This window comes from Barbatula barbatula (genome assembly GCF_947034865.1).
Source record: "Barbatula barbatula genome assembly, chromosome: 20".
NCBI classification, from domain to species: Eukaryota; Metazoa; Chordata; class Actinopteri; order Cypriniformes; family Nemacheilidae; genus Barbatula; species Barbatula barbatula.
The window spans coordinates 5,436,360-5,508,448 of NC_136783.1; positions in this window are offsets into that span (position 1 = coordinate 5,436,360).

Genomic DNA, 72,089 nt, shown 5'->3' on the forward strand with positions numbered 1-72,089 from the left:
ATGGCGGTAGTTTTCTTTACGAAGAACGATGCAAAATCATCAGCCGTTAACTCCGATGAAGGTGTGGGAGCAGGCGGACAGAGGAGAGCAGAGAAGGTTTTTAAGAGTGTGCGAGAGTCAGGAGAGTTGCTGATCTTCGAGTGGTTATAATCAGTTTTTGCAGAGGTGACGTCAACGGAGAAAGTAGAGAGAGAGAGGTCAGTATGGTCTTTTGACTTGTGCCATTTTCTCTCAGCTGACCGGAGGCTGGTGCGATGCTCACGTGGTACATCCAATAACCAGGGGGCAGACAGGGATGCACGGGCTGGTCCAGATGTAAGAGGGCATATGTTGTCCAAGCAGGATGTAAGCGTGGAACACAGAGTGTCTGTGGCACTGTTGGTATTCAAAAGAGAGAGCTCCTCAGAGGGGGGGAGTGCAGACAAGACAGCAGAGGAAAAGCAGGAGGGAGGGACCGTAGGTAGCGGCGGAAAGTGACCAGCGGTAAGACATCTGCGTTGTCTGGAGCGGTGAGGTCGGGGGTGACAAAGAAGTGATCAGACGTGTGCAGCGGAGTGACCTGAGAGTGATGAGTGGAGCATTTCTCGAATCATCATTGTCATTTGCAAAACAGTAAGTGCATTTCTGGTTTTGATTGTTTGATTGCAAGAGACGGCACATGAGTCACGTTAACGCTTTTACTGTTTTTACAATAATTTATTGACAGACAGTGCCATTGTGATGCAACATAAGACAATCTCCTTAGGGAAAACTGTACATGCAGTGCAGTGGAATTACAGTGCAGTCTTCCTACACCTCCTGACGTTCCTGTCTTTTGGGCAACGGATTCTCATCCACATCACAACAAATATCTTCTCTTGCGATACAGCGTGAAAATCATCTTTCAGAGTGTCTAATCCAGCCTCTGCAGGCATCAGCTGTGATGTCATCACACGTTACATCCATGGCAGCCAGAAGGGTCATCTGTGTATGCGGCTGGCGATCATATACTTTTAATCTTCATGCTGAGAAAAATTCCTCAACGTGGTTGATGATGATGTTGGAGCGATGGAAACTGACATTGTCCCAAACTAACACGTACTTTGGCAGGTCATCTCCAATCTGCCCCCTCTCTTGTTCAGGGATGAGATCCCTGTAGAGAGTGTCAAAAGACTGTTTAGGTGTGAAAAGGGGCCGTCTGCAACACATTGAAGTTGTCTTGCAGTCCGATGTTTTAAAGAATATAGCAATGCAAAACACTAAATTGAGTAAAATAAAATGCCACTGTTTACTTAAAGTATACTTACTGTATATTGTAAAACTAGTGCTTAAATGTCGTGGGGATTATACTATTCTACAGAGACCCATTATAATGCATTTTGATCAACATGACATAAGCAATTGATAATGTAGGAATCTGCACAGAATTTTGTCATAATCATTTGCATGGATGTACCAAAGCATTTGCAACTTGTTCAAAGAAATGAGAAAATCCTTGTTTGATGTGCACACGTGACACAAGGATGTAAGGATTGAACAAGAAGTTCTGAGAATTTCAAATCGGATCTGAGAAATGTACCAAATTGACTTAGAAAAAACTGTATTTAAAGTGGGGGGGGGGGGGTACTTTTGGGGCAGTTTTGTCTCACCCAAGTGTCCCATTTCCACCCCTCTCAAACTAATGCATGGATGCATATAGCCAGAAACAATTCATTTGATGCATGCAAAGAAGCAACACTGTGTGTCTCAAGAAGCATTTATTCATGATTACGTAGACATGCTAAAATTTCAAGGCCACACACTACACATTACACACGACATTACACATTTCATAAAATTTACATTTAGTCATTTAGCAGACGTTTTTATCCAAAGCGACTTACAGACGAGGAAACATTGGAATCAATTATAACAATATAGGCAACAAAATTTATAAGTTAATTAAATCCAGTCCATTAAAGCCTAGCACAGTATACAAAGCTAAGAATAGTGAGGTAAGTAAAAAAATATTTTTTTAAGAAGACAGAAAATAATAAGAGGTTAAAATTAGTCATCTACATTTTTACGGAAGATATGCATTTTCACACACTACACCGGCCTGTAGTGTTCTAGCAGTATAAGGTTGAGAGTGAGTTTCTTCAGTAGCGGTGTGATGCAGGCCTCTTTGAAAGCAGTGGGAAATGTCCCAGTGGTGAGCAAAGAGTTGATGATGCGGGTCAGACCAGGCACAACTGCTGGAGAGATGGCATGGAGGAGATGGGTGGGGATGGGATCCAGTGGGCAGGTGGTAGGGTGGTTGGAACCAATGACCTTGGAAACATCATCTTCAGACATAGGAGAAAAGGCGGGTGATGGTGGTGTAGAAAATTGGCTGTTGATGGCGGTAGTTTTCTTTACGAAGAACGATGCAAAATCATCAGCCGTTAACTCCGATGAAGGTGTGGGAGCAGGCGGACAGAGGAGAGCAGAGAAGGTTTTTAAGAGTGTGCGAGAGTCAGGAGAGTTGCTGATCTTCGAGTGGTTATAATCAGTTTTTGCAGAGGTGACGTCAACGGAGAAAGTAGAGAGAGAGAGGTCAGTATGGTCTTTTGACTTGTGCCATTTTCTCTCAGCTGACCGGAGGCTGGTGCGATGCTCACGTGGTACATCCGATAACCAGGGGGCAGACAGGGATGCACGGGCTGGTCCAGATGTAAGAGGGCATATGTTGTCCAAGCAGGATGTAAGCGTGGAACACAGAGTGTCTGTGGCACTGTTGGTATTCAAAAGAGAGAGCTCCTCAGATGGGGGGAGTGCAGACAAGACAGCAGAGGAAAAGCAGGAGGGAAGGGACCGTAGGTAGCGCCGGAAAGTGACCAGCGGTAAGACATCTGCGTTGTCTGGAGCGGTGAGGTCGGGGGTGACAAAGAAGTGATCAGACGTGTGCAGCGGAGTGACCTGAGAGTGATGAGTGGAGCATTTCTCGAATCATCATTGTCATTTGCAAAACAGTAAGTGCATTTCTGGTTTTGATTGTTTGATTGCAAGAGACGGCACATGAGTCACGTTAACGCTTTTACTGTTTGTACAATAATTTATTGACAGACAGTGCCATTGTGATGCAACATAAGACAATCTCCTTAGGGAAAACTGTACATGCAGTGCAGTGGAATTACAGTGCAGTCTTCCTACGCCTCCTGACGTTCCTGTCTTTTGGGCAACGGATTCTCATCCACATCACAACAAATATCTTCTCTTGCGATACAGCGTGAAAATCATCTTTCAGAGTGTCTAATCCAGCCTCTGCAGGCATCAGCTGTGATGTCATCACACGTTACATCCATGGCAGCCAGAAGGGTCATCTGTGTATGCGGCTGGCGATCATATACTTTTAATCTTCATGCTGAGAAAAATTCCTCAACGTGGTTGATGATGATGTTGGAGCGATGGAAACTGACATTGTCCCAAACTAACACGTACTTTGGCAGGTCATCTCCAATCTGCCCCCTCTCTTGTTCAGGGATGAGATCCCTGTAGAGAGTGTCAAAAGACTGTTTAGGTGTGAAAAGGGGCCGTCTGCAACACATTGAAGTTGTCTTGCAGTCCTATGTGGAAAGAATATAGCAATGCAAAACACTAAATTGAGTAAAATAAAATGCCACTGTTTACTTAAAGTATACTTACTGTATATTGTAAAACTAGTGCTTAAATGTCGTGGGGATTATACTATTCTACAGAGACCCATTATAATGCATTTTGATCAACATGACATAAGCAATTGATAATGTAGGAATCTGCACAGAATTTTGTCATAATCATTTGCATGGATGTACCAAAGCATTTGCAACTTGTTCAAAGAAATGAGAAAATGCTTGTTTGATGTGCACACGTGACACAAGGATGTAAGGATTGAACAAGAAGTTTTGAGAATTTCAAATCGGATCTGAGAAATGTACCAAATTGACTTAGAAAAAACTGTATTTAAAGTGGGGGGGGGGTACTTTTGGGGCAGTTTTGTTTCACCCAAGTGTCCCATTTCCACCCCTCTCAAACTAATGCATGGATGCATATAGCCAGAAACAATTCATTTGATGCATGCAAAGAAGCAACACTGTGTGTCTCAAGAAGCATTTATTCATGATTACGTAGACATGCTAAAATTTCAAGGCCACACACTACACATTACACACGACATTACACATTTCATAAAATTTACATTTAGTCATTTAGCAGACGTTTTTATCCAAAGCGACTTACAGACGAGGAAACATTGGAATCAATTATAACAATATAGGCAACAAAATGCATAAGTTAATTAAATCCAGTCCATTAAAGCCTAGCACAGTATACAAAGCTAAGAATAGTGAGGTAAGTAAAAAAATAATTTTTTAAGAAGACAGAAAATAATAAGAGGTTAAAATCAGTCATCTACATTTTTACAGAAGATATGCATTTTCACACACTACACCGGCCTGTAGTGTTCTAGCAGTATAAGGTTGAGAGTGAGTTTCTTCAGTAGCGGTGTGATGCAGGCCTCTTTGAAAGCAGTGGGAAATGTCCCAGTGGTGAGCAAAGAGTTGATGATGCGGGTCAGACCAGGCACAACTGCTGGAGAGATGGCATGGAGGAGATGGGTGGGGATGGGATCCAGTGGGCAGGTGGTAGGGTGGTTGGAACCAATGACCTTGGAAACATCATCTTCAGACATAGGAGAAAAGGCGGGTGATGGTGGCGTAGAAAATTGGCTGTTGATGGCGGTAGTTTTCTTTATGAAGAACGATGCAAAATCATCAGCCGTTAACTCCGATGAAGGTGTGGGAGCAGGCGGACAGAGGAGAGCAGAGAAGGTTTTTAAGAGTGTGCGAGAGTCAGGAGAGTTGCTGATCTTCGAGTGGTTATAATCAGTTTTTGCAGAGGTGACGTCAACGGAGAAAGTAGAGAGAAGAGACTGGTAGAGAGAGAGAGGTCAGTATGGTCTTTTGACTTGTGCCATTTTCTCTCAGCTGACCGGAGGCTGGTGCGATGCTCACGTGGTACATCCGATAACCAGGGGGCAGACAGGGATGCACGGGCTGGTCCAGATGTAAGAGGGCATATGTTGTCCAAGCAGGATGTAAGCGTGGAACACAGAGTGTCTGTGGCACTGTTGGTATTCAAAAGAGAGAGCTCCTCAGAGGGGGGGAGTGCAGACAAGACAGCAGAGGAAAAGCAGGAGGGAGGGACCGTAGGTAGCGCCGGAAAGTGACCAGCGGTAAGACATCTGCGTTGTCTGGAGCGGTGAGGTCGGGGGTGACAAAGAAGTGATCAGACGTGTGCAGCGGAGTGACCTGAGAGTGATGAGTGGAGCATTTCTCGAATCATCCTTGTAATTTGCAAAACAGTAAGTGCATTTCTGGTTTTGATTGCAAGAGACGGCACATGATTCACGTTAACGCTTTTACTGTTTGTAGAATAATTTATTGACAGAGAGTGTCATTGTGATGCAGACAGGAAAAGACAGCACTGCATAGCACAAACAAATGTAGAAATCTGAACATAAGACAATCTCCTTAGGGAAAACTGTACATGCAGTGCAGTGGAATTACAGTGCAGTCTTCCTACACCTCCTGACGTTCCTGTCTTTTGGGCAACGGATTCTCATCCACATCACAACAAATATCTTCTCTTGCGATACAGCGTGAAAATCATCTTTCAGAGTGTCTAATCCAGCCTCTGCAGGCATCAGCTGTGATGTCATCACACGTTACATCCATGGCAGCCAGAAGGGTCATCTGTGTATGCGGCTGGCGATCATATACTTTTAATCTTCATGCTGAGAAAAATTCCTCAACGTGGTTGATGATGATGTTGGAGCGATGGAAACTGACATTGTCCCAAACTAACACGTACTTTGGCAGGTCATCTCCAATCTGCCCCCTCTCTTGTTCAGGGATGAGATCCCTGTAGAGAGTGTCAAAAGACTGTTTAGGTGTGAAAAGGGGCCGTCTGCAACACATTGAAGTTGTCTTGCAGTCCTATGTGGAAAGAATATAGCAATGCAAAACACTAAATTGAGTAAAATAAAATGCCACTGTTTACTTAAAGTATACTTACTGTATATTGTAAAACTAGTGCTTAAATGTCGTGGGGATTATACTATTCTACAGAGACCCATTATAATGCATTTTGATCAACATGACATAAGCAATTGATAATGTAGGAATCTGCACAGAATTTTGTCATAATCATTTGCATGGATGTACCAAAGCATTTGCAACTTGTTCAAAGAAATGAGAAAATGCTTGTTTGATGTGCACACGTGACACAAGGATGTAAAGATTGAACAAGAAGTTTTGAGAATTTCAAATCGGATCTGAGAAATGTACCAAATTGACTTAGAAAAAACTGTATTTAAAGTGGGGGGGGGGTACTTTTGGGGCAGTTTTGTTTCACCCAAGTGTCCCATTTCCACCCCTCTCAAACTAATGCACGGATGCATATAGCCAGAAACAATTCATTTGATGCATGCAAAGAAGCAACACTGTGTGTCTCAAGAAGCATTTATTCATGATTACGTAGACATGCTAAAATTTCAAGGCCACACACTACACATTACACACGACATTACACATTTCATAAAATTTACATTTAGTCATTTAGCAGACGTTTTTATCCAAAGCGACTTACAGACGAGGTAACATTGGAAGCAATTATAACAATATAGGCAACAAAATGCATAAGTTAATTAAATCCAGTCCATTAAAGCCTAGCACAGTATACAAAGCTAAGAATAGTGAGGTAAGTAAAAAAATAATTTTTTAAGAAGACAGAAAATAATAAGAGGTTAAAATCAGTCATCTACATTTTTACGGAAGATATGCATTTTCACACACTACACCGGCCTGTAGTGTTCTAGCAGTATAAGGTTGAGAGTGAGTTTCTTCAGTAGCGGTGTGATGCAGGCCTCTTTGAAAGCAGTGGGAAATGTCCCAGTGGTGAGCAAAGAGTTGATGATGCGGGTCAGACCAGGCACAACTGCTGGAGAGATGGCATGGAGGAGATGGGTGGGGATGGGATCCAGTGGACAGGTGGTAGGGTGGTTGGAACCAATGACCTTGGAAACATCATCTTCAGACATAGGAGAAAAGGCGGGTGATGGTGGTGTAGAAAATTGGCTGTTGATGGCGGTAGTTTTCTTTACGAAGAACGATGCAAAATCATCAGCCGTTAACTCCGATGAAGGTGTGGGAGCAGGCGGACAGAGGAGAGCAGAGAAGGTTTTTAAGAGTGTGCGAGAGTCAGGAGAGTTGCTGATCTTCGAGTGGTTATAATCAGTTTTTGCAGAGGTGACGTCAACGGAGAAAGTAGAGAGAAGAGACTGGTAGAGAGAGAGAGGTCAGTATGGTCTTTTGACTTGTGCCATTTTCTCTCAGCTGACCGGAGGCTGGTGCCATGCTCACGTGGTACATCCGATAACCAGGGGGCAGACAGGGATGCACGGGCTGGTCCAGATGTAAGAGGGCATATGTTGTCCAAGCAGGATGTAAGCGTGGAACACAGAGTGTCTGTGGCACTGTTGGTATTCAAAAGAGAGAGCTCCTCAGAGGGGGGGAGTGCAGACAAGACAGCAGAGGAAAAGCAGGAGGGAGGGACCGTAGGTAGCGCCGGAAAGTGACCAGCGGTAAGACATCTGCGTTGTCTGGAGCGGTGAGGTCGGGGGTGACAAAGAAGTGATCAGACGTGTGCAGCGGAGTGACCTGAGAGTGATGAGTGGAGCATTTCTCGAATCATCCTTGTCATTTGCAAAACAGTAAGTGCATTTCTGGTTTTGATTGTTTGATTGCAAGAGACGGCACATGAGTCACGTTAATGCTTTTACTGTTTGTACAATAATTTATTGACAGACAGTGTCATTGTGATGCAGACAGGAAAAGACAGCACTGCATAGCACAAACAAATTTAGAAATCTGAACATAAGACAATCTCCTTAGGGAAAACTGTACATGCAGTGCAGTGGAATTACAGTGCAGTCTTCCTACACCTCCTGACGTTCCTGTCTTTTGGGCAACGGATTCTCATCCACATCACAACAAATATCTTCTCTTGCGATACAGCGTGAAAATCATCTTTCAGAGTGTCTAATCCAGCCTCTGCAGGCATCAGCTGTGATGTCATCACACGTTACATCCATGGCAGCCAGAAGGGTCATCTGTGTATGCGGCTGACGATCATATACTTTTAATCTTCATGCTGAGAAAAATTCCTCAACGTGGTTGAGTAGGGTGAGAGGAAATCCACCATTATCCTGTTGTGGGCCGCAAACCATTGCCTGATGATGTTGGAGCGATGGAAACTGACATTGTCCCAAACTAACACGTACTTTGGCAGGTCATCTCCAATCTGCCCCCTCTCTTGTTCAGGGATGAGATCCCTGTAGAGAGTGTCAAAAGACTGTTTAGGTGTGAAAAGGGGCCGTCTGCAACACAGTGAAGTTGTCTTGCAGTCCTATGTGGAAAGAATATAGCAATGCAAAACACTAAATTGAGTAAAATAAAATGCCACTGTTTACTTAAAGTATACTTACTGTATATTGTAAAACTAGTGCTTAAATGTCGTGGGGATTATACTATTCTACAGAGACCCATTATAATGCATTTTGATCAACATGACATAAGCAATTGATAATGTAGGAATCTGCACAGAATTTTGTCATAATCATTTGCATGGATGTACCAAAGCATTTGCAACTTGTTCAAAGAAATGAGAAAATGCTTGTTTGATGTGCACACGTGACACAAGGATGTAAGGGTTGAACAAGAAGTTTTGAGAATTTCAAATCGGATCAGAGAAATGTACCAAATTGACTTAGAAAAAACTGTATTTAAAGTGGGGGGGGGGGGTACTTTTGGGGCAGTTTTGTTTCACCCAAGTGTCCCATTTCCACCCCTCTCAAACTAATGCATGGATGCATATAGCCAGAAACAATTCATTTGATGCATGCAAAGAAGCAACACTGTGTGTCTCAAGAAGCATTTATTCATGATTACGTAGACATGCTAAAATTTCAAGGCCACACACTACACATTACACATGACATTACACATTTCATACAATTTACATTTACTCATTTAGCAGACGTTTTTATCCAAAGCGACTTACAGACGAGGAAACATTGGAAGCAATTATAACAATATAGGCAACAAAATGCATAAGTTAATTAAATCCAGTCCATTAAAGCCTAGCACAGTATACAAAGCTAAGAATAGTGAGGTAAGTAAAAAAATATTTTTTTAAGAAGACAGAAAATAATAAGAGGTTAAAATCAGTCATCTACATTTTGACGGAAGATATGCATTTTCACACACTACACCGGCCTGTAGTGTTCTAGCAGTGTAAGGTTGAGAGTGAGTTTCTTCAGTAGCGGTGTGATGCAGGCCTCTTTGAAAGCAGTGGGAAATGTCCCAGTGGTGAGCAAAGAGTTGATGATGCGGGTCAGACCAGGCACAACTGCTGGAGAGATGGCATGGAGGAGATGGGTGGGGATGGGATCCAGTGGGCAGGTGGTAGGGTGGTTGGAACCAATGACCTTGGAAACATCATCTTCAGACATAGGAGAAAAGGCGGGTGATGGTGGCGTAGAAAATTGGCTGTTGATGGCGGTAGTTTTCTTTACGAAGAACGATGCAAAATCATCAGCCGTTAACTCCGATGAAGGTGTGGGAGCAGGCGGACAGAGGAGAGCAGAGAAGGTTTTTAAGAGTGTGCGAGAGTCAGGAGAGTTGCTGATCTTCGAGTGGTTATAATCAGTTTTTGCAGAGGTGATGTCAACGGAGAAAGTAGAGAGAGAGAGGTCAGTATGGTCTTTTGACTTGTGCCATTTTCTCTCAGCTGACCGGAGGCTGGTGCGATGCTCACGTGGTACATCCGATAACCAGGGGGCAGACAGGGATGCACGGGCTGGTCCAGATGTAAGAGGGCATATGTTGTCCAAGCAGGATGTAAGCGTGGAACACAGAGTGTCTGTGGCACTGTTGGTATTCAAAAGAGAGAGCTCCTCAGAGGGGGGAGTGCAGACAAGACAGCAGAGGAAAAGCAGGAGGGAGGGACCGTAGGTAGCGCCGGAAAGTGACCAGCGGTAAGACATCTGCGTTGTCTGGAGCGGTGAGGTCGGGGGTGACAAAGAAGTGATCAGACGTGTGCAGCGGAGTGACCTGAGAGTGATGAGTGGAGCATTTCTCGAATCATCATTGTCATTTGCAAAACAGTAAGTGCATTTCTGGTTTTGATTGTTTGATTGCAAGAGACGGCACATGAGTCACGTTAACGCTTTTACTGTTTGTACAATAATTTATTGACAGACAGTGCCATTGTGATGCAACATAAGACAATCTCCTTAGGGAAAACTGTACATGCAGTGCAGTGGAATTACAGTGCAGTCTTCCTACACCTCCTGACGTTCCTGTCTTTTGGGCAACGGATTCTCATCCACATCACAACAAATATCTTCTCTTGCGATACAGCGTGAAAATCATCTTTCAGAGTGTCTAATCCAGCCTCTGCAGGCATCAGCTGTGATGTCATCACACGTTACATCCATGGCAGCCAGAAGGGTCATCTGTGTATGCGGCTGGCGATCATATACTTTTAATCTTCATGCTGAGAAAAATTCCTCAACGTGGTTGATGATGATGTTGGAGCGATGGAAACTGACATTGTCCCAAACTAACACGTACTTTGGCAGGTCATCTCCAATCTGCCCCCTCTCTTGTTCAGGGATGAGATCCCTGTAGAGAGTGTCAAAAGACTGTTTAGGTGTGAAAAGGGGCCGTCTGCAACACAGTGAAGTTGTCTTGCAGTCCTATGTGGAAAGAATATAGCAATGCAAAACACTAAATTGAGTAAAATAAAATGCCACTGTTTACTTAAAGTATACTTACTGTATATTGTAAAACTAGTGCTTAAATGTCGTGGGGATTATACTATTCTACAGAGACCCATTATAATGCATTTTGATCAACATGACATAAGCAATTGATAATGTAGGAATCTGCACAGAATTTTGTCATAATCATTTGCATGGATGTACCAAAGCATTTGCAACTTGTTCAAAGAAATGAGAAAATGCTTGTTTGATGTGCACACGTGACACAAGGATGTAAGGGTTGAACAAGAAGTTTTGAGAATTTCAAATCGGATCAGAGAAATGTACCAAATTGACTTAGAAAAAACTGTATTTAAAGTGGGGGGGGTACTTTTGGGGCAGTTTTGTTTCACCCAAGTGTCCCATTTCCACCCCTCTCAAACTAATGCATGGATGCATATAGCCAGAAACAATTCATTTGATGCATGCAAAGAAGCAACACTGTGTGTCTCAAGAAGCATTTATTCATGATTACGTAGACATGCTAAAATTTCAAGGCCACACACTACACATTACACACGACATTACACATTTCATAAAATTTACATTTAGTCATTTAGCAGACGTTTTTATCCAAAGCGACCTACAGACGAGGAAACATTGGAAGCAATTATAACAATATAGGCAACAAAATGCATAACTTAATTAAATCCAGTCCATTAAAGCCTAGCACAGTATACAAAGCTAAGAATAGTGAGGTAAGTAAAAAAATAATTTTTTAAGAAGACAGAAAATAATAAGAGGTTAAAATCAGTCATCTACATTTTGACGGAAGATATGCATTTTCACACACTACACCGGCCTGTAGTGTTCTAGCAGTATAAGGTTGAGAGTGAGTTTCTTCAGTAGCGGTGTGATGCAGGCCTCTTTGAAAGCAGTGGGAAATGTCCCAGTGGTGAGCAAAGAGTTGATGATGCGGGTCAGACCAGGCACAACTGCTGGAGAGATGGCATGGAGAAGATGGGTGGGGATGGGATCCAGTGGGCAGGTGGTAGGGTGGTTGGAACCAATGACCTTGGAAACATCATCTTCAGACATAGGAGAAAAGGCGGGTGATGGTGGTGTAGAAAATTGGCTGTTGATGGCGGTAGTTTTCTTTACGAAGAACGATGCAAAATCATCAGCCGTTAACTCCGATGAAGGTGTGGGAGCAGGCGGACAGAGGAGAGCAGAGAAGGTTTTTAAGAGTGTGCGAGAGTCAGGAGAGTTGCTGATCTTCGAGTGGTTATAATCAGTTTTTGCAGAGGTGACGTCAACGGAGAAAGTAGAGAGAAGAGACTGGTAGAGAGAGAGAGGTCAGTATGGTCTTTTGACTTGTGCCATTTTCTCTCAGCTGACCGGAGGCTGGTGCGATGCTCACGTGGTACATCCGATAACCAGGGGGCAGACAGGGATGCACGGGCTGGTCCAGATGTAGGAGGGCATATGTTGTCCAAGCAGGATGTAAGCGTGGAACACAGAGTGTCTGTGGCACTGTTGGTATTCAAAAGAGAGAGCTCCTCAGAGGGGGGGAGTGCAGACAAGACAGCAGAGGAAAAGCAGGAGGGAGGGACCGTAGGTAGCGCCGGAAAGTGACCAGCGGTAAGACATCTGCGTTGTCTGGAGCGGTGAGGTCGGGGGTGACAAAGAAGTGATCAGACGTGTGCAGCGGAGTGACCTGAGAGTGATGAGTGGAGCATTTCTCGAATCATCATTGTCATTTGCAAAACAGTAAGTGCATTTCTGGTTTTGATTGTTTGATTGCAAGAGACGGCACATGAGTCACGTTAACGCTTTTACTGTTTGTACAATAATTTATTGACAGACAGTGCCATTGTGATACAACATAAGACAATCTCCTTAGGGAAAACTGTACATGCAGTGCAGTGGAATTACAGTGCAGTCTTCCTACACCTCCTGACGTTCCTGTCTTTTGGGCAACGGATTCTCATCCACATCACAACAAATATCTTCTCTTGCGATACAGCGTGAAAATCATCTTTCAGAGTGTCTAATCCAGCCTCTGCAGGCATCAGCTGTGATGTCATCACACGTTACATCCATGGCAGCCAGAAGGGTCATCTGTGTATGCGGCTGGCGATCATATACTTTTAATCTTCATGCTGAGAAAAATTCCTCAACGTGGTTGATGATGATGTTGGAGCGATGGAAACTGACATTGTCCCAAACTAACACGTACTTTGGCAGGTCATCTCCAATCTGCCCCCTCTCTTGTTCAGGGATGAGATCCCTGTAGAGAGTGTCAAAAGACTGTTTAGGTGTGAAAAGGGGCCGTCTGCAACACAGTGAAGTTGTCTTGCAGTCCGATGTGGAAAGAATATAGCAATGCAAAACACTAAATTGAGTAAAATAAAATGCCACTGTTTACTTAAAGTATACTTACTGTATATTGTAAAACTAGTGCTTAAATGTCGTGGGGATTATACTATTCTACAGAGACCCATTATAATGCATTTTGATCAACATGACATAAGCAATTGATAATGTAGGAATCTGCACAGAATTTTGTCATAATCATTTGCATGGATGTACCAAAGCATTTGCAACTTGTTCAAAGAAATGAGAAAATGCTTGTTTGATGTGCACACGTGACACAAGGATGTAAGGGTTGAACAAGAAGTTTTGAGAATTTCAAATCGGATCAGAGAAATGTACCAAATTGACTTAGAAAAAACTGTATTTAAAGTGGGGGGGGGGTACTTTTGGGGCAGTTTTGTTTCACCCAAGTGTCCCATTTCCACCCCTCTCAAACTAATGCATGGATGCATATAGCCAGAAACAATTCATTTGATGCATGCAAAGAAGCAACACTGTGTGTCTCAAGAAGCATTTATTCATGATTACGTAGACATGCTAAAATTTCAAGGCCACACACTACACATTACACATGACATTACACATTTCATAAAATTTACATTTACTCATTTAGCAGACGTTTTTATCCAAAGCGACTTACAGACGAGGAAACATTGGAAGCAATTATAACAATATAGGCAACAAAATGCATAAGTTAATTAAATCCAGTCCATTAAAGCCTAGCACAGTATACAAAGCTAAGAATAGTGAGGTAAGTAAAAAAATAATTTTTTAAGAAGACAGAAAATAATAAGAGGTTAAAATCAGTCATCTACATTTTGACGGAAGATATGCATTTTCACACACTACACCGGCCTGTAGTGTTCTAGCAGTGTAAGGTTGAGAGTGAGTTTCTTCAGTAGCGGTGTGATGCAGGCCTCTTTGAAAGCAGTGGGAAATTTCCCAGTGGTGAGCAAAGAGTTGATGATGCGGGTCAGACCAGGCACAACTGCTGGAGAGATGGCATGGAGGAGATGGGTGGGGATGGGATCCAGTGGGCAGGTGGTAGGGTGGTTGGAACCAATGACCTTGGAAACATCATCTTCAGACATAGGAGAAAAGGCGGGTGATGGTGGCGTAGAAAATTGGCTGTTGATGGCGGTAGTTTTCTTTACGAAGAACGATGCAAAATCATCAGCCGTTAACTCCGATGAAGGTGTGGGAGCAGGCGGACAGAGGAGAGCAGAGAAGGTTTTTAAGAGTGTGCGAGAGTCAGGAGAGTTGCTGATCTTCGAGTGGTTATAATCAGTTTTTGCAGAGGTGACGTCAACGGAGAAAGTAGAGAGAGAGAGGTCAGTATGGTCTTTTGACTTGTGCCATTTTCTCTCAGCTGACCGGAGGCTGGTGCGATGCTCACGTGGTACATCCGATAACCAGGGGGCAGACAGGGATGCACGGGCTGGTCCAGATGTAAGAGGGCATATGTTGTCCAAGCAGGATGTAAGCGTGGAACACAGAGTGTCTGTGGCACTGTTGGAATTCAAAAGAGAGAGCTCCTCAGAGGGGGGGAGTGCAGACAAGACAGCAGAGGAAAAGCAGGAGGGAGGGACCGTAGGTAGCGCCGGAAAGTGACCAGCGGTAAGACATCTGCGTTGTCGGGAGCGGTGAGGTCGGGGGTGACAAAGAAGTGATCAGACGTGTGCAGCGGAGTGACCTGAGAGTGATGAGTGGAGCATTTCTCGAATCATCATTGTCATTTGCAAAACAGTAAGTGCATTTCTGGTTTTGATTGTTTGATTGCAAGAGACGGCACATGAGTCACGTTAACGCTTTTACTGTTTGTACAATAATTTATTGACAGACAGTGCCATTGTGATGCAACATAAGACAATCTCCTTAGGGAAAACTGTACATGCAGTGCAGTGGAATTACAGTGCAGTCTTCCTACACCTCCTGACGTTCCTGTCTTTTGGGCAACGGATTCTCATCCACATCACAACAAATATCTTCTCTTGTTATACAGCGTGAAAATCATCTTTCAGAGTGTCTAATCCAGCCTCTGCAGGCATCAGCTGTGATGTAATCACACGTTACATCCATGGCAGCCAGAAGGGTCATCTGTGTATGCGGCTGGCGATCATATACTTTTAATCTTCATGCTGAGAAAAATTCCTCAACGTGGTTGATGATGATGTTGGAGCGATGGAAACTGACATTGTCCCAAACTAACACGTACTTTGGCAGGTCATCTCCAATCTGCCCCCTCTCTTGTTCAGGGATGAGATCCCTGTAGAGAGTGTCAAAAGACTGTTTAGGTGTGAAAAGGGGCCGTCTGCAACACAGTGAAGTTGTCTCGCAGTCCTATGTGGAAAGAATATAGCAATGCAAAACACTAAATTGAGTAAAATAAAATGCCACTGTTTACTTAAAGTATACTTACTGTATATTGTAAAACTAGTGCTTAAATGTCGTGGGGATTATACTATTCTACAGAGACCCATTATAATGCATTTTGATCAACATGACATAAGCAATTGATAATGTAGGAATCTGCACAGAATTTTGTCATAATCATTTGCATGGATGTACCAAAGCATTTGCAACTTGTTCAAAGAAATGAGAAAATGCTTGTTTGATGTGCACACGTGACACAAGGATGTAAGGGTTGAACAAGAAGTTTTGAGAATTTCAAATCGGATCAGAGAAATGTACCAAATTGACTTAGAAAAAACTGTATTTAAAGTGGGGGGGGGGGGCTTTTGGGGCAGTTTTGTTTCACCCAAGTGTCCCATTTCCACCCCTCTCAAACTAATGCATGGATGCATATAGCCAGAAACAATTCATTTGATGCATGCAAAGAAGCAACACTGTGTGTCTCAAGAAGCATTTATTCATGATTACGTAGACATGCTAAAATTTCAAGGCCACACACTACACATTACACATGACATTACACATTTCATAAAATTTACATTTACTCATTTAGCAGACGTTTTTATCCAAAGCGACTTACAGACGAGGAAACATTGGAAGCAATTATAACAATATAGGCAACAAAATGCATAAGTTAATTAAATCCAGTCCATTAAAGCCTAGCACAGTATACAAAGCTAAGAATAGTGAGGTAAGTAAAAAAATAATTTTTTAAGAAGACAGAAAATAATAAGAGGTTAAAATCAGTCATCTACATTTTGACGGAAGATATGCATTTTCACACACTACACCGGCCTGTAGTGTTCTAGCAGTGTAAGGTTGAGAGTGAGTTTCTTCAGTAGCGGTGTGATGGAGGCCTCTTTGAAAGCAGTGGGAAATGTCCCAGTGGTGAGCAAAGAGTTGATGATGCGGGTCAGACCAGGCACAACTGCTGGAGAGATGGCATGGAGGAGATGGGTGGGGATGGGATCCAGTGGGCAGGTGGTAGGGTGGTTGGAACCAATGACCTTGGAAACATCATCTTCAGACATAGGAGAAAAGGCGGGTGATGGTGGCGTAGAAAATTGGCTGTTGATGGCGGTAGTTTTCTTTACGAAGAACGATGCAAAATCATCAGCCGTTAACTCCGATGAAGGTGTGGGAGCAGGCGGACAGAGGAGAGCAGAGAAGGTTTTTAAGAGTGTGCGAGAGTCAGGAGAGTTGCTGATCTTCGAGTGGTTATAATCAGTTTTTGCAGAGGTGACGTCAACGGAGAAAGTAGAGAGAGAGAGGTCAGTATGGTCTTTTGACTTGTGCCATTTTTTCTCAGCTGACCGGAGGCTGGTGCGATGCTCACGTGGTACATCCGATAACCAGGGGGCAGACAGGGATGCACGGGCTGGTCCAGATGTAAGAGGGCATATGTTGTCCAAGCAGGATGTAAGCGTGGAACACAGAGTGTCTGTGGCACTGTTGGTATTCAAAAGAGAGAGCTCCTCAGAGGGGGGGAGTGCAGACAAGACAGCAGAGGAAAAGCAGGAGGGAGGGACCGTAGGTAGCGCCGGAAAGTGACCAGCGGTAAGACATCTGCGTTGTCTGGAGCGGTGAGGTCGGGGGTGACAAAGAAGTGATCAGACGTGTGCAGCGGAGTGACCTGAGAGTGATGAGTGGAGCATTTCTCGAATCATCATTGTCATTTGCAAAACAGTAAGTGCATTTCTGGTTTTGATTGTTTGATTGCAAGAGACGGCACATGAGTCACGTTAACGCTTTTACTGTTTGTACAATAATTTATTGACAGACAGTGCCATTGTGATGCAACATAAGACAATCTCCTTAGGGAAAACTGTACATGCAGTGCAGTGGAATTACAGTGCAGTCTTCCTACACCTCCTGACGTTCCTGTCTTTTGGGCAACGGATTCTCATCCACATCACAACAAATATCTTCTCTTGCGATACAGCGTGAAAATCATCTTTCAGAGTGTCTAATCCAGCCTCTGCAGGCATCAGCTGTGATGTCATCACACGTTACATCCATGGCAGCCAGAAGGGTCATCTGTGTATGCGGCTGGCGATCATATACTTTTAATCTTCATGCTGAGAAAAATTCCTCAACGTGGTTGAGTAGGGTGAGAGGAAATCCACCATTATCCTGTTGTGGGCCGCAAACCATTGCCTGATGATGTTGGAGCGATGGAAACTGACATTGTCCCAAACTAACACGTACTTTGGCAGGTCATCTCCAATCTGCCCCCTCTCTTGTTCAGGGATGAGATCCCTGTAGAGAGTGTCAAAAGACTGTTTAGGTGTGAAAAGGGGCCGTCTGCAACACAGTGAAGTTGTCTTGCAGTCCTATGTGGAAAGAATATAGCAATGCAAAACACTAAATTGAGTAAAATAAAATGCCACTGTTTACTTAAAGTATACTTACTGTATATTGTAAAACTAGTGCTTAAATGTCGTGGGGATTATACTATTCTACAGAGACCCATTGTAATGCATTTTGATCAACATGACATAAGCAATTGATAATGTAGGAATCTGCACAGAATTTTGTCATAATCATTTGGATGGATGTACCAAAGCATTTGCAACTTGTTCAAAGAAATGAGAAAATGCTTGTTTGATGTGCACACGTGACACAAGGATGTAAGGGTTGAACAAGAAGTTTTGAGAATTTCAAATCGGATCAGAGAAATGTACCAAATTGACTTAGAAAAAACTGTATTTAAAGTGGGGGGGGGGTACTTTTGGGGCAGTTTTGTTTCACCCAAGTGTCCCATTTCCACCCCTCTCAAACTAATGCATGGATGCATATAGCCAGAAACAATTCATTTGATGCATGCAAAGAAGCAACACTGTGTGTCTCAAGAAGCATTTATTCATGATTACGTAGACATGCTAAAATTTCAAGGCCACACACTACACATTACACATGACATTACACATTTCAAAAAATTTACATTTACTCATTTAGCAGACGTTTTTATCCAAAGCGACTTACAGACGAGGAAACATTGGAAGCAATTATAACAATATAGGCAACAAAATGCATAAGTTAATTAAATCCAGTCCATTAAAGCCTAGCACAGTATACAAAGCTAAGAATAGTGAGGTAAGTAAAAAAATAATTTTTTAAGAAGACAGAAAATAATAAGAGGTTAAAATCAGTCATCTACATTTTGACGGAAGATATGCATTTTCACACACTACACCGGCCTGTAGTGTTCTAGCAGTGTAAGGTTGAGAGTGAGTTTCTTCAGTAGCGGTGTGATGCAGGCCTCTTTGAAAGCAGTGGGAAATGTCCCAGTGGTGAGCAAAGAGTTGATGATGCGGGTCAGACCAGGCACAACTGCTGGAGAGATGGCATGGAGGAGATGGGTGGGGATGGGATCCAGTGGGCAGGTGGTAGGGTGGTTGGAACCAATGACCTTGGAAACATCATCTTCAGACATAGGAGAAAAGGCGGGTGATGGTGGCGTAGAAAATTGGCTGTTGATGGCGGTAGTTTTCTTTACGAAGAACGATGCAAAATCATCAGCCGTTAACTCCGATGAAGGTGTGGGAGCAGGCGGACAGAGGAGAGCAGAGAAGGTTTTTAAGAGTGTGCGAGAGTCAGGAGAGTTGCTGATCTTCGAGTGGTTATAATCAGTTTTTGCAGAGGTGACGTCAACGGAGAAAGTAGAGAGAGAGAGGTCAGTATGGTCTTTTGACTTGTGCCATTTTCTCTCAGCTGACCGGAGGCTGGTGCGATGCTCACGTGGTACATCCGATAACCAGGGGGCAGACAGGGATGCACGGGCTGGTCCAGATCTAAGAGGGCATATGTTGTCCAAGCAGGATGTAAGCGTGGAACACAGAGTGTCTGTGGCACTGTTGGTATTTAAAAGAGAGAGCTCCTCAGAGGGGGGGAGTGCAGACAAGACAGCAGAGGAAAAGCAGGAGGGAGGGACCGTAGGTAGCGCCGGAAAGTGACCAGCGGTAAGACATCTGCGTTGTCGGGAGCGGTGAGGTCGGGGGTGACAAAGAAGTGATCAGACGTGTGCAGCGGAGTGACCTGAGAGTGATGAGTGGAGCATTTCTCGAATCATCATTGTCATTTGCAAAACAGTAAGTGCATTTCTGGTTTTGATTGTTTGATTGCAAGAGACGGCACATGAGTCACGTTAACGCTTTTACTGTTTGTACAATAATTTATTGACAGACAGTGCCATTGTGATGCAACATAAGACAATCTCCTTAGGGAAAACTGTACATGCAGTGCAGTGGAATTACAGTGCAGTCTTCCTACACCTCCTGACGTTCCTGTCTTTTGGGCAACGGATTCTCATCCACATCACAACAAATATCTTCTCTTGCGATACAGCGTGAAAATCATCTTTCAGAGTGTCTAATCCAGCCTCTGCAGGCATCAGCTGTGATGTCATCACACGTTACATCCATGGCAGCCAGAAGGGTCATCTGTGTATGCGGCTGGCGATCATATACTTTTAATCTTCATGCTGAGAAAAATTCCTCAACGTGGTTGATGATGATGTTGGAGCGATGGAAACTGACATTGTCCCAAACTAACACGTACTTTGGCAGGTCATCTCCAATCTGCCCCCTCTCTTGTTCAGGGATGAGATCCCTGTAGAGAGTGTCAAAAGACTGTTTAGGTGTGAAAAGGGGCCGTCTGCAACACAGTGAAGTTGTCTTGCAGTCCTATGTGGAAAGAATATAGCAATGCAAAACACTAAATTGAGTAAAATAAAATGCCACTGTTTACTTAAAGTATACTTTCTGTATATTGTAAAACTAGTGCTTAAATGTCGTGGGGATTATACTATTCTACAGAGACCCATTATAATGCATTTTGATCAACATGACATAAGCAATTGATAATGTAGGAATCTGCACAGAATTTTGTCATAATCATTTGCATGGATGTACCAAAGCATTTGCAACTTGTTCAAAGAAATGAGAAAATGCTTGTTTGATGTGCACACGTGACACAAGGATGTAAGGGTTGAACAAGAAGTTTTGAGAATTTCAAATCGGATCAGAGAAATGTACCAAATTGACTTAGAAAAAACTGTATTTAAAGTGGGGGGGGGTACTTTTGGGGCAGTTTTGTTTCACCCAAGTGTCCCATTTCCACCCCTCTCAAACTAATGCATGGATGCATATAGCCAGAAACAATTCATTTGATGCATGCAAAGAAGCAACACTGTGTGTCTCAAGAAGCATTTATTCATGATTACGTAGACATGCTAAAATTTCAAGGCCACACACTACACATTACACATGACATTACACATTTCATAAAATTTACATTTACTCATTTAGCAGACGTTTTTATCCAAAGCGACTTACAGACGAGGAAACATTGGAAGCAATTATAACAATATAGGCAACAAAATGCATAAGTTAATTAAATCCAGTCCATTAAAGCCTAGCACAGTATACAAAGCTAAGAATAGTGAGGTAAGTAAAAAAATAATTTTTTAAGAAGACAGAAAATAATAAGAGGTTAAAATCAGTCATCTACATTTTGACGGAAGATATGCATTTTCACACACTACACCGGCCTGTAGTGTTCTAGCAGTGTAAGGTTGAGAGTGAGTTTCTTCAGTAGCGGTGTGATGCAGGCCTCTTTGAAAGCAGTGGGAAATGTCCCAGTGGTGAGCAAAGAGTTGATGATGCGGGTCAGACCAGGCACAACTGCTGGAGAGATGGCATGGAGGAGATGGGTGGGGATGGGATCCAGTGGGCAGGTGATAGGGTGGTTGGAACCAATGACCTTGGAAACATCATCTTCAGACATAGGAGAAAAGGCGGGTGATGGTGGCGTAGAAAATTGGCTGTTGATGGCGGTAGTTTTCTTTACGAAGAACGATGCAAAATCATCAGCCGTTAACTCCGATGACGGTGTGGGAGCAGGCGGACAGAGGAGAGCAGAGAAGGTTTTTAAGAGTGTGCGAGAGTCAGGAGAGTTGCTGATCTTCGAGTGGTTATAATCAGTTTTTGCAGAGGTGACGTCAACGGAGAAAGTAGAGAGAGAGAGGTCAGTATGGTCTTTTGACTTGTGCCATTTTTTCTCAGCTGACCGGAGGCTGGTGCGATGCTCACGTGGTACATCCGATAACCAGGGGGCAGACAGGGATGCACGGGCTGGTCCAGATGTAAGAGGGCATATGTTGTCCAAGCAGGATGTAAGCGTGGAACACAGAGTGTCTGTGGCACTGTTGGTATTCAAAAGAGAGAGCTCCTCAGAGGGGGGGAGTGCAGACAAGACAGCAGAGGAAAAGCAGGAGGGAGGGACCGTAGGTAGCGCCGGAAAGTGACCAGCGGTAAGACATCTGCGTTGTCTGGAGCGGTGAGGTCGGGGGTGACAAAGAAGTGATCAGACGTGTGCAGCGGAGTGACCTGAGAGTGATGAGTGGAGCATTTCTCGAATCATCATTGTCATTTGCAAAACAGTAAGTGCATTTCTGGTTTTGATTGTTTGATTGCAAGAGACGGCACATGAGTCACGTTAACGCTTTTACTTTTTGTACAATAATTTATTGACAGACAGTGCCATTGTGATGCAACATAAGACAATCTCCTTAAGGAAAACTGTACATGCAGTGCAGTGGAATTACAGTGCAGTCTTCCAACACCTCCTGACGTTCCTGTCTTTTGGGCAACGGATTCTCATCCACATCACAACAAATATCTTCTCTTGCGATACAGCGTGAAAATCATCTTTCAGAGTGTCTAATCCAGCCTCTGCAGGCATCAGCTGTGATGTCATCACACGTTACATCCATGGCAGCCAGAAGGGTCATCTGTGTATGCGGCTGGCGATCATATACTTTTAATCTTCATGCTGAGAAAAATTCCTCAACGTGGTTGATGATGATGTTGGAGCGATGGAAACTGACATTGTTCCAAACTAACACGTACTTTGGCAGGTCATCTCCAATCTGCCCCCTCTCTTGTTCAGGGATGAGATCCCTGTAGAGAGTGTCAAAAGACTGTTTAGGTGTGAAAAGGGGCCGTCTGCAACACATTGAAGTTGTCTTGCAGTCCTATGTGGAAAGAATATAGCAATGCAAAACACTAAATTGAGTAAATTAAAATTTCACTGTTTACTTAAAGTATACTTACTGTATATTGTAAAACTAGTGCTTAAATGTCGTGGGGATTATACTATTCTACAGAGACCCATTATAATGCATTTTGATCAACATGACATAAGCAATTGATAATGTAGGAATCTGCACAGAATTTTGTCATAATCATTTGCATGGATGTACCAAAGCATTTGCAACTTGTTCAAAGAAATGAGAAAATGCTTGTTTGATGTGCACACGTGACACAAGGATGTAATGATTGAACAAGAAGTTTTGAGAATTTCAAATCGGATCTGAGAAATGTACCAAATTGACTTAGAAAAAACTGTATTTAAAGTGGGGGGGGGGTACTTTTGGGGCAGTTTTGTTTCACCCAAGTGTCCCATTTCCACCCCTCTCAAACTAATGCACGGATGCATATAGCCAGAAACAATTCATTTGATGCATGCAAAGAAGCAACACTGTGTGTCTCAAGAAGCATTTATTCATGATTACGTAGACATGCTAAAATTTCAAGGCCACACACTACACATTACACACGACATTACACATTTCATAAAATTTACATTTAGTCATTTAGCAGACGTTTTTATCCAAAGCGACTTACAGACGAGGTAACATTGGAAGCAATTATAACAATATAGGCAACAAAATGCATAAGTTAATTAAATCCAGTCCATTAAAGCCTAGCACAGTATACAAAGCTAAGAATAGTGAGGTAAGTAAAAAAATAATTTTTTAAGAAGACAGAAAATAATAAGAGGTTAAAATCAGTCATCTACATTTTTACGGAAGATATGCATTTTCACACACTACACCGGCCTGTAGTGTTCTAGCAGTGTAAGGTTGAGAGTGAGTTTCTTCAGTAGCGGTGTGATGCAGGCCTCTTTGAAAGCAGTGGGAAATGTCCCAGTGGTGAGCAAAGAGTTGATGATGCGGGTCAGACCAGGCACAACTGCTGGAGAGATGGCATGGAGGAGATGGGTGGGGATGGGATCCAGTGGGCAGGTGGTAGGGTGGTTGGAACCAATGACCTTGGAAACATCATCTTCAGACATAGGAGAAAAGGCGGGTGATGGTGGTGTAGAAAATTGGCTGTTGATGGCGGTAGTTTTCTTTACGAAGAACGATGCAAAATCATCAGCCGTTAACTCCGATGAAGGTGTGGGAGCAGGCGGACAGAGGAGAGCAGAGAAGGTTTTTAAGAGTGTGCGAGAGTCAGGAGAGTTGCTGATCTTCGAGTGGTTATAATCAGTTTTTGCAGAGGTGACGTCAACGGAGAAAGTAGAGAGAAGAGACTGGTAGAGAGAGAGAGGTCAGTATGGTCTTTTGACTTGTGCCATTTTCTCTCAGCTGATCGGAGGCTGGTGCGATGCTCACGTGGTACATCCGATAACCAGGGGGCAGACAGGGATGCACGGGCTGGTCCAGATGTAAGAGGGCATATGTTGTCCAAGCAGGATGTAAGCGTGGAACACAGAGTGTCTGTGGCACTGTTGGTATTCAAAAGAGAGAGCTCCTCAGAGGGGGGGAGTGCAGACAAGACAGCAGAGGAAAAGCAGGAGGGAGGGACCGTAGGTAGCGCCGGAAAGTGACCAGCGGTAAGACATCTGCGTTGTCTGGAGCGGTGAGGTCGGGGGTGACAAAGAAGTGATCAGACGTGTGCAGCGGAGTGACCTGAGAGTGATGAGTGGAGCATTTCTCGAATCATCCTTGTCATTTGCAAAACAGTAAGTGCATTTCTGGTTTTGATTGTTTGATTGCAAGAGACGGCACATGAGTCACGTTAACGCTTTTACTGTTTGTACAATAATTTATTGACAGACAGTGTCATTGTGATGCAGACAGGAAAAGACAGCACTGCATAGCACAAACAAATTTAGAAATCTGAACATAAGACAATCTCCTTAGGGAAAACTGTACATGCAGTGCAGTGGAATTACAGTGCAGTCTTCCTACACCTCCTGACGTTCCTGTCTTTTGGGCAACGGATTCTCATCCACATCACAACAAATATCTTCTCTTTGCGATACAGCGTGAAAATCATCTTTCAGAGTGTCTAATCCAGCCTCTGCAGGCATCAGCTGTGATGTCATCACACGTTACATCCATGGCAGCCAGAAGGGTCATCTGTGTATGCGGCTGGCGATCATATACTTTTAATCTTCATGCTGAGAAAAATTCCTCAACCTGGTTGAGTAGGGTGAGAGGAACTCCACCAGCATCCTGTTGTGGGCCGCAAACCATTGCCTGATGATGTTGGAGCGATGGAAACTGACATTGTCCCAAACTAACACATACTTTGGCAGGTCATCTCCAATCTGCCCCCTCTCTTGTTCAGGGATGAGATCCCTGTAGAGAGTGTCAAAAGACTGTTTAGGTGTGAAAAGGGGCCGTCTGCAACACATTGAAGTTGTCTTGCAGTCCTATGTGGAAAGAATATAGCAATGCAAAACACTAAATTGAGTAAAATAAAATGCCACTGTTTACTTAAAGTATACTTACTGTATATTGTAAAACTAGTGCTTAAATGTCGTGGGGATTATACTATTCTACAGAGACCCATTATAATGCATTTTGATCAACATGACATAAGCAATTGATAATGTAGGAATCTGCACAGAATTTTGTCATAATCATTTGCATGGATGTACCAAAGCATTTGCAACTTGTTCAAAGAAATGAGAAAATGCTTGTTTGATGTGCACACGTGACACAAGGATGTAATGATTGAACAAGAAGTTTTGAGAATTTCAAATCGGATCAGAGAAATGTACCAAATTGACTTAGAAAAAACTGTATTTAAAGTGGGGGGGGGGTACTTTTGGGGCAGTTTTGTTTCACCCAAGTGTCCCATTTCCACCCCTCTCAAACTAATGCATGGATGCATATAGCCAGAAACAATTCATTTGATGCATGCAAAGAAGCAACACTGTGTGTCTCAAGAAGCATTTATTCATGATTACGTAGACATGCTTAAATTTCAAGGCCACACACTACACATTACACATGACATTACACATTTCATAAAATTTACATTTACTCATTTAGCAGACGTTTTTATCCAAAGCGACTTACAGACGAGGAAACATTGGAATCAATTATAACAATATAGGCAACAAAATGCATAAGTTAATTAAATCCAGTCCATTAAAGCCTAGCACAGTATACAAAGCTAAGAATAGTGAGGTAAGTAAAAAAATAATTTTTTAAGAAGACAGAAAATAATAAGAGGTTAAAATCAGTCATCTACATTTTTACGGAAGATATGCATTTTCACACACTACACCGGCCTGTAGTGTTCTAGCAGTATAAGGTTGAGAGTGAGTTTCTTCAGTAGCGGTGTGATGCAGGCCTCTTTGAAAGCAGTGGGAAATGTCCCAGTGGTGAGCAAAGAGTTGATGATGCGGGTCAGACCAGGCACAACTGCTGGAGAGATGGCATGGAGGAGATGGGTGGGGATGGGATCCAGTGGGCAGGTGGTAGGGTGGTTGGAACCAATGACCTTGGAAACATCATCTTCAGACATAGGAGAAAAGGCGGGTGATGGTGGTGTAGAAAATTGGCTGTTGATGGCGGTAGTTTTCTTTACGAAGAACGATGCAAAATCATCAGCCGTTAACTCCGATGAAGGTGTGGGAGCAGGCGGACAGAGGAGAGCAGAGAAGGTTTTTAAGAGTGTGCGAGAGTCAGAAGAGTTGCTGATCTTCGAGTGGTTATAATCAGTTTTTGCAGAGGTGACGTCAACGGAGAAAGTAGAGAGAAGAGACTGGTAGAGAGAGAGAGAGGTCAGTATGGTCTTTTGACTTGTGCCATTTTCTCTCAGCTGACCGGAGGCTAGTGCGATGCTCACGTGGTACATCCGATAACCAGGGGGCAGACAGGGATGCACGGGCTGGTCCAGATGTAAGAGGGCATATGTTGTCCGAGCAGGATGTAAGCGTGGAACACAGAGTGTCTGTGGCACTGTTGGTATTCAAAAGAGAGAGCTCCTCAGAGGGGGGGAGTGCAGACAAGACAGCAGAGGAAAAGCAGGAGGGAGGGACCGTAGGTAGCGCCGGAAAGTGACCAGCGGTAAGACATCTGCGTTGTCTGGAGCGGTGAGGTCGGGGGTGACAAAGAAGTGATCAGACGTGTGCAGCGGAGTGACCTGAGAGTGATGAGTGGAGCATTTCTCGAATCATCATTGTCATTTGCAAAACAGTAAGTGCATTTCTGGTTTTGATTGTTTGATTGCAAGAGACGGCACATGAGTCATGTTAACGCTTTTACTGTTTGTACAATAATTTATTGACAGACAGTGCCATTGTGATGCAACATAAGACAATCTCCTTAGGGAAAACTGTACATGCAGTGCAGTGGAATTACAATGCAGTCTTCCTACACCTCCTGACGTTCCTGTCTTTTGGGCAACGGATTCTCATCCACATCACAACAAATATCTTCTCTTGCGATACAGCGTAAAAATCATCTTTCAGAGTGCCTAAATGATGTTTAATTAACAAAGTTCGGGAGGAGCCGTAGCATATAATCAGCCGGCTGGTCCACAATCAGCAATCACTGCACATACACAATTAGCCATAGCGAGCTCGCTCATAAATAGAGAATCCATCTTACCTGCTCGATCTCCTAAGATTAAGCATCAACGCGATGTCTGAGACCCACGTCATCGACGACAACCTGTTAGCGCTGCCGAGCGCTCATCAATCCAGCTCAGGATCGGATATAGCGAGCGATTCTCCGGATTCATCACGAGGCCGCCCGCTCCGCCGTTCTACACCTCGGAAGGCTAAGCCCAGAGGTGGCACATCGTCTCCTGGCTCTAAGAGACGTCCACCTGCTTCCCCGGCTTCTTCCTACACTTCCGCTCACAACGCGATCCCCGCCATATAGAAATGGACCGTCCAGGGCGTACGACTAGCTCTGTCCAACGCGGACGTCCACTTCCACAGGCGGATGACCAAGGCGGAGCTTTACGGCCTCTACGCCTCTTCCCTGGCGGACACCGCCTCACCGAAGGGCGCTACGGGGGGCTCCGCCACCAAGCCGGGCACGGCTCGCGGTTCTCCGTATTCCCGACCCGGGCAATCCACCTCCGCAGCTAGTCGCGGCCGCCCGCGGGGAAGCCGGAACAGCAGGGCTTCCGCGAGCGCAGGTATCGCCACGGACCCACCGGTCCCTCTCGCCGTTGGCCAGCTTCGGCCACCTGCAAACACCCCGCCAGCAGTAGCGGGCCGCCCTCAAAGCATTGGCTCACCAGCACCTGGAGCTCCGGTGCTTTACCACCCATTTCCTGCCCCTGGCTCTTGGCCCACGGCGCCTGCGTCGACCTCTAGCGCGAGGCTGCCTCAGCTAGCGATGCAGGCGCCGGGTCCTAGCCATTTCCCAACCCCCTCGGTAGCCGCCGCTAGCGCGAGGCTGCCTCAGCTAGCGATGCAGGCGCCGGGTCCTAGCCATTTCCCAACCCCCTCGGTAGCCGCCGCTAGCGCGAGGCTGCCTCAGCTAGCGATGCAGGCGCCGGGTCCTAGCCATTTCCCAACCCCCTCGGTAGCCGCCGCTAGCGCGAGGCTGCCTCAGCTAGCGATGCAGGCGCCGGGTCCTAGCCATTTCCCAACCCCCTCGGTAGCCGCCGCTAGCGCGAGGCTGCCTCAGCTAGCGATGCAGGCGCCGGGTCCTAGCCATTTCCCAACCCCCTCGGTAGCCGCCGCTAGCGCGAGGCTGCCTCAGCTAGCGATGCAGGCGCCGGGTCCTAGCCATTTCCCAACCCCCTCGGTAGCCGCCGCTAGCGCGAGGCTGCCTCAGCTAGCGATGCAGGCGCCGGGTCCTAGCCATTTCCCAACCCCCTCGGTAGCCGCCGCTAGCGCGAGGCTGCCTCAGCTAGCGATGCAGGCGCCGGTTCCTAGCCATTTCCCAGCCACCCTGGTAGCCGCTGCTAGCGCGAGCATGACTCCGCTAGCCGCTCAGGCGGCCGCCATTCCCCCCCTTCTCTCTCTTCCACAGGCTCGATCGAGCTTCTCATTGGCCTCGGCGACAGCTATGCCAGCGCCAATCAACGCACCAGCCCTGGAACCGCCTCCTGTTTCGGGGAACATAAGAGCACAGATCTTGACAGGTGCGGACACAGACCTTTATTTTCTCCTCTCACCATTATCACCCCCGTCAACCGAGCGGCAGATCACTTACGGTGATCTATCACTCACATTTAAAAATCAGTCACCCAACCACACCCGCACACTGTCTTTCCCCGAATTTACCGTTGCTTTTTCCCGTTACACTGACGTGATCTGCACTGCGTTCCCTCATAGGAGACGCGAGCTGGGCGATTACCTCGCCATCGTGGCAGAGCTCGCTCTCTCCTACGGGGGCGCGCATTTTTACACTTACCACAAACTTTTTTCCGCCAAATGTGCCATTCGTGTGGCTCAGTGGAACCAGTGCCCCTACTGGGGCGCACTGGACACTGAGCTGCATAACAGGGTTTTCTTAGGCGTTCGCAATATTTCCTGCGCGGTATGTCGCTCAGTAGCGCATTCTACTATCGACTGTCCCCTAGTCACCCCCTCTCTTCCCTCACGCCCAGTTACGCCTCCCAGATCGCCTCCGCAGAGGCCAGTGCTTCCATCCAAGTCATCGAAGCCAGCGTCGCCGCAGCGATCTCCTCCGCAGAGGCCAGTGCTTCCGTCTAAGATGTCGAAGCCAGCGTCGCCGCAGCGATCGCCTCCGCAGAGGCCAGTGCTTCCATCTAAGACGTCGAAGCCTGCGTCGCCGCAGCGATCGCCTCCGCAGAGGCCAGTGCTTCCATCCAAGTCATCGAAGCCAGCGTCGCCGCAGCGATCGCCTCCGCAGAGGCCAGTGCTTCCATCCAAGTCATCGAAGCCAGCGTCGCCGCAGCGATCGCCTCCGCAGAGGCCAGTGCTTCCATCCAAGTCATCGAAGCCAGCGTCGCCGCAGCGATCGCCTCCGCAAGAGGCCAGTGCTTCCATCCAAATCATCGAAGCCAGCGTCGCCGCAGCGATCTCCTCCACAGAGGCCAGTGCTTCCGTCTAAGATGTCGAAGCCAGCGTCGCCGCAGCGATCGCCTCCGCAGAGGCCAGTGCTTCCATCTAAGACGTCGAAGCCTGCGTCGCCGCAGCGATCGCCTCCGCAGAGGCCAGTGCTTCCATCTCGTGTTCTGCCATCTACAACTTTCTAAGGATCAAGAACAACAGCAGCTCTCTCCCCAGCAGGAACCTCCATCAGGTGCTCTACTTCAGCTGGATCCCTCCTTCAGTAGCCCCCTCCCAGCATCAGTCCTCATCCAGGGACACCCACGAAGACAGCAGGCATCCTCTCTCCATATCAGTCTCAAACATCCTTGGAGGAACCCCTGCCCCAGTCTTGCCTCATCTCAAACCACACCTTCTAAGGAGTCACCATCCTCTTGTCCTTACCCGAACGCAGTCCACGCCTCCATACTGTCCAGCACCGCGTTTTGGGGGGGTATGCGTACTCCGGCGGCTGTCCAACTTCTTGCTTTATGGGGGGTGTGCTCTGGGCTCAAACCGGTTCCGAGCTCGGCGCACTCACCCTGACCAAGGTGTAGTGTTTCGGGTTCGGATAGATCTGGCGAGCTCGGAGCCCGCTTCCCGGACAGCACGCCAAATACGCATAACCTTCATAACCAAGCTCTTGCTTTATTATCCCTATCAACATCGCTGTTATCTGCGCAGGTGAACTCGTGAAATGATGTTTAATTAACAAAGTTCGGGAGGAGCCGTAGCATATAATCAGCCGGCTGGTCCACAATCAGCAATCACTGCACATACACAATTAGCCATAGCGAGCTCGCTCATAAATAGAGAATCCATCTTACCTGCTCGATCTCCTAAGATTAAGCATCCCTCCTCCACCCCGGCTCCTCTCCCAAACTCACTTTTCTTTTGCAAGAGCCCCGGGGGGTGTGCTCTGGGCTCAAACCGGTTCCGAGCTCGGCGCACTCACCCTGACCAAGGTGTAGTGTTTCGGGTTCGGATAGATCTGGCGAGCTCGGAGCCCGCTTCCCGGACAGCACGCCAAATACGCATAACCTTCATAACCAAGCTCTTGCTTTATTATCCCTATCAACATCGCTGTTATCTGCGCAGGTGAACTCGTGAATCCAGCCTCTGCACGCATCAGCTGTGATGTCATCACACGTTACATCCATGGCAGCCAGAAGGGTCATCTGTGTATGCGGCTGGCGATCATATACTTTTAATCTTCATGCTGAGAAAAATTCCTCAACGTGGTTGATGATGATGTTGGAGCGATGGAAACTGACATTGTCCCAAACTAACACGTACTTTGGCAGGTCATCTCCAATCTGCCCCCTCTCTTGTTCAGGGATGAGATCCCTGTAGAGAGTGTCAAAAGACTGTTTAGGTGTGAAAAGGGGCCGTCTGCAACACAGTGAAGTTGTCTTGCAGTCCTATGTGGAAAGAATATAGCAATGCAAAACACTAAATTGAGTAAAATAAAATGCCACTGTTTACTTAAAGTATACTTACTGTATATTGTAAAACTAGTGCTTAAATGTCGTGGGGATTATACTATTCTACAGAGACCCATTATAATGCATTTTGATCAACATGACATAAGCAATTGATAATGTAGGAATCTGCACAGAATTTTGTCATAATCATTTGCATGGATGTACCAAAGCATTTGCAACTTGTTCAAAGAAATGAGAAAATGCTTGTTTGATGTGCACACGTGACACAAGGATGTAAGGATTGAACAAGAAGTTTTGAGAATTTCAAATCGGATCAGAGAAATGTACCAAATTGACTTAGAAAAAACTGTATTTAAAGTGGGGGGGGGGGGGTACTTTTGGGGCAGTTTTGTTTCACCCAAGTGTCCCATTTCCACCCCTCTCAAACTAATGCATGGATGCATATAGCCAGAAACAATTCATTTGATGCATGCAAAGAAGCAACACTGTGTGTCTCAAGAAGCATTTATTCATGATTACGTAGACATGCTAAAATTTCAAGGCCACACACTACACATTACACATGACATTACACATTTCATAAAATTTACATTTACTCATTTAGCAGACGTTTTTATCCAAAGCGACTTACAGACGAGGAAACATTGGAAGCAATTATAACAATATAGGCAACAAAATGCATAAGTTAATTAAATCCAGTCCATTAAAGCCTAGCACAGTATACAAAGCTAAGAATAGTGAGGTAAGTAAAAAAAAAATTTTTTAAGGAGACAGAAAATAATAAGAGGTTAAAATCAGTCATCTACATTTTGACGGAAGATATGCATTTTTACACACTACACCGGCCTGTAGTGTTCTAGCAGTGTAAGGTTGAGAGTGAGTTTCTTCAGTAGCGGTGTGATGCAGGCCTCTTTGAAAGCAGTGGGAAATGTCCCAGTGGTGAGCAAAGAGTTGATGATGCGGGTCAGACCAGGCACAACTGCTGGAGAGATGGCATGGAGGAGATGGGTGGGGATGGGATCCAGTGGGCAGGTGGTAGGGTGGTTGGAACCAATGACCTTGGAAACATCATCTTCAGACATAGGAGAAAAGGCGGGTGATGGTGGCGTAGAAAATTGGCTGTTGATGGCGGTAGTTTTCTTTACGAAGAACGATGCAAAATCATCAGCCGTTAACTCCGATGAAGGTGTGGGAGCAGGCGGACAGAGGAGAGCAGAGAAGGTTTTTAAGAGTGTGCGAGAGTCAGGAGAGTTGCTGATTTTCGAGTGGTTATAATCAGTTTTTGCAGAGGTGACGTCAACGGAGAAAGTAGAGAGAGAGAGGTCAGTATGGTCTTTTGACTTGTGCCATTTTCTCTCAGCTGACCGGAGGCTGGTGCGATGCTCACGTGGTACATCCGATAACCAGGGGGCAGACAGGGATGCACGGGCTGGTCCAGATGTAAGAGGGCATATGTTGTCCAAGCAGGATGTAAGCGTGGAACACAGAGTGTCTGTGGCACTGTTGGTATTCAAAAGAGAGAGCTCCTCAGAGGGGGGGAGTGCAGACAAGACAGCAGAGGAAAAGCAGGAGGGAGGGACCGTAGGTAGCGCCGGAAAGTGACCAGCGGTAAGACATCTGCGTTGTCTGGAGCGGTGAGGTCGGGGGTGACAAAGAAGTGATCAGACGTGTGCAGCGGAGTGACCTGAGAGTGATGAGTGGAGCATTTCTCGAATCATCATTGTCATTTGCAAAACAGTAAGTGCATTTCTGGTTTTGATTGTTTGATTGCAAGAGACGGCACATGAGTCACGTTAACGCTTTTACTGTTTGTACAATAATTTATTGACAGACAGTGCCATTGTGATGCAACATAAGACAATCTCCTTAGGGAAAACTGTACATGCAGTGCAGTGGAATTACAGTGCAGTCTTCCTACACCTCCTGACGTTCCTGTCTTTTGGGCAACGGATTCTCATCCACATCACAACAAATATCTTCTCTTGCGATACAGCGTGAAAATCATCTTTCAGAGTGTCTAATCCAGCCTCTGCAGGCATCAGCTGTGATGTCATCACACGTTACATCCATGGCAGCCAGAAGGGTCATCTGTGTATGCGGCTGGCGATCATATACTTTTAATCTTCATGCTGAGAAAAATTCCTCAACGTGGTTGATGATGATGTTGGAGCGATGGAAACTGACATTGTCCCAAACTAACACGTACTTTGGCAGGTCATCTCCAATCTGCCCCCTCTCTTGTTCAGGGATGAGATCCCTGTAGAGAGTGTCAAAAGACTGTTTAGGTGTGAAAAGGGGCCGTCTGCAACACATTGAAGTTGTCTTGCAGTCCTATGTGGAAAGAATATAGCAATGCAAAACACTAAATTGAGTAAAATAAAATGCCACTGTTTACTTAAAGTATACTTACTGTATATTGTAAAACTAGTGCTTAAATGTCGTGGGGATTATACTATTCTACAGAGACCCATTATAATGCATTTTGATCAACATGACATAAGCAATTGATAATGTAGGAATCTGCACAGAATTTTGTCATAATCATTTGCATGGATGTACCAAAGCATTTGCAACTTATTCAAAGAAATGAGAAAATGCTTGTTTGATGTGCACACGTGACACAAGGATGTAATGATTGAACAAGAAGTTTTGAGAATTTCAAATCGGATCTGAGAAATGTACCAAATTGACTTAGAAAAAACTGTATTTAAAGTGGGGGGGGGGTACTTTTGGGGCAGTTTTGTTTCACCCAAGTGTCCCATTTCCACCCCTCTCAAACTAATGCATGGATGCATATAGCCAGAAACAATTCATTTGATGCATGCAAAGAAGCAACACTGTGTGTCTCAAGAAGCATTTATTCATGTTTACGTAGACATGCTAAAATTTCAAGGCCACACACTACACATTACACACGACATTACACATTTCATAAAATTTACATTTAGTCATTTAGCAGACGTTTTTATCCAAAGCGACCTACAGACGAGGAAACATTGGAATCAATTATAACAAAATAGGCAACAAAATGCATAACTTAATTAAATCCAGTCCATTAAAGCCTAGCACAGTATACAAAGCTAAGAATAGTGAGGTAAGTAAAAAAATAATTTTTTAAGAAGACAGAAAATAATAAGAGGTTAAAATCAGTCATCTACATTTTTACGGAAGATATGCATTTTCACACACTACACCGGCCTGTAGTGTTCTAGCAGTATAAGGTTGAGAGTGAGTTTCTTCAGTAGCGGTGTGATGCAGGCCTCTTTGAAAGCAGTGGGAAATGTCCCAGTGGTGAGCAAAGAGTTGATGATGCGGGTCAGACCAGGCACAACTGCTGGAGAGATGGCATGGAGGAGATGGGTGGGGATGGGATCCAGTGGGCAGGTGGTAGGGTGGTTGGAACCAATGACCTTGGAAACATCATCTTCAGACATAGGAGAAAAGGCGGGTGATGGTGGTGTAGAAAATTGGCTGTTGATGGCGGTAGTTTTCTTTACGAAGAACGATGCAAAATCATCAGCCGTTAACTCCGATGAAGGTGTGGGAGCAGGCGGACAGAGGAGAGCAGAGAAGGTTTTTAAGAGTGTGCGAGAGTCAGGAGAGTTGCTGATCTTCGAGTGGTTATAATCAGTTTTTGCAGAGGTGACGTCAACGGAGAAAGTAGAGAGAAGAGACTGGTAGAGAGAGAGAGAGGTCAGTATGGTCTTTTGACTTGTGCCATTTTCTCTCAGCTGACCGGAGGCTAGTGCGATGCTCACGTGGTACATCCGATAACCAGGGGGCAGACAGGGATGCACGGGCTGGTCCAGATGTAAGAGGGCATATGTTGTCCAAGCAGGATGTAAGCGTGGAACACAGAGTGTCTGTGGCACTGTTGGTATTCAAAAGAGAGAGCTCCTCAGAGGGGGGGAGTGCAGACAAGACAGCAGAGGAAAAGCAGGAGGGAGGGACCGTAGGTAGCGCCGGAAAGTGACCAGCGGTAAGACATCTGCGTTGTCTGGAGCGGTGAGGTCGGGGGTGACAAAGAAGTGATCAGACGTGTGCAGCGGAGTGACCTGAGAGTGATGAGTGGAGCATTTCTCGAATCATCATTGTCATTTGCAAAACAGTAAGTGCATTTCTGGTTTTGATTGTTTGATTGCAAGAGACGGCACATGAGTCACGTTAACGCTTTTACTGTTTGTACAATAATTTATTGACAGACAGTGCCATTGTGATGCAACATAAGACAATCTCCTTAGGGAAAACTGTACATGCAGTGCAGTGGAATTACAGTGCAGTCTTCCTACACCTCCTGACGTTCCTGTCTTTTGGGCAACGGATTCTCATCCACATCACAACAAATATCTTCTCTTGCGATACAGCGTGAAAATCATCTTTCAGAGTGTCTAATCCAGCCTCTGCAGGCATCAGCTGTGATGTCATCACACGTTACATCCATGGCAGCCAGAAGGGTCATCTGTGTATGCGGCTGGCGATCATATACTTTTAATCTTCATGCTGAGAAAAATTCCTCAACGTGGTTGATGATGATGTTGGAGCGATGGAAACTGACATTGTCCCAAACTAACACGTACTTTGGCAGGTCATCTCCAATCTGCCCCCTCTCTTGTTCAGGGATGAGATCCCTGTAGAGAGTGTCAAAAGACTGTTTAGGTGTGAAAAGGGGCCGTCTGCAACACAGTGAAGTTGTCTTGCAGTCCTATGTGGAAAGAATATAGCAATGCAAAACACTAAATTGAGTAAAATAAAATGCCACTGTTTACTTAAAGTATACTTACTGTATATTGTAAAACTAGTGCTTAAATGTCGTGGGGATTATACTATTCTACAGAGACCCATTATAATGCATTTTGATCAACATGACATAAGCAATTGATAATGTAGGAATCTGCACAGAATTTTGTCATAATCATTTGCATGGATGTACCAAAGCATTTGCAACTTGTTCAAAGAAATGAGAAAATGCTTGTTTGATGTGCACACGTGACACAAGGATGTTAGGATTGAACAAGAAGTTTTGAGAATTTCAAATCGGATCAGAGAAATGTACCAAATTGACTTAGAAAAAACTGTATTTAAAGTGGGGGGGGGGGTACTTTTGGGGCAGTTTTGTTTCACCCAAGTGTCCCATTTCCACCCCTCTCAAACTAATGCATGGATGCATATAGCCAGAAACAATTCATTTGATGCATGCAAAGAAGCAACACTGTGTGTCTCAAGAAGCATTTATTCATGATTACGTAGACATGCTAAAATTTCAAGGCCACACACTACACATTACACATGACATTACACATTTCATAAAATTTACATTTACTCATTTAGCAGACGTTTTTATCCAAAGCGACTTACAGACGAGGAAACATTGGAAGCAATTATAACAATATAGGCAACAAAATGCATAAGTTAATTAAATCCAGTCCATTAAAGCCTAGCACAGTATACAAAGCTAAGAATAGTGAGGTAAGTAAAAAAATATTTTTTTAAGAAGACAGAAAATAATAAGAGGTTAAAATCAGTCATCTACATTTTGACGGAAGATATGCATTTTCACACACTACACCGGCCTGTAGTGTTCTAGCAGTGTAAGGTTGAGAGTGAGTTTCTTCAGTAGCGGTGTGATGCAGGCCTCTTTGAAAGCAGTGGGAAATGTCCCAGTGGTGAGCAAAGAGTTGATGATGCGGGTCAGACCAGGCACAACTGCTGGAGAGATGGCATGGAGGAGATGGGTGGGGATGGGATCCAGTGGGCAGGTGGTAGGGTGGTTGGAACCAATGACCTTGGAAACATCATCTTCAGACATAGGAGAAAAGGCGGGTGATGGTGGCGTAGAAAATTGGCTGTTGATGGCGGTAGTTTTCTTTACGAAGAACGATGCAAAATCATCAGCCGTTAACTCCGATGAAGGTGTGGGAGCAGGCGGACAGAGGAGAGCAGAGAAGGTTTTTAAGAGTGTGCGAGAGTCAGGAGAGTTGCTGATCTTCGAGTGGTTATAATCAGTTTTTGCAGAGGTGACGTCAACGGAGAAAGTAGAGAGAGAGAGGTCAGTATGGTCTTTTGACTTGTGCCATTTTCTCTCAGCTGACCGGAGGCTGGTGCGATGCTCACGTGGTACATCCGATAACCAGGGGGCAGACAGGGATGCACGGGCTGGTCCAGATGTAAGAGGGCATATGTTGTCCAAGCAGGATGTAAGCGTTGAACACAGAGTGTCTGTGGCACTGTTGGTATTCAAAAGAGAGAGCTCCTCAGAGGGGGGGAGTGCAGACAAGACAGCAGAGGAAAAGCAGGAGGGAGGGACCGTAGGTAGCGGCGGAAAGTGACCAGCGGTAAGACATCTGCGTTGTCTGGAGCGGTGAGGTCGGTGGTGACAAAGAAGTGATCAGACGTGTGCAGCGGAGTGACCTGAGAGTGATGAGTGGAGCATTTCTCGAATCATCATTGTCATTTGCAAAACAGTAAGTGCATTTCTGGTTTTGATTGTTTGATTGCAAGAGACGGCACATGAGTCACGTTAACGCTTTTACTGTTTGTACAATAATTTATTGACAGACAGTGCCATTGTGATGCAACATAAGACAATCTCCTTAGGGAAAACTGTACATGCAGTGCAGTGGAATTACAGTGCAGTCTTCCTACGCCTCCTGACGTTCCTGTCTTTTGGGCAACGGATTCTCATCCACATCACAACAAATATCTTCTCTTGCGATACAGCGTGAAAATCATCTTTCAGAGTGTCTAATCCAGCCTCTGCAGGCATCAGCTGTGATGTCATCACACGTTACATCCATGGCAGCCAGAAGGGTCATCTGTGTATGCGGCTGGCGATCATATACTTTTAATCTTCATGCTGAGAAAAATTCCTCAACGTGGTTGATGATGATGTTGGAGCGATGGAAACTGACATTGTCCCAAACTAACACGTACTTTGGCAGGTCATCTCCAATCTGCCCCCTCTCTTGTTCAGGGATGAGATCCCTGTAGAGAGTGTCAAAAGACTGTTTAGGTGTGAAAAGGGGCCGTCTGCAACACATTGAAGTTGTCTTGCAGTCCTATGTGGAAAGAATATAGCAATGCAAAACACTAAATTGAGTAAAATAAAATGCCACTGTTTACTTAAAGTATACTTACTGTATATTGTAAAACTAGTGCTTAAATGTCGTGGGGATTATACTATTCTACAGAGACCCATTATAATGCATTTTGATCAACATGACATAAGCAATTGATAATGTAGGAATCTGCACAGAATTTTGTCATAATCATTTGCATGGATGTACCAAAGCATTTGCAACTTGTTCAAAGAAATGAGAAAATGCTTGTTTGATGTGCACACGTGACACAAGGATGTAATGATTGAACAAGAAGTTTTGAGAATTTCAAATCGGATCTGAGAAATGTACCAAATTGACTTAGGAAAAACTGTATTTAAAGTGGGGGGGGGGTACTTTTGGGGCAGTTTTGTTTCACCCAAGTGTCCCATTTCCACCCCTCTCAAACTAATGCATGGATGCATATAGCCAGAAACAATTCATTTGATGCATGCAAAGAAGCAACACTGTGTGTCTCAAGAAGCATTTATTCATGATTACGTAGACATGCTAAAATTTCAAGGCCACACACTACACATTACACACGACATTACACATTTCATAAAATTTACATTTAGTCATTTAGCAGACGTTTTTATCCAAAGCGACTTACAGACGAGGAAACATTGGAATCAATTATAACAATATAGGCAACAAAATGCATAAGTTAATTAAATCCAGTCCATTAAAGCCTAGCACAGTATACAAAGCTAAGAATAGTGAGGTAAGTAAAAAAATAATTTTTTAAGAAGACAGAAAATAATAAGAGGTTAAAATCAGTCATCTACATTTTTACGGAAGATATGCATTTTCACACACTACACCGGCCTGTAGTGTTCTAGCAGTATAAGGTTGAGAGTGAGTTTCTTCAGTAGCGGTGTGATGCAGGCCTCTTTGAAAGCAGTGGGAAATGTCCCAGTGGTGAGCAAAGAGTTGATGATGCGGGTCAGACCAGGCACAACTGCTGGAGAGATGGCATGGAGGAGATGGGTGGGGATGGGATCCAGTGGGCAGGTGGTAGGGTGGTTGGAACCAATGACCTTGGAAACATCATCTTCAGACATAGGAGAAAAGGCGGGTGATGGTGGCGTAGAAAATTGGCTGTTGATGGCGGTAGTTTTCTTTACGAAGAACGATGCAAAATCATCAGCCGTTAACTCCGATGAAGGTGTGGGAGCAGGCGGACAGAGGAGAGCAGAGAAGGTTTTTAAGAGTGTGCGAGAGTCAGGAGAGTTGCTGATCTTCGAGTGGTTATAATCAGTTTTTGCAGAGGTGACGTCAACGGAGAAAGTAGAGAGAAGAGACTGGTAGAGAGAGAGAGGTCAGTATGGTCTTTTGACTTGTGCCATTTTCTCTCAGCTGACCGGAGGCTGGTGCGATGCTCACGTGGTACATCCGATAACCAGGGGGCAGACAGGGATGCACGGGCTGGTCCAGATGTAAGAGGGCATATGTTGTCCAAGCAGGATGTAAGCGTGGAACACAGAGTGTCTGTGGCACTGTTGGTATTCAAAAGAGAGAGCTCCTCAGAGGGGGGGAGTGCAGACAAGACAGCAGAGGAAAAGCAGGAGGGAGGGACCGTAGGTAGCGCCGGAAAGTGACCAGCGGTAAGACATCTGCGTTGTCTGGAGCGGTGAGGTCGGGGGTGACAAAGAAGTGATCAGACGTGTGCAGCGGAGTGACCTGAGAGTGATGAGTGGAGCATTTCTCGAATCATCATTGTCATTTGCAAAACAGTAAGTGCATTTCTGGTTTTGATTGTTTGATTGCAAGAGACGGCACATGAGTCACGTTAACGCTTTTACTGTTTGTACAATAATTTATTGACAGACAGTGCCATTGTGATACAACATAAGACAATCTCCTTAGGGAAAACTGTACATGCAGTGCAGTGGAATTACAGTGCAGTCTTCCTACACCTCCTGACGTTCCTGTCTTTTGGGCAACGGATTCTCATCCACATCACAACAAATATCATCTCTTGCGATACAGCGTGAAAATCATCTTTCAGAGTGTCTAATCCAGCCTCTGCAGGCATCAGCTGTGATGTCATCACACGTTACATCCATGGCAGCCAGAAGGGTCATCTGTGTATGCGGCTGGCGATCATATACTTTTAATCTTCATGCTGAGAAAAATTCCTCAACGTGGTTGATGATGATGTTGGAGCGATGGAAACTGACATTGTCCCAAACTAACACGTACTTTGGCAGGTCATCTCCAATCTGCCCCCTCTCTTGTTCAGGGATGAGATCCCTGTAGAGAGTGTCAAAAGACTGTTTAGGTGTGAAAAGGGGCCGTCTGCAACACAGTGAAGTTGTCTTGCAGTCCTATGTGGAAAGAATATAGCAATGCAAAACACTAAATTGAGTAAAATAAAATGCCACTGTTTACTTAAAGTATACTTACTGTATATTGTAAAACTAGTGCTTAAATGTCGTGGGGATTATACTATTCTACAGAGACCCATTATAATGCATTTTGATCAACATGACATAAGCAATTGATAATGTAGGAATCTGCACAGAATTTTGTCATAATCATTTGCATGGATGTACCAAAGCATTTGCAACTTGTTCAAAGAAATGAGAAAATGCTTGTTTGATGTGCACACGTGACACAAGGATGTAAGGATTGAACAAGAAGTTTTGAGAATTTCAAATCGGATCTGAGAAATGTACCAAATTGACTTAGAAAAAACTGTATTTAAAGTGGGGGGGGGGGTACTTTTGGGGCAGTTTTGTTTCACCCAAGTGTCCCATTTCCACCCCTCTCAAACTAATGCATGGATGCATATAGCCAGAAACAATTCATTTGATGCATGCAAAGAAGCAACACTGTGTGTCTCAAGAAGCATTTATTCATGATTACGTAGACATGCTAAAATTTCAAGGCCACACACTACACATTACACACGACATTACACATTTCATAAAATTTACATTTAGTCATTTAGCAGACGTTTTTATCCAAAGCGACTTACAGACGAGGAAACATTGGAATCAATTATAACAATATAGGCAACAAAATGCATAAGTTAATTAAATCCAGTCCATTAAAGCCTAGCACAGTATACAAAGCTAAGAATAGTGAGGTAAGTAAAAAAATAATTTTTTAAGAAGACAGAAAATAATAAGAGGTTAAAATTAGTCATCTACATTTTTACGGAAGATATGCATTTTCACACACTACACCGGCCTGTAGTGTTCTAGCAGTATAAGGTTGAGAGTGACTTTCTTCAGTAGCGGTGTGATGCAGGCCTCTTTGAAAGCAGTGGGAAATGTCCCAGTGGTGAGCAAAGAGTTGATGATGCGGGTCAGACCAGGCACAACTGCTGGAGAGATGGCATGGAGGAGATGGGTGGGGATGGGATCCAGTGGGCAGGTGGTAGGGTGGTTGGAACCAATGACCTTGGAAACATCATCTTCAGACATAGGAGAAAAGGCGGGTGATGGTGGTGTAGAAAATTGGCTGTTGATGGCGGTAGTTTTCTTTACGAAGAACGATGCAAAATCATCAGCCGTTAACTCCGATGAAGGTGTGGGAGCAGGCGGACAGAGGAGAGCAGAGAAGGTTTTTAAGAGTGTGCAAGAGTCAGGAGAGTTGCTGATCTTCGAGTGGTTATAATCAGTTTTTGCAGAGGTGACGTCAACGGAGAAAGTAGAGAGAAGAGACTGGTAGAGAGAGAGAGGTCAGTATGGTCTTTTGACTTGTGCCATTTTCTCTCAGCTGACCGGAGGCTGGTGCGATGCTCACGTGGTACATCCGATAACCAGGGGGCAGACAGGGATGCACGGGCTGGTCCAGATGTAAGAGGGCATATGTTGTCCAAGCAGGATGTAAGCGTGGAACACAGAGTGTCTGTGGCACTGTTGGTATTCAAAAGAGAGAGCTCCTCAGAGGGGGGGAGTGCAGACAAGACAGCAGAGGAAAAGCAGGAGGGAGGGACCGTAGGTAGCGCCGGAAAGTGACCAGCGGTAAGACATCTGCGTTGTCTGGAGCGGTGAGGTCGGGGGTGACAAAGAAGTGATCAGACGTGTGCAGCGGAGTGACCTGAGAGTGATGAGTGGAGCATTTCTCGAATCATCATTGTCATTTGCAAAACAGTAAGTGCATTTCTGGTTTTGATTGTTTGATTGCAAGAGACGGCACATGAGTCACGTTAACGCTTTTACTGTTTGTACAATAATTTATTGACAGACAGTGCCATTGTGATGCAACATAAGACAATCTCCTTAGGGAAAACTGTACATGCAGTGCAGTGGAATTACAGTGCAGTCTTCCTACGCCTCCTGACGTTCCTGTCTTTTGGGCAACGGATTCTCATCCACATCACAACAAATATCTTCTCTTGCGATACAGCGTGAAAATCATCTTTCAGAGTGTCTAATCCAGCCTCTGCAGGCATCAGCTGTGATGTCATCACACGTTACATCCATGGCAGCCAGAAGGGTCATCTGTGTATGCGGCTGGCGATCATATACTTTTAATCTTCATGCTGAGAAAAATTCCTCAACGTGGTTGATGATGATGTTGGAGCGATGGAAACTGACATTGTCCCAAACTAACACGTACTTTGGCAGGTCATCTCCAATCTGCCCCCTCTCTTGTTCAGGGATGAGATCCCTGTAGAGAGTGTCAAAAGACTGTTTAGGTGTGAAAAGGGGCCGTCTGCAACACAGTGAAGTTGTCTTGCAGTCCTATGTGGAAAGAATATAGCAATGCAAAACACTAAATTGAGTAAAATAAAATGCCACTGTTTACTTAAAGTATACTTACTGTATATTGTAAAACTAGTGCTTAAATGTCGTGGGGATTATACTATTCTACAGAGACCCATTATAATGCATTTTGATCAACATGACATAATTAATTGATAATGTAGGAATCTGCACAGAATTTTGTCATAATCATTTGCATGGATGTACCAAAGCATTAGCAACTTGTTCAAAGAAATGAGAAAATGCTTGTTTGATGTGCACACGTGACACAAGGATGTAAGGATTGAACAAGAAGTTTTGAGAATTTCAAATCGGATCAGAGAAATGTACCAAATTGACTTAGAAAAAACTGTATTTAAAGTGGGGGGGGGGTACTTTTGGGGCAGTTTTGTTTCACCCAAGTGTCCCATTTCCACCCCTCTCAAACTAATGCATGGATGCATATAGCCAGAAACAATTCATTTGATGCATGCAAAGAAGCAACACTGTGTGTCTCAAGAAGCATTTATTCATGATTACGTAGACATGCTAAAATTTCAAGGCCACACACTACACATTACACATGACATTACACATTTCATAAAATTTACATTTACTCATTTAGCAGACGTTTTTATCCAAAGCGACTTACAGACGAGGAAACATTGGAGGCAATTATAACAATATAGGCAACAAAATGCATAAGTTAATTAAATCCAGTCCATTAAAGCCAAGCACAGTATACAAATCTAAGAATAGTGAGGTAAGTAAAAAAATAATTTTTTAAGAAGACAGAAAATAATAAGAGGTTAAAATCAGTCATCTACATTTTGACGGAAGATATGCATTTTCACACACTACACCGGCCTGTAGTGTTCTAGCAGTGTAAGGTTGAGAGTGAGTTTCTTCAGTAGCGGTGTGATGCAGGCCTCTTTGAAAGCAGTGGGAAATGTCCCAGTGGTGAGCAAAGAGTTGATGATGCGGGTCAGACCAGGCACAACTGCTGGAGAGATGGCATGGAGGAGATGGGTGGGGATGGGATCCAGTGGGCAGGTGGTAGGGTGGTTGGAACCAATGACCTTGGAAACATCATCTTCAGACATAGGAGAAAAGGCGGGTGATGGTGGCGTAGAAAATTGGCTGTTGATGGCGGTAGTTTTCTTTACGAAGAACGATGCAAAATCATCAGCCGTTAACTCCGATGAAGGTGTGGGAGCAGGCGGACAGAGGAGAGCAGAGAAGGTTTTTAAGAGTGTGCGAGAGTCAGGAGAGTTGCTGATCTTCGAGTGGTTATAATCAGTTTTTGCAGAGGTGACGTCAACGGAGAAAGTAGAGAGAGAGAGGTCAGTATGGTCTTTTGACTTGTGCCATTTTCTCTCAGCTGACCGGAGGCTGGTGCGATGCTCACGTGGTACATCCGATAACCAGGGGGCAGACAGGGATGCACGGGCTGGTCCAGATGTAAGAGGGTATATGTTGTCCAAGCAGGATGTAAGCGTGGAACACAGAGTGTCTGTGGCACTGTTGGTATTCAAAAGAGAGAGCTCCTCAGAGGGGGGGAGTGCAGACAAGACAGCAGAGGAAAAGCAGGAGGGAGGGACCGTAGGTAGCGCCGGAAAGTGACCAGCGGTAAGACATCTGCGTTGTCTGGAGCGGTGAGGTCGGGGGTGACAAAGAAGTGATCAGACGTGTGCAGCGGAGTGACCTGAGAGTGATGAGTGGAGCATTTCTCGAATCATCATTGTCATTTGCAAAACAGTAAGTGCATTTCTGGTTTTGATTGTTTGATTGCAAGAGACGGCACATGAGTCACGTTAACGCTTTTACTGTTTGTACAATAATTTATTGACAGACAGTGCCATTGTGATGCAACATAAGACAATCTCCTTAGGGAAAACTGTACATGCAGTGCAGTGGAATTACAGTGCAGTCTTCCTACACCTCCTGACGTTCCTGTCTTTTGGGCAACGGATTCTCATCCACATCACAACAAATATCTTCTCTTGCGATACAGCGTGAAAATCATCTTTCAGAGTGTCTAATCCAGCCTCTGCAGGCATCAGCTGTGATGTCATCACACGTTACATCCATGGCAGCCAGAAGGGTCATCTGTGTATGCGGCTGGCGATCATATACTTTTAATCTTCATGCTGAGAAAAATTCCTCAACGTGGTTGATGATGATGTTGGAGCGATGGAAACTGACATTGTCCCAAACTAACACGTACTTTGGCAGGTCATCTCCAATCTGCCCCCTCTCTTGTTCAGGGATGAGATCCCTGTAGAGAGTGTCAAAAGACTGTTTAGGTGTGAAAAGGGGCCGTCTGCAACACATTGAAGTTGTCTTGCAGTCCTATGTGGAAAGAATATAGCAATGCAAAACACTAAATTGAGTAAAATAAAATGCCACTGTTTACTTAAAGTATACTTACTGTATATTGTAAAACTAGTGCTTAAATGTCGTGGGGATTATACTATTCTACAGAGACCCATTATAATGCATTTTGATCAACATGACATAAGCAATTGATAATGTAGGAATCTGCACAGAATTTTGTCATAATCATTTGCATGGATGTACCAAAGCATTTGCAACTTGTTCAAAGAAATGAGAAAATCCTTGTTTGATGTGCACACGTGACACAAGGATGTAATGATTGAACAAGAAGTTTTGAGAATTTCAAATCGGATCTGAGAAATGTACCAAATTGACTTAGAAAAAACTGTATTTAAAGTGGGGGGGGGGGTACTTTTGGGGCAGTTTTATTTCACCCAAGTGTCCCATTTCCACCCCTCTCAAACTAATGCATGGATGCATATAGCCAGAAACAATTCATTTGATGCATGCAAAGAAGCAACACTGTGTGTCTCAAGAAGCATTTATTCATGATTACGTAGACATGCTAAAATTTCAAGGCCACACACTACACATTACACACGACATTACACATTTCATAAAATTTACATTTAGTCATTTAGCAGACGTTTTTATCCAAAGCGACTTACAGACGAGGAAACATTGGAATCAATTATAACAATATAGGCAACAAAATGCATAAGTTAATTAAATCCAGTCCATTAAAGCCTAGCACAGTATACAAAGCTAAGAATAGTGAGGTAAGTAAAAAAATATTTTTTTAAGAAGACAGAAAATAATAAGAGGTTAAAATTAGTCATCTACATTTTTACGGAAGATATGCATTTTCACACACTACACCGGCCTGTAGTGTTCTAGCAGTATAAGGTTGAGAGTGAGTTTCTTCAGTAGCGGTGTGATGCAGGCCTCTTTGAAAGCAGTGGGAAATGTCCCAGTGGTGAGCAAAGAGTTTATGATGCGGGTCAGACCAGGCACAACTGCTGGAGAGATGGCATGGAGGAGATGGGTGGGGATGGGATCCAGTGGGCAGGTGGTAGGGTGGTTGGAACCAATGACCTTGGAAACATCATCTTCAGACATAGGATAAAAGGCGGGTGATGGTGGTGTAGAAAATTGGCTGTTGATGGCGGTAGTTTTCTTTACGAAGAACGATGCAAAATCATCAGCCGTTAACTCCGATGAAGGTGTGGGAGCAGGCGGACAGAGGAGAGCAGAGAAGGTTTTTAAGAGTGTGCGAGAGTCAGGAGAGTTGCTGATCTTCGAGTGGTTATAATCAGTTTTTGCAGAGGTGACGTCAACGGAGAAAGTAGAGAGAGAGAGGTCAGTATGGTCTTTTGACTTGTGCCATTTTCTCTCAGCTGACCGGAGGCTGGTGCGATGCTCACGTGGTACATCCGATAACCAGGGGGCAGACAGGGATGCACGGGCTGGTCCAGATGTAAGAGGGCATATGTTGTCCAAGCAGGATGTAAGCGTGGAACACAGAGTGTCTGTGGCACTGTTGGTTTTCAAAAGAGAGAGCTCCTCAGAGGGGGGGAGTGCAGACAAGACAGCAGAGGAAAAGCAGGAGGGAAGGGACCGTAGGTAGCGCCGGAAAGTGACCAGCGGTAAGACATCTGCGTTGTCTGGAGCGGTGAAGTCGGGGGTGACAAAGAAGTGATCAGACGTGTGCAGCGGAGTGACCTGAGAGTGATGAGTGGAGCATTTCTCGAATCATCATTGTCATTTGCAAAACAGTAAGTGCATTTCTGGTTTTGATTGTTTGATTGCAAGAGACGGCACATGAGTCACGTTAACGCTTTTACTGTTTGTACAATAATTTATTGACAGACAGTGTCATTGTGATGCAGACAGGAAAAGACAGCACTGCATAGCACAAAAAAATGTAGAAATCTGAACATAAGACAATCTCCTTAGGGAAAACTGTAAATGCAGTGCAGTGGAATTACAGTGCAGTCTTCCTACACCTCCTGACGTTCCTGTCTTTTGGGCAACGGATTCTCATCCACATCACAACAAATATCTTCTCTTGCGATACAGCGTTAAAATCATCTTTCAGAGTGTCTAATCCAGCCTCTGCAGGCATCAGCTGTGATGTCATCACACGTTACATCCATGGCAGCCAGAAGGGTCATCTGTGTATGCGGCTGGCGATCATATACTTTTAATCTTCATGCTGAGAAAAATTCCTCAACGTGGTTGAGTAGGGTGAGAGGAACTCCACCAGCATCCTGTTGTGGGCCGCAAACCATTGCCTGATGATGTTGGAGCGATGGAAACTGACATTGTCCCAAACTAACACGTACTTTGGCAGGTCATCTCCAATCTGCCCCCTCTCTTGTTCAGGGATGAGATCCCTGTAGAGAGTGTCAAAAGACTATTTAGGTGTGAAAAGGGGCCGTCTGCAACACAGTGAAGTTGTCTTGCAGTCCTATGTGGAAAGAATATAGCAATGCAAAAAACTAAATTGAGTAAAATAAAATGCCACTGTTTACTTAAAGTATACTTACTGTATATTGTAAAACTAGTGCTTAAATGTCGTGGGGATTATACTATTCTACAGAGACCCATTATAATGCATTTTGATCAACATGACATAAGCAATTGATAATGTAGGAATCTGCACAGAATTTTGTCATAATCATTTGCATGGATGTACCAAAGCATTTGCAACTTGTTCAAAGAAATGAGAAAATGCTTGTTTGATGTGCACACGTGACACAAGGATGTAATGATTGAACAAGAAGTTTTGAGAATTTCAAATCGGATCTGAGAAATGTACCAAATTGACTTAGAAAAAACTGTATTTAAAGTGGGGGGGGGGTACTTTTGGGGCAGTTTTGTTTCACCCAAGTGTCCCATTTCCACCCCTCTCAAACTAATGCATGGATGCATATAGCCAGAAACAATTCATTTGATGCATGCAAAGAAGCAACACTGTGTGTCTCAAGAAGCATTTATTCATGATTACGTAGACATGCTAAAATTTCAAGGCCACACACTACACATTACACACGACATTACACATTTCATAAAATTTACATTTAGTCATTTAGCAGACGTTTTTATCCAAAGCGACCTACAGACGAGGAAACATTGGAATCAATTATAACAAAATAGGCAACAAAATGCATAAGTTAATTAAATCCAGTCCATTAAAGCCTAGCACAGTATACAAAGCTAAGAATAGTGAGGTAAGTAAAAAAATATTTTTTTTAAGAAGACAGAAAATAATAAGAGGTTAAAATCAGTCATCTACATTTTTACGGAAGATATGCATTTTCACACACTACACCGGCCTGTAGTGTTCTAGCAGTATAAGGTTGAGAGTGAGTTTCTTCAGTAGCGGTGTGATGCAGGCCTCTTTGAAAGCAGTGGGGGTCAGACCAGGCACAACTGCTGGAGAGATGGCATGGAGGAGATGGGTGGGGATGGGATCCAGTGGGCAGGTGGTAGGGTGGTTGGAACCAATGACCTTGGAAACATCATCTTCAGACATAGGAGAAAAGGCGGGTGATGGTGGTGTAGAAAATTGGCTGTTGATGGCGGTAGTTTTCTTTACGAAGAACGATGCAAAATCATCAGCCGTTAACTCCGATGAAGGTGTGGGAGCAGGCGGACAGAGGAGAGCAGAGAAGGTTTTTAAGAGTGTGCGAGAGTCAGGAGAGTTGCTGATCTTCGAGTGGTTATAATCAGTTTTTGCAGAGGTGACGTCAACGGAGAAAGTAGAGAGAAGAGACTGGTAGAGAGAGAGAGGTCAGTATGGTCTTTTGACTTGTGCCATTTTCTCTCAGCTGACCGGAGGCTGGTGCGATGCTCACGTGGTACATCCGATAACCAGGGGGCAGACAGGGATGCACGGGCTGGTCCAGATGTAAGAGGGCATATGTTGTCCAAGCAGGATGTAAGCGTGGAACACAGAGTGTCTGTGGCACTGTTGGTATTCAAAAGAGAGAGCTCCTCAGAGGGGGGGAGTGCAGACAAGACAGCAGAGGAAAAGCAGGAGGGAGGGACCGTAGGTAGCGCCGGAAAGTGACCAGCGGTAAGACATCTGCGTTGTCTGGAGCGGTGAGGTCGGGGGTGACAAAGAAGTGATCAGACGTGTGCAGCGGAGTGACCTGAGAGTGATGAGTGGAGCATTTCTCGAATCATCCTTGTCATTTGCAAAACAGTAAGTGCATTTCTGGTTTTGATTGTTTGATTGCAAGAGACGGCACATGAGTCACGTTAACGCTTTTACTGTTTGTACAATAATTTATTGACAGACAGTGTCATTGTGATGCAGACAGGAAAAGACAGCACTGCATAGCACAAACAAATTTAGAAATCTGAACATAAGACAATCTCCTTAGGGAAATCTGTACATGCAGTGCAGTGGAATTACAGTGCAGTCTTCCTACACCTCCTGACGTTCCTGTCTTTTGGGCAACGGATTCTCATCCACATCACAACAAATATCTTCTCTTTGCGATACAGCGTGAAAATTATCTTTCAGAGTGTCTAATCCAGCCTCTGCAGGCATCAGCTGTGATGTCATCACACGTTACATCCATGGCAGCCAGAAGGGTCATCTGTGTATGCGGCTGGCGATCATATACTTTTAATCTTCATGCTGAAAAAAATTCCTCAACGTGGTTGATGATGATGTTAGAGCGATGGAAACTGACATTGTCCCAAACTAACACGTACTTTGGCAGGTCATCTCCAATCTGCCCCCTCTCTTGTTCAGGGATGAGATCCCTGTAGAGAGTGTCAAAAGACTGTTTAGGTGTGAAAAGGGGCCGTCTGCAACACAGTGAAGTTGTCTTGCAGTCCTAAGTGGAAAGAATATAGCAATGCAAAAAACTAAATTGAGTAAAATAAAATGCCAATGTTTACTTAAAGTATACTTACTGTATATTGTAAAACTAGTGCTCAAATGTCGTGGGGATTATACTATTCTACAGAGACCCATTATAATGCATTTTGATCAACATGACATAAGCAATTGATAATGTAGGAATCTGCACAGAATTGTGTCATAATCATTTGCATGGATGTACCAAAGCATTTGCAACTTGTTCAAAGAAATGAGAAAATGCTTGTTTGATGTGCACACGTGACACAAGGATGTAAGGATTGAACAAGAAGTTTTGAGAATTTCAAATCGGATCTGAGAAATGTACCAAATTGACTTAGAAAAAACTGTATTTAAAGTGGGGGGGGTAATTTTGGGGCAGTTTTGTTTCACCCAAGTATCCCATTTCCACCCCTCTCAAACTAATTCATGGATGCATATAGCCAGAAACAATTCATTTGATGCATGCAAAGAAGCAACACTGTGTGTCTCAAGAAGCATTTATTCATGATTACGTAGACATGCTAAAATTTCAAGGCCACACACTACACATTACACATTACACATGACATTACACATTTCATAAAATTTACATTTAGTCATTTAGCAGACGTTTTTATCCAAAGCGACTTACAGACGAGGTAACATTGGAAGCAATTATAACAATATAGGCAACAAAATGCATAAGTTAATTATATCCAGTCCATTAAAGCCTAGCACAGTATACAAAGCTAAGAATAGTGAGGTAAGTAAAAAAATAATTTTTTAAGAAGACAGAAAATAATAAGAGGTTAAAATCAGTCATCTACATTTTGACGGAAGATATGCATTTTCACACACTACACCGGCCTGTAGTGTTCTAGCAGTGTAAGGTTGAGAGTGAGTTTCTTCAGTAGCGGTGTGATGCAGGCCTCTTGGAAAGCAGTGGGAAATGTCCCAGTGGTGAGCAAAGAGTTGATGATGCGGGTCAGACCAGGCACAACTGCTGGAGAGATGGCATGGAGGAGATGGGTGGGGATGGGATCCAGTGGGCAGATGGTAGGGTGGTTGGAACCAATGACCTTGGAAACATCATCTTCAGACATAGGAGAAAAGGCGGGTGATGGTGGTGTAGAAAATTGGCTGTTGATGGCGGTAGTTTTCTTTACGAAGAACGATGCAAAATCATCAGCCGTTAACTCTGATGAAGGTGTGGGAGCAGGCGGACAGAGGAGAGCAGAGAAGGTTTTTAAGAGTGTGCGAGAGTCAGGAGAGTTGCTGATCTTCGAGTGGTTATAATCAGTTTTTGCAGAGGTGACGTCAGCGGAGAAAGTAGAGAGAAGAGACTGGTAGAGAGAGAGAGGTCAGTATGGTCTTTTGACTTGTGCCATTTTCTCTCAGCTGACCGGAGGCTGGTGCGATGCTCACGTGGTACATCCGATAACCAGGGGGCAGACAGGGATGCACGGGCTGGTCCAGATGTAAGAGGGCATATGTTGTCCAAGCAGGATGTAAGCGTGGAACACAGAGTGTCTGTGGCACTGTTGGTATTCAAAAGAGAGAGCTCCTCAGAGAGGGGGGAGTGCAGACAAGACAGCAGAGGAAAAGCAGGAGGGAGGGACCGTAGGTAGCGCTGGAAAGTGACCAGCGGTAAGACATCTGCGTTGTCTGGAGCGGTGAGGTCGGGGGTGACAAAGAAGTGATCAGACGTGTGCAGCGGAGTGTACTGAGAGTGATGAGTGGAGCATTTCTCGAATCATCCTTGTCATTTGCAAAACAGTAAGTGCATTTCTGGTTTTGATTGTTTGATTGCAAGAGACGGCACTTGAGTCACGTTTACGCTTTTACTGTTTTTACAATAATTTATTGACAGACAGTGTCATTGTGATGCAGACAGGAAAAGACAGCACTGCATAGCACAAAAAAATGTAGAAATCTGAACATAAGACAATCTCCTTAGGGAAAACTGTACATGCAGTGCAGTGGAATTACAGTGCAGTCTTCCTACACCTCCTGACGTTCCTGTCTTTTGGGCAACGGATTCTCATCCACATCACAACAAATATCTTCTCTTGCGATACAGCGTTAAAATCATCTTTCAGAGTGTCCAATCCAGCCTCTGCAGGCATCAGCTGTGATGTCATCACACGTTACATCCATGGCAGCCAGAAGGGTCATCTGTGTATGCGGCTGGCGATCATATACTTTTAATCTTCATGCTAAGAAAAATTCCTCAACGTGGTTGAGTAGGGTGAGAGGAACTCCACCAGCATCCTGTTGTGGGCCGCAAACCATTGCCTGATGATGTTGGAGCGATGGAAACTGACATTGTCCCAAACTAACACGTACTTTGGCAGGTCATCTCCAATCTGCCCCCTCTCTTGTTCAGGGATGAGATCCCTGTAGAGAGTGTCAAAAGACTGTTTAGGTGTGAAAAGGGGCCGTCTGCAACACAGTGAAGTTGTCTTGCAGTCCTATGTGGAAAGAATATATCAATGCAAAAAACTAAATTGAGTAAAATAAAATGCCAATGTTTACTTAAAGTATACTTACTGTATATTGTAAAACTAGTGCTTAAATGTCGTAGGGATTATACTATTCTACAGAGACCCATTATAATGCATTTTGATCAACATGACATAAGCAATTGATAATGTAGGAATCTGCACAGAATTGTGTCATAATCATTTGCATGGATGTACCAAAGCATTTGCAACTTGTTCAAAGAAATGAGAAAATGCTTGTTTGATGTGCACACGTGACACAAGGATGTAAGGATTGAACAAGAAGTTTTGAGAATTTCAAATCGGATCTGAGAAATGTACCAAATTTACTTAGAAAAAACTGTATTTAAAGTGGGGGGGGTACTTTTGGGGCAGTTTTGTTTCACCCAAATATCCCATTTCCACCCCTCTCAAACTAATGCATGGATGCATATAGCCAGAAACAATTCATTTGATGCATGCAAAGAAGCAACACTGTGTGTCTCAAGAAGCATTTATTCATGATTACGTAGACATGCTAAAATTTCAAGGCCACACACTACACATTACACATTACACATTACATTACACATTTCATAAAATTTACATTTAGTCATTTAGCAGACGTTTTTATCCAAAGCGACTTACAGACGAGGAAACATTGGAAGCAATTATAACAATATAGGCAACAAAATGCATAAGTTAATTATATCCAGTCCATTAAAGACTAGCACAGTATACAAAGCTAAGAATAGTGAGGTAAGTAAAAAAATAATTTTTTAAGAAGACAGAAAATAATAAGAGGTTAAAATCAGTCTTCTACATTTTGACGGAAGATATGCATTTTCACACACTACACCGGCCTGTAGTGTTCTAGCAGTGTAAGGTTGAGAGTGAGTTTCTTCAGTAGCGGTGTGATGCAGGCCTCTTGGAAAGCAGTGGGAAATGTCCCAGTGGTGAGCAAAGAGTTGATGATGCGGGTCAGACCAGGCACAACTGCTGGAGAGATGGCATGGAGGAGATGGGTGGGGATGGGATCCAGTGGGCAGGTGGTAGGGTGGTTGGAACCAATGACCTTGGAAACATCATCTTCAGACATAGGAGAAAAGGCGGGTGATGGTGGTGTAGAAAATTGGCTGTTGATGGCGGTAGTTTTCTTTACGAAGAACGATGCAAAATCATCAGCCGTTAACTCTGATGAAGGTGTGGGAGCAGGCGGACAGAGGAGAGCAGAGAAGGTTTTTAAGAGTGTGCGAGAGTCAGGAGAGTTGCTGATCTTCGAGTGGTTATAATCAGTTTTTGCAGAGGTGACGTCAACGGAGAAAGTAGAGAGAAGAGACTGGTAGAGAGAGAGAGGTCAGTATGGTCTTTTGACTTGTGCCATTTTCTCTCAGCTGACCGGAGGCTGGTGCGATGCTCACGTGGTACATCCGATAACCAGGGGGCAGACAGGGATGCACGGGCTGGTCCAGATGTTAGAGGGCATATGTTGTCCAAGCAAGATGTAAGCGTGGAACACAGAGTGTCTGTGGCACTGTTGGTATTCAAAAGAGAGAGCTCCTCAGAGAGGGGGGAGTGCAGACAAGACAGCAGAGGAAAAGCAGGAGGGAGGGACCGTAGGTAGCGCTGGAAAGTGACCAGCGGTAAGACATCTGCGTTGTCTGGAGCGGTGAGGTCGGGGGTGACAAAGAAGTGATCAGACGTGTGCAGCGGTGTGTACTGAGAGTGATGAGTGGAGCATTTCTCGAATCATCCTTGTCATTTGCAAAACAGTAAGTGCATTTCTGGTTTTGATTGTTTGATTGCAAGAGACGGCACTTGAGTCACGTTTACGCTTTTACTGTTTTTACAATAATTTATTGACAGACAGTGTCATTGTGATGCAGACAGGAAAAGACAGCACTGCATAGCACAAACAAATGTAGAAATCTGAACATAAGACAATCTCCTTAGGGAAAACTGTACATGCAGTGCAGTGGAATTACAGTGCAGTCTTCCTACACCTCCTGACGTTCCTGTCTTTTGGGCAACGGATTCTCATCCACATCACAACAAATATCTTCTCTTGCGATACAGCGTGAAAATCATCTTTCAGAGTGTCTAATCCAGCCTCTGGCATCAGCTGTGATGTCATCACACGTTACATCCATGGCAGCCAGAAGGGTCATCTGTGTATGCGGCTGGCGATCATATACTTTTAATCTTCATGCTGAGAAAAATTCCTCAACGTGGTTGAGTAGGGTGAGAGGAACTCCACCAGCATCCTGTTGTGGGCCGCAAACCATTGCCTGATGATGTTGGAGCGATGGAAACTGACATTGTCCCAAACTAACACGTACTTTGGCAGGTCATCTCCAATCTGCCCCCTCTCTTGTTCAGGGATGAGATCCCTGTAGAGAGTGTCAAAAGACTGTTTAGGTGTGAAAAGGGGCCGTCTGCAACACAGTGAAGTTGTTGTAATGGAAATTTTCTAGTCTAGCTTCTTGATGTGTCTATCTATATGTTTATGAAGTTTTTATCTATGTTTTCTTGTGTATGTTATCATGTTTTTCTCTGTACGCGTCATACCACTCTGCCTTTGCCCTCGAGCAGAGGCCAAGATGTTCTGTTTGGAATAACGGGCATCACTTCTCGTAAACCAGCTCGGGATTCTGGCTAGGGGGCAAAGGGAGGGGCTGTCACGTTTTAATATATAAACTCTGGGTGCAGAAGGAAAGAGGGCCTTCTCTCTGCACCATGCTTGTGATGCAGACTGAATGTCAATAAATATAAAATACCTTGCAAGGTAACTCATGCTCTCTGTGTGTTGCGTTTGTCAAAATTGACTCACCTTGATTAAGGAATAAGAAAACTCCACAACAATTTGGCGACGAGGTATGGGATCACAAGGCTGACGGAGAACGGACTAGAGTTGACTGATCACCTGGACATAGCAAATCCAGCTCTAACCCCATACAGGGACGAGAGAACTCTACTCCGGACCCCAAGCTGACGTGATCCCAAAAGAACTCAGTGCAAGGCACAAAAGTGAAAAACGGTGAGTCAAAAAGATTCTAAACAGCCTGATTTAAGAAGGGGGGACTACTTAGCGCTAAACAGCCTGATTTAGGAAGGGGGGACTACTCTGAATCGTTAGATTCTACACAGGCTGATTTAAGAAGGGGGGACTACTCTGAATCGTTAGATTCTAAACAGCCTGATTTAAGAAGGGGGGACTACTCTGAATCGTTAGATTCTAAACAGCCTGATTTAAGAAGGGGGGACTACTCTGAATCGTTAGATTCTAAACAGCCTGATTAGAGGGGGGACTACTCAGAATCGTGAATATGGATAAACCAACATACAGAGAAATGAGGAAAAATTGGGGAACGGGAAGTTTACAAGGTGTACCCTATTTAAAAGAAAAAGCTAACTTTCCAGAAAACGGTACATTTAGTACCACAAAATTAGAGAAAATAAGAGAACACAGGGGGAAAAAATACATATTTAAAATGTCTACAAAAGAAAGGGAAAAATATGACGAAGCGTGTAAATGTTTAGAATTATGGGAAAAGGAAGCAAATAGACGTGACCATGTTTTTAAAGAAAAGGCATTGGAAGAACTTCCACCGCCGTGTCATACACCCCCATCGCCGCATGCTCCATTGTACCCTGTTTTGATTGAATATAATGATTTAACCCCTCTGTCTTCTTTACCCCCATCTATGACTTGTTACAAACACCAACCGGAGGATGATTGTGTCCCTCCTCACCGACATCTGAACCCGATCGAGGCAGCTCCAGTGCCCCCACCAGTGTCTCCACCAGCACCAGTGCAACACATGCCACAGCCCGTGGTGTGTCAAAAGCAGGAAAGAGCGCAACCAGCACCGACAGACAAAGAAGACATTTTGCAAAGAATTCTCACCCTCTATGAGAGAATTAGAGAGACTGTTGAAAGTCAAACTGAAACCATCTGACCTAAGAAAGCTACAGGGTAAATGGCCTGTGGAGGAAGTATTTAAAGAACATTCTGGACTTCAACCTGATGCAGACGGACCAGACATTGGTCCGTTCGAAGGACATCTCAGATCCACTTTTCTGCGAAACCTAAGGGGAGAGCTGAGACGAGAAGTGGAAAAATCATGCATCGAGCCAGATCGTGCGAGAATGAGCGAGATCATCCGTCATGCTGTACACGCCGAAAGACAAACAGGCAAGAAAGAGCTTCAGAAGAAAAACACACAAGATAAAGAACTCCACATGGCTCTAATGAATATCGGAGGAGAGCACGGAGGAAAAGGAAGATGGCGAGGGAGAGGAGGTTTTAAACCCTCTAGTAATTATGATCCAGAGAAGTGTTTCAATTGTGGAAAAACGGGACATTGGCGCAGTGCCTGTCCTGAGCCTCCAGGAGCACGGATGTCAAAGAAAAGCTAGATGGAAGTGAGGAGGTGAGGCATCATTCCGAGGGTGGTGAGTATGATTTCCCTTAGCATATGCAATGAAGAAATGCTTTTTCCTACTGTATGCAATGAAGATCTGCTTAGCTCACATTCCATGATGAATGAAACCGCTTTCTGAACTTTGCTAAAATGCACAATGCTTGTGTGCAACAAACCGCTTGAATTATTGATAGATTCAGGGGCAACAAATAGCCTACTGTGATTCACAAGAAGTGTTTAAATTTGCCAGAGTCTAAACTAGCTGTGTTTTCCCTAAATGCTAGTGGCTCTAATGTAGAATAATTTATGTCAAAAGGGTGCAATGCGAGTTGGGGAGTGTCAAATTTCAACACAGGTTTCTCATGTCTGACTGCTGCCCGATTGATTTGCTGTGCAGAGTCATAATGTGTATGATGACAGATTGAGCATGATACCAACACGACCCGTGTGCAGCGCTCGTACAGCTGTACGATGTAGTTTTGAATTACGTAAGTACGATGTAGAAAGTTTTGCCTCACAGAGCCTCATGACGTTGATTACAATGGTGTGGGGAGCTGTGGGTGTTTTGCTGACAAATATGCGCACGCCATAGAATGGGTTAAAAGGGATGACGTGCAATATTCAAATTTGTTGCACGCCCATCCTGAGAATCATGCCTGTCTGTCAGCAACAAGGGGACTTGAAGTGTTTTCACACACAAAAAGATTAATGAAGAAATTTTGGGAAGGTGCCCGTACAACTTTGGGTAACAGGAAAATATTATGTTGGGTTGATTAGGAACTGTGAACCTGTTGTGATAACGCCCAAGGGTAATTTTCGTCCACGCAAACAGCAATTCCCCCTCAAAACAGAAGCCTCAAACCATGAGGCCCATATTTAATGAGTTTAAAAAGATTAAAAAATAAAGGCATAGTTGTGCCATGCCCAACTTCACCGGTGCGCAGGCCTTTGTTTCCAGTTAAAAAGATAAGAGAAAAGAACACAAAGTAAATATCTCCAAAGTCCAGCTGGCAAAACGATTTGTTCATTTTTGGGTCACAAAATTACTGACCGCGGCAGACAGCTGTCCGCAAAGCGTGTCTGCAATTACAGACATCGCAAGTCCAAAAGCAAAGAAGCAATTGATATCATTTTTAGGGACCATTTCTCTGCTCAGACAGCAGAGCTCATTGCACTCACACGCGCATGCGAATTAGCAAAGAATAAAAATGTAGACATTCACACAGGTAGTAGATATGCATTTGGTGTAACTCATGATTTTGGCACACTGTGGAAACACAGAAACTTTGTAAAAGATGATGGTAAAAACATTCTTAATCACACATAGGTTGCTGATATGCTATCTGCCATTCTTCTCCCATCAGCCATTGTTGTGTGTGACTGTGACGCACACACTTTTGTATCTGAAACAATTTTTTAGCAAGAAGCCGACGGGCTGACCTTGCAGCAAAGCAAGCAACATCGGAGCCACAGACAGATTTTCTCCAGAAATCACTAACAAAACTCTTTCTCTTGCAGAGATGCAAACATTTTGCAGAACCAGCTGAGCGTGCACTCTGGAAGGAGTGCTCATTTATATACACAGACAATGTTTGGGGGGGCCCAAAATGGCCTCACCTGTTTGCCAAAACATTTTTTCTCTGCTTTTGCGATTTTGACGCATGGCCTAGACCACGCGTCAAAAGGGGGGATGTTACAAGGCAATGTGTTTTTGTGTTTTTGTGTTTTTGCTCTCAAAATGTTTGTGCAGGTCAAAAGAGCAGTAGCAAATGGAGCTGACAAATCATTACACAGCTTCCAGGAAGTCGTGGGAAAGACACACCTCCCACAGCAAAAAGGTGTCCAAGGAGTGGCAACTCCAACCGTAGGCCATCAAAATGGCATCCACAATGGCTCTTCGCAATGGTCCTGCAAGCGACAGGAGGAGCGACACTGCTGGGGCTCGCAAAGGGAATCAACAGTTTGAGTCGGGACACATCGAACCCCGAGAAATTAGAGATTATAGAATTTTGTTTCTGTGCAACACTATATTCCAAGTTTAATAAAATGGTATGGGGAGGGACAGTGTTACCCTAATTCTGTACTGGGGAACAAATATGTATTTGTGTAGAGGTACGTGTACCTCAGTTGATGTTCTGGATAAGGCAACAAAATTTGAAAATGTGGGCCATTATGTCCCCTGGGACGGCCAAATAAAAAGGCAAAAGAAAGTGTTTTAAATATGAGGTAACGGGAGGAACTTCCCAATAAGAGTGGGAATAAGCAAGTGATGAAGGAATAAGCAAGTGATGAAGGTTTAAGCAAGTGATGAAGGTTTAAGCAAGTGATGAAGGTTTAAGCAAGTGATGAAGGTTTAAGCAAGTGATGAAGGTTTAAGCAGGTCAGTATTAGTGTATGAGATTGAGGAGATAAAGGACACAGGTCAGAAGGTTCAGATATCAGTGCAGCCAATTTTCAGGCCGCAGAGCAGGCAGAAGAAGAGGCACAAGAAGTAGAGGCTAGAACATGGATAGACCCAGGAGAGACAAACGTAGGTATGAGAAAGGCAATATTGGAGTGAATGACAGTTGTTAGTGGTGCACAACCCTGTTGACAGTTGCAAACGGCACCAACAAGGCCGAAGAAAAGTAAAGTACAGAATTGAACAGTTTGGAAGTAGGGAATTAGGATTGCAGGGTAGGTTAGTTTTAGATGTGCTCACCGCAGAGAAAAGCGGTGTGTGTGTAAAATGCTCAGGGTCAGTTGTTGTTTCTACATTCAGGAAGCCGGATGATATGACTAAACAGCCTGTTGAAGTGGTGGAATTGCTAAAGTTGGGGAGTGGGGCTCAAGCAGGTGGTGTTACCAATTCTAGTGGGATTTTAAGAACTGTTTAGATAGAAGAATGAAACCTGTAAGAGAAAGGGCGTTGCTCATCTTACAGGTCAAAGTATAAAGATTTTGGTTATCATATATGATAAAAGGGGGGAATGTAATGGAAATTTTCTAGTCTAGCTTCTTGATGTGTCTATCTATATGTTTATGAAGTTTTTATCTATGTTTTCTTGTGTATGTTATCATGTTTTTCTCTGTACGCGTCATACCACTCTGCCTTTGCCCTCGAGCAGAGGCCAAGATGTTCTGTTTGGAATAACGGGCATCACTTCTCGTAAACCAGCTCGGGATTCTGGCTAGGGGGCAAAGGGAGGGGCTGTCACGTTTTAATATATAAACTCTGGGTGCAGAAGGAAAGAGGGCCTTCTCTCTGCACCATGCTTGTGATGCAGACTGAATGTCAATAAATATAAAATACCTTGCAAGGTAACTCATGCTCTCTGTGTGTTGCGTTTGTCAAAATTGACTCACCTTGATTAAGGAATAAGAAAACTCCACAACATTGTCTTGCAGTCCTATGTGGAAAGAATATAGCAATGCAAAAAACTAAATTGAGTAAAATAAAATGCCAATGTTTATTTAAAGTATACTTACTGTATATTGTAAAACTAGTGCTTAAATGTTGTGGGGATTATACTATTCTACAGAGACCCATTATAATGCATTTTGATCAACATGACATAAGCAATTGATAATGTAGGAATCTGCACAGAATTTTGTCATAATCATTTGCATGGATGTACCAAAGCATTTGCAACTTGTTCAAAGAAATGAGAAAATGCTTGTTTGATGTGCACACGTGACACAAGGATGTAAGGATTGAACAAGACGTTTTGAGAATTTCAAATCGGATCTGAGAAATGTACCAAATTGACTTAGAAAAAACTGTATTTAAAGTGGGGGTACTTTTGGGGCAGTTTTGTTTCACCCAAGTGTCCCATTTCCACCCCTCTCAAACTAATGCATGGATGCATATAGCCAGAAACAATTCATTTGATGCATGCAAAGAAGCAACACTGTGTGTCTCAAGAAGCATTTATTCATGATTACGTAGACATGCTAAAATTTCAAGGCCACACACTACACATTACACATGACATTACACATTTCATAAAATTTATATTTAGTCATTTAGCAGACGTTTTTATCCAAAGCGACTTACAGACGAGGAAACATTGGAAGCAATTATAACAATATAGGCAACAAAATGCTTAGTTAAATCCAGTCCATTAAAGCCTAGCACGGTATACAAAGCTAAGAATAGTGAGGTAAGTAAAAAAATAATTTTTTAAGAAGACAGAAAATAATAAGAGGTTAAAATCAGTCATCTACATTTTGACGGAAGATATGCATTTTCACACACTACACCGGCCTGTAGTGTTCTAGCAGTGTAAGGTTGAGAGTGAGTTTCTTCAGTAGCGGTATGATGCAGTCCTCTTTGAAAGCAGTGGGAAATGTCCCAGTGGTGAGCAAAGAGTTGATGATGCGGGTCAGACCAGGCACAACTGCTGGAGAGATGGCATGGAGGAGATGGGTGGGGATGGGATCCAGTGGGCAGGTGGTAGGGTGGTTGGAACCAATGACCTTGGAAACATCATCTTCAGACATAGGAGAAAAGGCGGGTGATGGTGGCGTAGAAAATTGGCTGTTGATGGCGGTAGTTTTCTTTACGAAGAACGATGCAAAATCATCAGGCGTTAACTCCGATGAAGGTGTGGGAGCAGGCGGACAGAGGAAAGCAGAGAAGGTTTTTAAGAGTGTGCGAGAGTCAGGAGAGTTGCTGATCTTCGAGTGGTTATAATCAGTTTTTGCAGAGGTGACGTCAACGGAGAAAGTAGAGAGAAGAGACTGGTAGAGAGAGAGAGGTCAGTATGGTCTTTTGACTTGTGCCATTTTCTCTCAGCTGACCGGAGGCTGGTGCGATGCTCACGTGGTACATCCGATAACCAGGGGGCAGACAGGGATGCACGGTCTGGTCCAGATGTAAGAGGGCATATGTTGTCCAAGCAGGATGTAAGCGTGGAACACAGAGTGTCTGTGGCACTGTTGGTATTCAAAAGAGAGAGCTCCTCAGAGGGGGGGAGTGCAGACAAGACAGCAGAGGAAAAGCAGGAGGGAGGGACCGTAGGTAGCGCCGGAAAGTGACCAGCGGTAAGATATCTGCGTTGTCTGGAGCGGTGAGGTAGGGGGTGACAAAGAAGTGATCAGACGTGTGCAGCGGAGTGACCTGAGAGTGATGAGTGGAGCATTTCTCGAATCATCCTTGTCATTTGCAAAACAGTAAGTGCATTTCTGGTTTTGATTGCAAGAGACGGCACATGATTCACGTTAACGCTTTTACTGTTTGTAGAATAATTTATTGACAGAGAGTGTCATTGTGATGCAGACAGGAAAAGACAGCACTGCATAGCACTAACAAATGTAGAAATCTGAACATAAGACAATCTCCTTAGGGAAAACTGTACATGCATTGCAGTGGAATTACAGTGCAGTCTTCCTACACCTCCTGACGTTCCTGTCTTTTGGGCAACGGATTCTCATCCACATCACAACAAATATCTTCTCTTGCGATACAGCGTGAAAATCATCTTTCAGAGTGTCTAATCCAGCCTCTGCAGGCATCAGCTGTGATGTCATCACACGTTACATCCATGGCAGCCAGAAGGGTCATCTGTGTATGCGGCTGGCGATCATATACTTTTAATCGTCATGCTGAGAAAAATTCCTCAACGTGGTTGATGATGATGTTGGAGCGATGGAAACTGACATTGTCCCAAACTAACACGTACTTTGGCAGGTCATCTCCAATCTGCCCCCTCTCTTGTTCAGGGATGAGATCCCTGTAGAGAGTGTCAAAAGACTGTTTAGGTGTGAAAAGGGGCCGTCTGCAACACAGTGAAGTTGTCTTGCAGTCCTATGTGGAAAGAATATAGCAATGCAAAACACTAAATTGAGTAAAATAAAATGCCACTGTTTACTTAAAGTATACTTACTGTATATTGTAAAACTAGTGCTTAAATGTCGTGGGGATTATACTATTCTACAGAGACCCATTATAATGCATTTTGATCAACATGACATAAGCAATTGATAATGTAGGAATCTGCACAGAATTTTGTCATAATCATTTGCATGGATGTACCAAAGCATTTGCAACTTGTTCAAAGAAATGAGAAAATGCTTGTTTGATGTGCACACGTGACACAAGGATGTAAGGATTGAACAAGAAGTTTTGAGAATTTCAAATCGGATCAGAGAAATGTACCAAATTGACTTAGAAAAAACTGTATTTAAAGTGGGGGGGTACTTTTGGGGCAGTTTTGTTTCACCCAGGTGTCCCATTTCCACCCCTCTCAAACTAATGCATGGATGCATATAGCCAGAAACAATTCATTTGATGCATGCAAAGAAGCAACACTGTGTGTCTCAAGAAGCATTTATTCATGATTATGTAGACATGCTAAAATTTCAAGGCCACACACTACACATTACACATGACATTACACATTTCATACAATTTACATTTACTCATTTAGCAGACGTTTTTATCCAAAGCGACTTACAGACGAGGAAACATTGGAAGCAATTATAACAATATAGGCAACAAAATGCATAAGTTAATTAAATCCAGTCCATTAAAGCCTAGCACAGTATACAAAGCTAAGAATAGTGAGGTAAGTAAAAAAATAATTTTTTAAGAAGACAGAAAATAATAAGAGGTTAAAATCAGTCATCTACATTTTGACGGAAGATATGCATTTTCACACACTACACCGGCCTGTAGTGTTATAGCAGTGTAAGGTTGAGAGTGAGTTTCTTCAGTAGCGGTGTGATGCAGGCCTCTTTGAAAGCAGTGGGAAATGTCCCAGTGGTGAGCAAAGAGTTGATGATGCGGGTCAGACCAGGCACAACTGCTGGAGAGATGGCATGGAGGAGATGGGTGGGGATGGGATCCAGTGGGCAGGTGGTAGGGTGGTTGGAACCAATGACCTTGGAAACATCATCTTCAGACATAGGAGAAAAGGCGGGTGATGGTGGCGTAGAAAATTGGCTGTTGATGGCGGTAGTTTTCTTTACGAAGAACGATGCAAAATCATCAGCCGTTAACTCCGATGAAGGTGTGGGAGCAGGCGGACAGAGGAGAGCAGAGAAGGTTTTTAAGAGTGTGCGAGAGTCAGGAGAGTTGCTGATCTTCGAGTGGTTATAATCAGTTTTTGCAGAGGTGACGTCAACGGAGAAAGTAGAGAGAGAGAGGTCAGTATGGTCTTTTGACTTGTGCCATTTTCTCTCAGCTGACCGGAGGCTGGTGCGATGCTCACGTGGTACATCCGATAACCAGGGGGCAGACAGGGATGCACGGGCTGGTCCAGATGTAAGAGGGCATATGTTGTCCAAGCAGGATGTAAGCGTGGAACACCGAGTGTCTGTGGCACTGTTGGTATTCAAAAGAGAGAGCTCCTTAGAGGGGGGGAGTGCAGACAAGACAGCAGAGGAAAAGCAGGAGGGAGGGACCGTAGGTAGCGCCGGAAAGTGACCAGCGGTAAGACATCTGCGTTGTCTGGAGCGGTGAGGTCGGGGGTGACAAAGAAGTGATCAGACGTGTGCAGCGGAGTGACCTGAGAGTGATGAGTGGAGCATTTCTCGAATCATCATTGTCATTTGCAAAACAGTAAGTGCATTTCTGGTTTTGATTGTTTGATTGCAAGAGACGGCACATGAGTCACGTTAACGCTTTTACTGTTTGTACAATAATTTATTGACAGACAGTGCCATTGTGATGCAACATAAGACAATCTCCTTAGGGAAAACTGTACATGCAGTGCAGTGGAATTACAGTGCAGTCTTCCTACACCTCCTGACGTTCCTGTCTTTTGGGCAACGGATTCTCATCCACATCACAACAAATATCTTCTCTTGCGATACAGCGTGAAAATCATCTTTCAGAGTTTCTAATCCAGCCTCTGCAGGCATCAGCTGTTATGTCATCACACGTTACATCCATGGCAGCCAGAAGGGTCATCTGTGTATGCGGCTGACGATCATATACTTTTAATCTTCATGCTGAGAAAAATTCCTCAACGTGGTTGAGTAGGGTGAGAGGAACTCCACCATTATCCTGTTGTGGGCCGCAAACCATTGCCTGATGATGTTGGAGCGATGGAAACTGACATTGTCCCAAACTAACACGTACTTTGGCAGGTCATCTCCAATCTGCCCCCTCTCTTGTTCAGGGATGAGATCCCTGTAGAGAGTGTCAAAAGACTGTTTAGGTGTGAAAAGGGGCCGTCTGCAACACAGTGAAGTTGTCTTGCAGTCCTATGTGGAAAGAATATAGCAATGCAAAACACTAAATTGAGTAAAATAAAATGCCACTGTTTACTTAAAGTATACTTACTGTATATTGTAAAACTAGTGCTTAAATGTCGTGGGGATTATACTATTCTACAGAGACCCATTATAATGCACTTTGATCAACATGACATAAGCAATTGATAATGTAGGAATCTGCACAGAATTTTGTCATAATCATTTGCATGGATGTACCAAAGCATTTGCAACTTGTCCAAAGAAATGAGAAAATGCTTGTTTGATGTGCACACGTGACACAAGGATGTAAGGATTGAACAAGAAGTTTTGAGAATTTCAAATCGGATCAGAGAAATGTACCAAATTGACTTAGAAAAAACTGTATTTAAAGTGGGGGGGTACTTTTGGGGCAGTTTTGTTTCACCCAAGTGTCCCATTTCCACCCCTCTCAAACTAATGCATGGATGCATATAGCCAGAAACAATTCATTTGATGCATGCAAAGAAGCAACACTGTGTGTCTCAAGAAGCATTTATTCATGATTACGTAGACATGCTAAAATTTCAAGGCCACCCACTACACATTACACATGACATTACACATTTCATAAAATTTACATTTACTCATTTAGCAGACGTTTTTATCCAAAGCGACTTACAGACGAGGAAACATTGGAAGCAATTATAACAATATAGGCAACAAAATGTGTAAGTTAATTAAATCCAGTCCATTAAAGCCTAGCACAGTATACAAAGCTAAGAATAGTGAGGTAAGTAAAAAAATATTTTTTTAAGAAGACAGAAAATAATAAGAGGTTAAAATCAGTCATCTACATTTTGACGGAAGATATGCATTTTCACACACTACACCGGCCTGTAGTGTTCTAGCAGTGTAAGGTTGAGAGTGAGTTTCTTCAGTAGCGGTGTGATGCAGGCCTCTTTGAAAGCAGTGGGAAATGTCCCCGTGGTGAGCAAAGAGTTGATGATGCGGGTCAGACCAGGCACAACTGCTGGAGAGATGGCATGGAGGAGATGGGTGGGGATGGGATCCAGTGGGCAGGTGGTAGGGTGGTTGGAACCAATGACCTTGGAAACATCATCTTCAGACATAGGAGAAAAGGCGGGTGATGGTGGCGTAGAAAATTGGCTGTTGATGGCGGTAGTTTTCTTTACGAAGAACGATGCAAAATCATCAGCCGTTAACTCCGATGAAGGTGTGGGAGCAGGCGGACAGAGGAGAGCAGAGAAGGTTTTTAAGAGTGTGCAAGAGTCAGGAGAGTTGCTGATCTTCGAGTGGTTATAATCAGTTTTTGCAGAGGTGACGTCAACGGAGAAAGTAGAGAGAGAGAGGTCAGTATGGTCTTTTGACTTGTGCCATTTTCTCTCAGCTGACCGGAGGCTGGTGCGATGCTCACGTGGTACATCCGATAACCAGGGGGCAGACAGGGATGCACGGGCTGGTCCAGATGTAAGAGGGCATATGTTGTCCAAGCAGGATGTAAGCGTGGAACACAGAGTGTCTGTGGCACTGTTGGTATTCAAAAGAGAGAGCTCCTCAGAGGGGGGGAGTGCAGACAAGACAGCAGAGGAAAAGCAGGAGGGAGGGACCGTAGGTAGCGCCGGAAAGTGACCAGCGGTAAGACATCTGCGTTGTCTGGAGCGGTGAGGTCGGGGGTGACAAAGAAGTGATCAGACGTGTGCAGCGGAGTGACCTGAGAGTGATGAGTGGAGCATTTCTCGAATCATCATTGTCATTTGCAAAACAGTAAGTGCATTTCTGGTTTTGATTGTTTGATTGCAAGAGACAGCACATGATTCACGTTAACGCTTTTACTGTTTGTACAATAATTTATTGACAGACAGTGCCATTGTGATGCAACATAAGACAATCTCCTTAGGGAAAACTGTACATGCAGTGCAGTGGAATTACAGTGCAGTCTTCCTACACCTCCTGACGTTCCTGTCTTTTGGGCAACGGATTCTCATCCACATCACAACAAATATCTTCTCTTGCGATACAGCGTGAAAATCATCTTTCAGAGTGTCTAATCCAGCCTCTGCAGGCATCAGCTGTGATGTCATCACACGTTACATCCATGGCAGCCAGAAGGGTCATCTGTGTATGCGGCTGACGATCATATACTTTTAATCTTCATGCTGAGAAAAATTCCTCAACGTGGTTGAGTAGGGTGAGAGGAAATCCACCATTATCCTGTTGTGGGCCGCAAACCATTGCCTGATGATGTTGGAGCGATGGAAACTGACATTGTCCCAAACTAACACGTACTTTGGCAGGTCATCTCCAATCTGCCCCCTCTCTTGTTCAGTGATGAGATCCCTGTAGAGAGTGTCAAAAGACTGTTTAGGTGTGAAAAGGGGCCGTCTGCAACACAGTGAAGTTGTCTTGCAGTCCTATGTGGAAAGAATATAGCAATGCAAAACACTAAATTGAGTAAAATAAAATGCCACTGTTTACTTAAAGTATACTTACTGTATATTGTAAAACTAGTGCTTAAATGTCGTGGGGATGATACTATTCTACAGAGACCCATTATAATGCATTTTGATCAACATGACATAATTAATTGATAATGTAGGAATCTGCACAGAATTTTGTCATAATCATTTGCATGGATGTACCAAAGCATTTGCAACTTGTTCAAAGAAATGAGAAAATGCTTGTTTGATGTGCACACGTGAACAAGGATGTAAGGATTGAACAAGAAGTTTTGAGAATTTCAAATCGGATCAGAGAAATGTACCAAATTGACTTAGAAAAAACTGTATTTAAAGTGGGGGGGGGTACTTTTGGGGCAGTTTTGTTTCACCCAAGTGTCCCATTTCCACCCCTCTCAAACTAATGCATGGATGCATATAGCCAGAAACAATTAATTTGATGCATGCAAAGAAGCAACACTGTGTGTCTCAAGAAGCATTTATTCATGATTACGTAGACATGCTAAAATTTCAAGGCCACACACTACACATTACACATGACATTACACATTTCATAAAAATTACATTTACTCATTTAGCAGACGTTTTTATCCAAAGCGACTTACAGACGAGGAAACATTGGAGGCAATTATAACAATATAGGCAACAAAATGCATAAGTTAATTAAATCCAGTCCATTAAAGCCAAGCACAGTATACAAATCTAAGAATAGTGAGGTAAGTAAAAAAATAATTTTTTAAGAAGACAGAAAATAATAAGAGATTAAAATCAGTAATCTACATTTTGACGGAAGATATGCATTTTCACACACTACACCGGCCTGTAGTGTTCTATCAGTGTAAGGTTGAGAGTGAGTTTCTTCAGTAGCGGTGTGATGCAGGCCTCTTTGAAAGCAGTGGGAAATGTCCCAGTGGTGAGCAAAGAGTTGATGATGCGGGTCAGACCAGGCACAACTGCTGGAGAGATGGCATGGAGGAGATGGGTGGGGATGGGATCCAGTGGGCAGGTGGTAGGGTGGTTGGAACCAATGACCTTGGAAACATCATCTTCAGACATAGGAGAAAAGGCGGGTGATGGTGGCGTAGAAAATTGGCTGTTGATGGCGGTAGTTTTCTTTACGAAGAACGATGCAAAATCATCAGCCGTTAACTCCGATGAAGGTGTGGGAGCAGGCGGACAGAGGAGAGCAGAGAAGGTTTTTAAGAGTGTGCGAGAGTCAGGAGAGTTGCTGATCTTCGAGTGGTTATAATCAGTTTTTGCAGAGGTGACGTCAACGGAGAAAGTAGAGAGAGAGAGGTCAGTATGGTCTTTTGACTTGTGCCATTTTCTCTCAGCTGACCGGAGGCTGGTGCGATGCTCACGTGGTACATCCGATAACCAGGGGGCAGACAGGGATGCACGGGCTGGTACAGATGTAAGAGGGCATATGTTGTCCAAGCAGGATGTAAGCGTGGAACACAGAGTGTCTGTGGCACTGTTGGTATTCAAAAGAGAGAGCTCCTCAGAGGGGGGGAGTGCAGACAAGACAGCAGAGGAAAAGCAGGAGGGAGGGACCGTAGGTAGCGGCGGAAAGTGACCAGCGGTAAGACATCTGCGTTGTCTGGAGCGGTGAGGTCGGGGGTGACAAAGAAGTGATCAGACGTGTGCAGCGGAGTGACCTGAGAGTGATGAGTGGAGCATTTCTCGAATCATCATTGTCATTTGCAAAACAGTAAGTGCATTTCTGGTTTTGATTGTTTGATTGCAAGAGACGGCACATGATTCACGTTAACGCTTTTACTGTTTGTACAATAATTTATTGACAGACAGTGCCATCGTGATGCAACATAAGACAATCTCCATAGGGAAAACTGTACATGCAGTGCAGTGGAATTACAGTGCAGTCTTCCTACACCTCCTGACGTTCCTGTCTTTTGGGCAACGGATTCTCATCCACATCACAACAAATATCTTCTCTTGCGATACAGCGTGAAAATCATCTTTCAGAGTGTCTAATCCAGCCTCTGCAGGCATCAGCTGTGATGTCATCACACGTTACATCCATGGCAGCCAGAAGGGTCATCTGTGTATGCGGCTGGCGATCATATACTTTTAATCTTCATGCTGAGAAAAATTCCTCAACGTGGTTTAGTAGGGTGAGAGGAACTCCACCAATATCCTGTTGTGGGCCGCAAACCATTGCCTGATGATGTTGGAGCGATGGAAACTGACATTGTCCCAAACTAACACGTACTTTGGCAGGTCATCTCCAATCTGCCCCCTCTCTTGTTCAGGGATGAGATCCCTGTAGAGAGTGTCAAAAGACTGTTTAGGTGTGAAAAGGGGCCGTCTGCAAAACAGTGAAGTTGTCTTGCAGTCCTATGTGGAAAGAATATAGCAATGCAAAACACTAAATTGAGTAAAATAAAATGCCACTGTTTACTTAAAGTATACTTACTGTATATTGTAAAACTAGTGCTTAAATGTCGTGGGGATTATACTATTCTACAGAGACCCATTATGATGCATTTTGATCAACATGACATAAGCAATTGATAATGTAGGAATCTGCACAGAATTTTGTCATAATCATTTGCATGGATGTACCAATGCATTTGCAACTTGTTCAAAGAAATGAGAAAATGCTTGTTTGATGTGCACACGTGACACAAGGATGTAAGGATTGAACAAGAAGTTTTGAGAATTTCAAATCGGATCAGAGAAATGTACCAAATTGACTTAGAAAAAACTGTATTTAAAGTGGGGGGGGGTACTTTTGGGGCAGTTTTGTTTCACCCAAGTGTCCCATTTCCACCCTTCTCAAACTAATGCATGGATGCATATAGCCAGAAACAATTCATTTGATGCATGCAAAGAAGCAACACTGTGTGTCTCAAGAAGCATTTATTCATGATTACGTAGACATGCTAAAATTTCAAGGCCACACACTACACATTACACATGACATTACACATTTCATACAATTTACATTTACTCATTTAGCAGACGTTTTTATCCAAAGCGACTTACAGACGAGGAAACATTGGAAGCAATTATAACAATATAGGCAACAAAATGCATAAGTTAATTAAATCCAGTCCATTAAAGCCTAGCACAGTATACAAAGCTAAGAATAGTGAGGTAAGTAAAAAAATAATTTTTTAAGAAGACAGAAAATAATAAGAGGTTAAAATCAGTCATCTATATTTTGACGGAAGATATGCATTTTCACACACTACACCGGCCTGTAGTGTTCTAGCAGTGTAAGGTTGAGAGTGAGTTTCTTCAGTAGCGGTGTGATGCAGGCCTCTTTGAAAGCAGTGGGAAATGTCCCAGTGGTGAGCAAAGAGTTGATGATGCGGGTCAGACCAGGCACAACTGCTTGAGAGATGGCATGGAGGAGATGGGTGGGGATGGGATCCAGTGGGCAGGTGGTAGGGTGGTTGGAACCAATGACCTTGGAAACATCATCTTCAGACATAGGAGAAAAGGCGGGTGATGGTGGCGTAGAAAATTGGCTGTTGATGGCGGTGGTTTTCTTTACGAAGAACGATGCAAAATCATCAGCCGTTAACTCCGATGAAGGTGTGGGAGCAGGCGGACAGAGGAGAGCAGAGAAGGTTTTTAAGAGTGTGCGAGAGTCAGGAGAGTTGCTGATCTTCGAGTGGTTATAATCAGTTTTTGCAGAGGTGACGTCAACGGAGAAAGTAGAGAGAGAGAGGTCAGTATGGTCTTTTGACTTGTGCCATTTTCTCTCAGCTGACCGGAGGCTGGTGCGATGCTCACGTGGTACATCCGATAACCAGGGGGCAGACAGGGATGCACGGGCTGGTCCAGATGTAAGAGGGCATATGTTGTCCAAGCAGGATGTAAGCGTGGAACACAGAGTGTCTGTGGCACTGTTGGTATTCAAAAGAGAGAGCTCCTCAGAGGGGGGGAGTGCAGACAAGACAGCAGAGGAAAAGCAGGAGGGAGGGACCGTAGGTAGCGCCGGAAAGTGACCAGCGGTAAGACATCTGCGTTGTCTGGAGCGGTGAGGTCGGGGGTGACAAAGAAGTGATCAGACGTGTGCAGCGGAGTGACCTGAGAGTGATGAGTGGAGCATTTCTCGAATCATCATTGTCATTTGCAAAACAGTAAGTGCATTTCTGGTTTTGATTGTTTGATTGCAAGAGACGGCACATGAGTCACGTTAACGCTTTTACTGTTTGTACAATAATTTATTGACAGACAGTGCCATTGTGATGCAACATAAGACAATCTCCTTAGGGAAAACTGTACATGCAGTGCAGTGGAATTACAGTGCAGTCTTCCTACACCTCCTGACGTTCCTGTCTTTTGGGCAACGGATTCTCATCCACATCACAACAAATATCTTCTCTTGCGATACAGCGTGAAAATCATCTTTCAGAGTTTCTAATCCAGCCTCTGCAGGCATCAGCT